The sequence below is a fragment of the Lepus europaeus genome, chromosome 10, assembly GCF_033115175.1.
Source record: "Lepus europaeus isolate LE1 chromosome 10, mLepTim1.pri, whole genome shotgun sequence".
Lineage (NCBI taxonomy): Eukaryota > Metazoa > Chordata > Mammalia > Lagomorpha > Leporidae > Lepus > Lepus europaeus.
In genome coordinates, this window is record NC_084836.1 from 49078683 (window position 1) to 49139481 (window position 60799).

Here is a 60799-nt window from a genome sequence, read left to right on the forward strand (position 1 = left end):
ATCACACTTCATCCTTGGTATCCCCTTAACTTTTTCTCATTGCTCTACCCACTATTCAAATATAAGGAAATCATTCTAGTTTTCCTTAAGTACTTCAAAATAAGATACAGTTGCTAGGAAGTATCAAAATCAACAGTGAGAGCTGGTATTGTGGCAATAAAGGCCATTTAAGTATGCAGGCTCACTTCTTGGCTTGTGGCTTTAATGTAATGCACTTTGAAATATGTGCAGGTTTCCAAAGCAAGCAAGATGCTTCAGGAATAAAAGTCTTAATGTGCTGTGTAACATTAACTTGCCACATTTACTCATTTACTAAAGAAAAAATGTTGAAGTAGAAAGGTTAACACTCAAAACCATACAGTTTGTCAGAAAAGATATCTAAGGGGTTGGAGCTGTGGTGCAGCAGTTAACACCCTGGCCTGAAGACCAGCATCCCATATGGACTCGGGTTTGAGACCCAGCTGCTCCACTTCTGATCCAGCTCTCTGCTACGGCTTGGGAAAGTAGTGGAAGAAGGCCCAAGTCCTTGGGTCCTTGCACCTGTGTGGGAGACCTGGAAGAAGCTCCTAGCTCCTGGCTTCAGATCAGCTCAGCTGCGGCCATTGCGGCCAACTGGGGAGTGAACCAGCAGATGGAAGACCTCTCTCTCTACCTGTCCCTCACTCTGTGTAACTCTGACTTTGAAATAAATAAATAAATCTTAAAAATAAGGGGGGGGGGGTGGCACTCTGTGGCACAGCGGGTTAAAGCCTCAGCTGCTCCTCTTCTGATCCAGCTCTCTGCTACAGCCTGGGAAAGCAGTAGAAGATGACCCAACTCCTTGGGCCCCTGCACCGACATGGGAGAGCCAGAAGAAGCTCCTGGCTCCAGATCAGCTCAGCTCTGGCCATTGCGATCATTTGGGGAGTGAACCAATGCAATGGAAGACTCTCTCTCTGTAACTCTTTCAAATAAATAAAATAATTCTTAAAAAAAAAAAAAAGATACATAAAAATAAATCCTAGATAGAACAAGCAGTGTAAAGTAATATTTGTTTAGAAGAGAAGCATTTTTGCATGAAACTGAAAGTATTTCTAAATTTTTTCTAAATACTTACAACTGGAAATATTTTGTTGAAAGTTGTAACTGTTTTAACCTTAGTATTTTTTTTTTTTTTAATTTGACAGGTAGAGTTATAGACAATGAGAGACAAAGAGAAAGGTCTTCCTTCCATTAACTCACTCCCCAAATGGCCGCTGTGGCTGGCGCTGCGCTGACCCGAAGCCAGGAGCCAGGTGCTTCTTCCTGGTCTGCCAGGCGGGTGCAGGGGCCCAAGCACTTGGGCCATCCTCCACTGCCGGCTCCATAGCTCATTTGGTTAATCCTCCACCTGTGGCGCAGGCATCCCATACGGGTGCCGGATTCTGTCCCAGTTGCTCCTCTTCCAGTCCAGCTCTCTGCTGTGGCACGAGAAGGCAGTGGAGGATGGCCCAAGTCCTTGGGCCCTGCACCCACATGGGAGACCAGGAGGAAGTACCTGGCTCCTGGCTTCAGATCAGCGCAGTACGCCGGCCATACCAGCCATTTGGGGGGTGAACCAATGGAAGGAAGACCTTTCTCTCTGTCTAACTCCGTCTGTCTAATACAAAACAAAGTTATAACTGTTTTCTTGAAGAGGGAAAGGCCATCAAAGTCAGACAGAAATGTAGAATGAATTTTGGTGTTATAGTTGACTAAACAAAAAATTGAGTGGAAACATACTAGAATCAATGCCTATTATGAAACCAAGTAAATATAGTTCAATTAATCCCAGCTTTTAATTTTTCAAATACAGGTAATGCATTTTATAATTTAGAAAAGAGTACTTAAGGATCTATTCAGTCTGTATCTTTTGACCTGGTCACTACCATCTATATCCTTTTCTAGAAGATCTCAACATCTTAAATGGTCACAACTTATGTCAATCTGTAACTACAAAAAAATCTGTGAAAATTCTACATGGCCAAGAGAGGTCAAAAGACAAATTTCCAAAGTTAAAGGAAGGTACTAATCCAGTTCCTTCTAGAGATAGCATAAGTGGCAATTACTGGAGATGTCAGATCAATTATCTCGACTCCTGATAGCACTAGTAATAGAGAAAATTAGAAATTACATATTAAACATTATCACAATGTACTTTTTCAAAATGTTCTAAATATTTGGCACAAGGTAATTAGCTTCCCTTAACTGGAAACCAGGAGGAGGCACCTGGCTCCTGGCTTCAGATCGGTGTACCTCCGGCCGTAGCGGCCATTTGGGGGTGAACCAACGGAAGGAAGACCTTTCTCTATCTGTCAAAAAAAAAAAAAAAAAACCTTGATAAAAGTCATGTGTTTTTCAAAGTGATTTTAAAAATTGTCAGATTGTAGGGTTTTAGATCTACTTGACTTTCTTCTATTCTTCATTATCCTCCATTTTCCCAATTTTATCTTTTATTACTAAAAATCTAAAAACAAAGTACTCTTCCTGATTTTAATGCTAAACAAAAACTACTAATTTAACATATAAATACTATTTTAAAAAAAGGTTTCAATGCAGTTAAAAACCACAGCTTTAGGGTATTCTCAGGAGACAACCCAAATAAAACAAATTAGAACTCTCATAGTTCATGTAATATGATGCTTTGTTTCTTTTTAGATTACTATTTACCCAAAGTCATTGCAATATATATGTTAAAGACAATAATCTTTCCCTCTAATCACAAAACAAAACCAAAACAAAAAGTGGAATCCTACCTTCATTACAGAAACAACTGTATATATATATATATATTTTTTTTTTTTTTTTTTTTTGACAGGCAGAGTGGACAGTGAGAGAGAGACAGAGAGAAAGGTCTTCCTTTTGCCGTTGGTTCACCCTCCAATGGTCGCCGCAGCCGGCGCATCGGCCGGCACATCGTGCTGATTTGAAGCCAGGAGCCACGTGCTTATCCTGGTCTCCCATGCGGGTGCAGGGCCCAAGTACTTGGGCCATAGCAGAGAGCTGGACTGGAAGAGGGGCAACCGGGACAGAACCCGGCGCCCCAACCAGGACTAGAACCCGGTATGCCGGCACCACAGGTGGAGGATTAGCCTATTGAGCCGCGGCGCCGGCACAACTGTATACTTTTAACATTATAATAAAGTATTCAGGAAATTTTAAAGACTACCTTAACCAATTTTTAATTATATTTGTTAAGTGAATATACTTAGTAGCTGAAGAAACACTGATTCTACCTACCTACTGAATTTAATACATAACACAGTAACTTGTGTCTTCCTACTAGCATAATTATTAGGATAGGAAGACAAAAGATCTTAAAAATGAAGACAGTTTCAGAAAAGTTTCCTAACCTTGCTTTATCATCTCTTTCTTCCCAATATATGCATACTGCACGGGACAGCCTTTTTCCTTACCCTCACTGTAATACTACCTGAAGACCTTTGCGAGCTATAAAGCAACAACAGTTACACTATATTTTCTATTCTTGCCATTGAATTAGCCTGAATTACAGTAAAGGAAGAAAAAAAGAAATAGCTGAGGTTAACAAAGATACACAGTAACCAAGAGATCATAAAGAACAAAAACTGGAGAATAGTCATACCCCACCAATAATTATTAAACAAGTTTGAGCAGAGGTTCCTATCTAGAATTTGTACCATTAAGACAGGACCAAAAATCAAAGGACAGATCTCCAGTCATCAGGTTTTCTAACATTTTTTGAATAAAAAATTTCATCTCTGAATAGTTGAAAAATCACACTTCGTTCCAATAAGAAGAGCTTATTTCCTACCCACATCTACAACAAAAGGAATGGCAAAACTTTTACTCCCTCTAAAAAAGCCAGGAGTACAAATACAAATTTCCCTGATACTCATGATTCCTACTTCACCCCCAACCCCTGCACAAATAATTTCACAGAATACTAAGAGACTACAGAGTACAATCATCTCATAAAAGAAGACAATTTCTGGCCGGCGCCGTGGCTTAACAGGCTAATCCTCCACCTTGCGGCACTGGCACACCGGGTTCTAGTCCCGGTCGGGGCACCGATCCTGTCCCGGTTGCCCCTCTTCCAGGCCAGCTCTCTGCTGTGGCCAGGGAGTGCAGTGGAGGATGGCCCAAGTGCTTGGGCCCTGTACCCCATGGGAGACCAGGAGAAGCACCTGGCTCCTGCCATCGGAACAGCGTGGTACACCAGCTGCAGCGCGCCTACCGCGGCGGCCATTGGAGGGTGAACCAACAGCAAAAAGGAAGACCTTTCTCTCTGTCTCCCTCTACTGTCCACTCTGCCTGTCAAAAATTAAAAATTAAAAAAAAAAAAAAAGAAGAAGAAGAAGACAATTTCAGCTGATCTCCCTGACTCTTCCCACTCTCACCCTCCTCAAAAACACCTCACATAGAGCTCAGTATGTTGAGTCTGGCAAGGTAAAGATCGATTGAGGGCTCAGAGACCACTTAATACTAAGTTAAAATTACATAACAACATCAGGGTGTCAATTATTCCAACTTGTAAATCACATGGGGAGGTTTAAGCTATCAATGTAAAAATATGGTAGTACTTCTTCAGTAACTATAACCTCTTTATGTTTTTAGTTGCTCATGTTAACAGATTTATTGCAAACTACTGCTTCTGGTAAGAAGTAAATCCAGGGAACATTCCATTTTATCTTAGACATAACATTTACTAGTTTCCAAGCATGACAGAAATGGAAAAATATATATATTAGAACAAGAACAATTTATGTTAATTTCCACAATCTGTTTCCTTCTGTGAGCAGCGCCTGATTCTTATTAAAATTAACAAATTTAAGTTCAGTCCTATGCTTAGGAAAAAAATTGTAAGAAGGACTAATTTACAAAGTATACAAGAATATAATTTTATAATACATCTTTCCAGTGTTCGCTATAACTGCATTACATGAAATGTTTTCCTCCACAGAAACTGGGAGTGACAGTTCTTACAAAATGAAGCAGAACTTTTTCATGTTCATCTCTGGCAAGCAATGATCAAATACAACTTACTCTCAAAGGATCTAAGAGTTCTACCTCAGGAGCATAAGCTACCATTAACATGCTGTATTGAGTCATCTTAGAAGTGGCTACTACTGGGAACCTCTTCCTCTCTTCTAATATCAGTGAATCCATCTCACAGAAAACCCAAGAGAAAACTAAAAATGTTGCAGAAATGAAACTCAGCATGCTCCACTCATAATTGTCTAAGATAGCCATTCCAAAAGCAAAATAAGCAGAAGTGATCTCTTTTACCAAAAAAAAAAAAGAGAGAGAGAGAGAGAAGGAGGAAGAGGAAGAGGAGAAGAAGAAAAAAAAAGAAAAGAAACTCAAAAAACAAAAAAAAAAAACCAATCCAAACCAGAAGGCAAATGCTGCTGCTCAATCATCAGGTGGACTTCAGAGGCAAAAAAGTGTGACAACAGCAATAATTCAAGTAAAGTATGTGTGAAAATTTAACACGTCACTTTCAAGTTAAGACAAAGTGAAGGGGACCTATGATCTTTATATCAGAGTCAAAAAGCTTAGGCATTATCACCAAATGTTAATTCACTTTACAGTCATCAACAAGAATATTGTATATATTTTTGCACCTTGCGCTTGAAAAAGCAGATAAAATATTTAATATGTACTTTACAATGTATATTATGAGCTGAGCATACAGGATGTATATAGATTATATCAAAGTAGTAGACAGTTAGGGGTCTGTGCAAACCCTGCAAAAATAGTACTTCAGGTATCTGCTAATTAAAAAAAAAACAAAAACAAAAACAATTTGCTGTTTAGAAGTGATACAATTCAAACTACCACAAAATACAAAGGGCTGAAAAAATGTATACCATTCCAACAACATATATAAGTTATTAAATAAAGATCTGATTTAAAAGAATATAAATGAAGCCTTTAAGTAGGTCTTTTCTACATGCATATTATTCCTCATTAAAGAAAAAGTATGTAAAAAGGCCATTGGTAATTGCTTTGTTAACTTCTGTAGAAAATGCCAATTCTCTGGTCACAAACTCCACTAAGTTTAGCACTTAAGGTCTCTGCAGTGTTATAAACGTAATTTAAAATACTGTTAATTCTATAACTCCATTGGTAGAATAATGTGACTTGGAATATGGCAGTCTTCATGTTGAGGGCAATGATCCACAGTTTTGTTTTGTTTTTCAGTTTCTTCAGTGTGAACAGCTATCCAGAAGAACAGCACCCTCCACCACTGCTCTGAGCTTGAGGTTCATCGTCAATTATTTGTACACCTCGTCTTGCAGCTCCTGGTTGACTGGAGCCATTGCCTTTTGCCCTCTCATCAACTTGTGCTGTTTCTATCATCCCTAAAAGAAGGAGAAAGTCAAAATTATTAATATCACAAATCTTTTAGTTTTCTCTTTCTATAATAGCTGTATACCACTATGACAGCTATTTCTAATTTTCAACTTACAAGGAAACTATAACACCACATAGCTCTCTAAAATAGCTTTAACCTCAAGTTTAAAAGCTATTATCAACATAACTATAGCTTATGAGACAAATGAATATCCTCCACTTAATACACTAAAGCGAAGTCAATCTTTGAGAACAAGTTTTACTATTAACTCTCATAATGCAACTCTTTGAGGACAGAGGGTCTGCATGGGAAGTTAGTGCACAGTGACTCCTCTTGGTAATTTAACAATTAACACTCTTATGTATGACATCAGTGATCACCCAAGGCTCTTGACATGATCTGCCTAGGCTATGGAAGCCTTTTGAATCCACAAATTCCAACAGTATTTAGACAAGGCCATAAGCAAAGTGGAAGTTCTCTCCTCCCCTCAGAGAAAAGTGCCTCCTTCTTTGAGGGCCACTTTTTTCTACTGGGGTCTCACCCACAGAGGTCCTTCATGTAGGATACTACAATGCATGCATGTATCAAATATTACACTGTACCCCAAAAATATGTACAATTATTGTGTGTCAATAAAAACAAATGATCTTTAAAAAAAAAAACTATCACCAAGTAGTAGGCATTTACCCAGTAGTATAAAGGCCATAGTAACATCATAAAGAATTTTTTTCTGCTCTGAATGTATAATGTATATAAACATAAACCTTAAGATTTTTCCAAACATACTTGAAAATAAGCCAAAGAAGTTTAAATTGTTCCAAGTACAAGTGAAAGACCAGAAAGAGCTAAAGATGAAAGAGCTTCAAAGAACAGCTTGGCGGATAGATGCTTGGTGGAGAGACCAAGTTACCATTTGGGATGCATCCTATACCAGAGTACCTAGGTTTGAGTCCCAGCTCCTCTTTAGACTCCAGTTTCCTACTAACACGCACCTGGGAGCCGTGGTGATAGTTCAAGCAGTTGGGTTCCTGCCACTCATGTGGGAGATGTCAACTGAGTTTTGGGTGCCTAGCCCAGCCCTGGCTGTTGTAGACATTTGGAGAACAAACCAGAGAATAGAAAAATTCTATTTCTCTTTCTACCTCTCAAAAAAAAAAAAAGAAATAAATCATTTTGAAAAAAAAAGAACAGCTGGAGGACTCATATCATCTAACTTAAAACACATTATACAGCTACATTAACAAGATGATGAGATACTGACAGAAGGAAAAACATGGAGATCACTAGAACAGAACAGAGTCCACAAATATGAGGATACTTCAAAAATTCATGGAAAAGGTAAAAAAAAAATTGAAATCCACACACAGCTTTTTCATAATATACATTTTTCATAAACTTCTTGAAATTCCCTCATAGATCCCCATGTAAATGGTCACCTGATCTTTTTTTAAACATAAGCATTACAAAGACTGATTTTTTAATTTTATTTATTTATTTTTTTTGGACAGGCAGAGTAGATAGTGAGAGAGAGACAGAGAGAAAGGTCTTCCTTTTTGCCGTTGGTTCACCCTCCAATGGCCGCTGCGGACGGCGCATCTCACTGATCCGAAGCCAGGAGCCAGGTGCTTCTCCTGGTCTCCCATGAAGGTACAAGGCCCAAGGACTTGGGCCATCCTCCACTGCCTTCCCGGGCCATAGCAGAGAGCTGGCCTGGAAGAGGGGCAACCGGGATAGAACCCAGCGCCCCAACCGGGACTAGAACCCAGTGTGCCGGCGCCGCAAGGTGGAGGATTAGCTTGTTAAGCCACGGCACCGGCCGGTCACCTGATTTTTGACATATGTGCCAAGATTATTTCAATGAAGAAAGAGTAAATTCGATAGTACTAGAACTGGACATCTTTCCACATATAAAAAGTAAACCTTAACATACTCCAATATCATTTGTAAAAAATAAACAAAAAGTAAAACTACAGATTTTAATATAAAACAAAATAAAATTTCTAGAAGAAAATATAGGAGAAAAACTTTTGTTGGAGAAAAATTTTCTGTCTTTGGTTTAGACAAAGGTTTCTCATTTAAGACAACACAGCTAGACTGGTGTTGTGGTGTAGCAGGTAAAGTTGCTGTCTGCAATACTGGCATCCCATATGGGAGCTGATTCAAGTCCTGACTGCTCCACTTCTGATCCAGCTCCCTGCTAAAGTGCCTGGGAAAGCAGTAGAAGATGGCCCAAGTACTAGGGCCCCTCCACCAACATGGAGATTCAGAAGAAACTTTGGCTGGCCCAGCCCTGGTCATTGTACCCATTTGGGAAGTGAACCAGTGGATGGAAGACCTCTGTCTTTGTCTCTAACTGTGCCTTTCAAGTACATAAAAATGTATCTTAAGAAAAAAAGACAACACAGCCTGGGAGAAAATATTTGCAAAATACATATCTTACAAGATGAGAGAAGAAAAGACTAAACTTGGGGAATATACTGAAAAAGTTTTTGAAGACATGAGATTTTTAACATTTCTAAGTCACTAGTTTGTAGCTTTGCAACTCAAAGTAATTGGATGCTTGTAGAAATAAGATTAAATCCTTTAATGGATCTACTAAATCAAGATATGCATTTTAACAAGATCCACAAGTTCAGCAGTGGTTCTCACATTTTCCTATGTGTTAGAATGTAGATTTGTTAAAATACTGACAGACTCTAGGTACCATTCTCCAGAGATTTTGATTCAGTAGGTTTAGGGTAGGGTTATCAAATTTGCATTTCTAACACGTTCTCAAGTGATGTGCTAGAAGAATTATAAATGACTTAAGGGTATCAAAAAACTAAGATTCACTCCAAAGTTTATAACATATATTTTTCTAAGGAGAAAAACTGGTCTCATCAAATGCTCAATGGTTCATAAATGAAAGGATTAGAATTTGACAGTTTCCCAAAAATGGCAACATTTTATTGGTGATAAGAAATTACTTTCAGGTAGTATATAAACAATCTTATTTTCCTCTTATCAAAAAAATTTTTAATATGGAAATTTACAAGCATACAAGTAGAAAGAATAAAAAAATCTGTCAACTAAAGACTGGATAAAGAAATTATGGTATTTGTACACCATGGAATACTACATAACGGTAAAAAAAAAAATGAAATCCTGATCTGTGGTAACTAAGAGAGTACCTAAAAGGTAATCTATAGAAATGAAATTGACACTTTGAGATACAATGATTTTGAACAGCCCTGTCTCAACTGTTGAGAAACTATATACACACACACACACACACATATAGTTGTATGTGTATATATATATATACATATATATATACACACACACATATATATATAGTTATTGAACTCTACTTAGCACAGGGTTAATCTTATGTGTATAAAGCTAATTGAAAATAGATATTTATAAAAAATAAGAATGGGAATAGGAGAAGAAGAGGAAGAAGGGTGGGGAGAATCACTATCACTGTGTCCCTAAAGTTGTATTTATGAAATGTATGAAGTTTGTATACCTTCAATAAATGGTTTTTAGGTAAAATAACAACAACAAAAATAAAGGTTATTCTCATAAATGGGAAGGGGAGAGCAGAGATCACACAATTTCATCCATACCTCTTAAGTATCTCTACCATTATTCTGAATTAAATCCCAGACACATAATTCATAAATTATCTTAATATGCATCTCTAAAAGAGATGAAAATTCTTGCTTAAAGCCCAACTGTAATACCATAATCACACTTCAAATATTTTAGCAATTAGAACTTAACATCAAATAATGTCAAATATCCAATGAGTTTTCATGTATTACTGCTTCACAAAAGTTCTTTTCACTAGTTTTTCAAATTAAGATCTAAACTGAAACAGATATAGCTCTTGTATCTAGTTGCCTTAAAAAAAAAAAAAAAAGATTGATTGATTGATTTGAAAGGCAGAGTTACAGGGAGATAGGGAGAGACAGACAGACAGACACCACCCATCTGGTTCTCTCCCCAAATGGCTGCAATAGCTGGGGCTGGACCGGACTGAAGCCAAGAGCTTCTTCCAGCTGTCACACATGGGTGCAGGGTCCAAGCACTTCGGTCGTCTTCGGCTGCTTTCCCAGGCATATTAGCAGGGGGCTGGATCGGAAGTGGAGCAGCTGGGACTTGAACCAGTGCCCATATGGGAAGCCAGATTGCAGACAGTGGCATAACCCACCTCGTCACAAAGTCAGCTCCTTATATCTCTTCTGAATTATAAATTTCTCTTCCAGTTTCACTTTCAGTAGTCACATATATATTGTAGTATGCATTTAGGATATATTACATATATTTTTTCAGAGCCATTAATTACTTCTTAAAACAGAACTAAGGCAGGTATTTAAAATTTTAAGATTAATTTATTTACTTGAAAGGCAGAGTTACAGAGGAAGGGCAAGACAGAGAAAAAGAAAGATCTCCCATCTGCTGGGTCATGACACAAATGCCTGCAATAGCTAGGGCTGGGTCAGGCCAAAGTCATGAGCTATGAACGCATCCAGGTCTTTCAAGTGGATGGCAGGGACCCAACTACTGGCAACTTCACTTGCTTCCTCCCAGGGCATTAACAAGAAGCTTGAATTGGGAGCCAAACCAGTACTTGAAGCCAGGCACTGCAATATGGGAGGCAGGAATCTCAAGCAAAGTGTTACCTGCTACACCAAACATCCACCCATAGATGTTAGTTTTTATGATGAATGTCCTCTAAATGCCCACGTGTTAATGGCTTAGTCCTCAAATTCTTATGTTAATCGTACTAAGAGTGTATGAGGTATAAAGGTGGAATCATTGAAAATTATCTGATTAGATTAGGTTGTTGGGGTAGCTTTATAAGGAGAGACATAGATACATGCACATTCCCTTTTTGGCATGTGATATTCTTTGCCACCTCAGGTCTCTGCCAGCAAGAACACACCTACCAGATGCCCAAACAATGGGGACACCCAATCTTGCACTATGAACCTCCTAAACCTAAGTAAAAATAAGCCTTTCTCTTTATATAAAAAGTTAAATACTCTCAGGTATTTTGTTGTAGTAACAAAAAGTAATACACATACTAAATCTGAATATACTTACGTTTACAAAGGTCAAGAAAGAGTTCCTCAATTCCTTTGTTCTGTTTGGCTGAAGTATGATAATGTTTTGCTCCCACAGATTCTGCATACCTTAAGAAAAAAGTAACTTTGGTGATTAAAACATTTTTCATGCTTTTGTTATGCCTGCTATTTGACATTTATCACAGTGGCTATTTTAGTATCTATTAATTTACTTAAGTTTAGTAAAATAAAAATTATATAGCTTTTTAACCTCTCTATACATAGATTCAAATTTTAAATAACAAATATAACAAAACTTGCAATGTTTTATAGATCTAGAACCCTAGTAATTTTAAAACTTTGTGACTCACTGCCTATCTGATCATGATAGTTTTCTTTTACATCATTTTTACATTTTTACTGAAATCAAAAAGGGAAACGAGTGCAATATATTATTGCCCAAAGTCCAGAAATAATCAAAATAAACATGCTCCACTGAATCCAATAGCACAATCTACATTAAGAGGTTTGAGTAATACTTAAATAGTAAAGCACACTGTACTTCTAGAGTAGAGACATGAGGGATGGAGGTGGAGCAAAGAGGACACAACACTTACGATTCTGCTTCTTGAATGGAAACATGTCTCTCCTTTTCCAAGTCTATCTTATTACCTAATTTGAAAAAAGTAAATACTAATCTTTAACATCAATTCATTTTATAAAATTAAGCCAATTCTAAATATATAATTGCCATTTTAATTACCTGACAAAATAATATAAATCCCCATCAGACTTGCAAATATTTTGAAAGGATAAAGATAACCCCACTGATTAAGAATTGATCAAGACTGTCGGGGTAAATGCCTCTTCCTTCCTCAGATGGATCACTGTATACCCCTCCCCCAAATCTGTAGCTTCCCTCAGAAAAAACAACTTCTCCAAAAAATGGGCACTATTCTTTGCTTTTGGTATACCAGAGACCAAGATTATAATTTACAACCAAGTATAAATGGTCAAAAATAACAGCCTAATAATTTCTACAGCCCCCAATCAAATTAGAGCAGTCAATAATTAAGTATGGGGGCCGGCACTGTGGCATAACACGTAAAGCTGCTGCAGTGTCGGCATCCCATATGGGCACCAGATGGAGTCCCAGCTGCTCCACTTCCTATCCAGTTCTCTGCTATGGCCTGCAAAAGCAGTAGAAGGTGGCCCAAGTGGGAGACCTGGAAGAATGTCCTGCCTCTTGCCTTCAGGATGGCGTAGCTCCAGCCAATGCAGCCAAATGGGGAGTGAAACAGCAGATGGAAGACCCCTCCCTCCCTCCCTCTCTCTCTCTCTGTAACTCTGACTTTCAAATAAATAAATAAATATTTAAAAAAATAACTAAGTATGGTTATCTTACTGTTTACCAAAACGTATTAGGCTAGCCTCTTAGATACCAAGTATAGTTTTGTTTCATGGATAACACAAACTGGTTAAGAATTAAAACATACAAATGGTTAAATACCCCACCACAACAGGAAGGAAGGCTGTACTGTTTATTTAAAAACCAATTTTAGAGGCTGGCATTGTGGTGTAGTAGGTTAAGACACTACCTGCAATGCCAGCATCCTATATGACTGCCAGTTCAAGTCCCAGCTGCTCCGCTTCTAATTCGGCTCCCTGCTAATGAGCCTGGGAAGCATAGGAAGATGACCCAAGTACTTGGGTCCCTGCCACCCATATCAGACCTGAATGAAGCTCTTGGCTATTGCAGCCATTCCGAGTATGAACAATGGTTAGAAGATCTCTTTTTCGGTCTCTCCCTCTCTGTCACTCTGCTCTTCAAATAAATAAAACAAATATTAAAAAAAAAATTGTAGTGATTCACTGCAAGAACTTTAAAGATTTATTTATTTATTTGAAAGGCAGAGAGAGAGAGAGAGAGAGAGATAAGCTAGGAGCCAGGAGATTCTTCTGGGTCTCCCACAGGGGCCCAAGCACTTGTGCCATCTTCTACTGCCTTCCCAGCCCATAGCAGAGAGCTGGGCCAGAAGTGGAGCAGTTAGGACTAGATTCGGTGCCCTTATGGGATGCCAGCACTGCAGAAAGCAGCTTTACCCACTACATTAAGGTGCTGGGCCCACTACAAGAACTTAATACATGCATATCATTCAGATTTAAAATTACTGAATTAAAAAAACACAAAAATTACTGAATTAAGTTTAGCTCTCTTTAAACATTAAAAAAAAAAGCAGAGATTATGATAAAAAGCCACCAGAATAAAAGTAAAGAAACTGCAAAATGTGGATTCCCTATTGAGTACAAGAGAGATGTTAAAGTCAGTTGCCCAGGTATGTAGTGCTAAAGGTAATGGAAACATCAGATAGGAACAGGGAAGCCCAAAGAAGGACACTTGAAACAAATATTTTCATCTTTTCTATTACAAAAAAAAAAAGGAAACCTTAAAAATTAAGATCACTTCTTCTTGGAACCTGATGGAATTTAGAAAACAATTTCAGATAAAGCACTGAAGTAAGCACACAATGAAAGATTCAAGGGGCAGCACTGTGGTATAGTGGGCTAAGCCTCCGCTGCAGCACTGGTATCCCATACCAGATGGGCACCAATTCAAGTCCCAATTGCTCCTCTTCCAATCCAGCTCTCTGCTATGGCCTAGAAAAGCAATAGAAGATGGCCCAAGTCCTTCTACCCTTGCATCTACATGGGACACTTGTAAGAAGCCCCTGGCTCCTAGCTTTGGATTGGCCCAACTCCGGCCCTTGCGGCCACTTGGGGAGTAGATGGAAAACCTCTATCTGTTTGTAACTCTGCTTCTCAAATAAATAAAAATCTAAAAAAAAGAAAGAATCAATGTTTGGCCCTGAGAAGCGTAAGTCTAGAAATGCTACAGACTGAGACCTCAAATAATCTGAGCATCTAATTGTTGAAAACTGCAAGAAGCTATTTACCACTATGACCTAATAAGGAGAGGGAGGAAAGCAGACAATACCAAAGTTCAGCGGGCACTAACAAATTTAGTAACGAGCTCGTCCTTCTTTGAACAGTTATCTTTCTACCTCAGCAAGAAGTTTTCTATTAATTTTTATTTCCAACACTGTATGTTATCAATAAAAAAATTCTTAAATATTATTTCCAATATATCTAACAATAACCAGAGGGAAAACAAGTTGTTTCATTCTACAAAGAATGCAAAAAGCACCACCCGGTGGCCAGCAGTACCAAAAATAGGTACAAGATTCTGCCTATAAAAAGGCAAAAACAGGGTGTTCCTCTATAGATATTTGGGAGATTTTTATTCCAATTAATTCCCTATGAGTTTTTTCCTAGATATTTAGTGCTTTATTTTCCAAATTCCACCATAATCATCAACATCTATGGAATAAAAGGTGAGCACAGAAATACTGTTTACTGTTTCAAATGAAAATATAAGGACAATTATTCAGACCTGTTTTGTTTTTGTAAGATTTCAAATCTGACTAATTTTAACATATCAGATTATCATTAAAGTAACTTTTTAACAACCTAATTATTTTAAGTTTAGAAAATGTTAAATTCCTTCATCACTAAATAACTACTACTTTGAACAATCAGTATTCACAATGCACTGATAGATTATGTCACAAAAAACTGATGTGCTTACCAAAGCTAAATCCTATTCTTTCAAAAGCAAGATGGCTAAGGGAGTAAGGCTCACAGGCTCAGATCTGTTTCAGTATAACTGTGCAGTTACACATGAGTCTTTCTGATAGGCTTAAAACACCTGAAAATAAGGACAACCATCACAGTAAGCTATTTTAAAGAATAGTGCTATGAAGGTTCAAGAAACAAATAGGTTGACACTATTAAAAGTGGAAGAAAGCTCCCTGCTAAGAATAGTAAAAACATTAGCTCCTTTAAAAATACATATCTGAATTAAGAACTTGGAAGAGATATGCCTATGCTAAGGGTGGATGTCCTAAGAGTGACAGATATTTTAGTTAGACTGCATGGTTTAATTAGACTGCATGATAGAAATTTTAGTTAGACTGCATTTTCTTTCTGTATAGCAGAAAGAAAGATTCAAAAAGTTTCCAAATGTAATAAAACTTAAAATCTTGGTTCACTTCACAGATGTTAAGATTTGAAGAAAACTACTTAACCTCTGTTAGTCTCACTTTGTACAACTTCTCAGGGTTGATGTAAAAGACCTAGTACACAGAACATGCTCAATAAAAAAAATAGTTGCTAATATCAGCCCTCTTAATCACAGTGAATGATCAAATGAAAAATCATTACTGTTATGAGAGAATTAAAATTCACAGAAGGTAACAAACTACTATCAACATCATGCTGGCTTCATCTAACTCATATAGTTTACCCAAAACTTATCTTAGAAAATCTTTCCTAAACTTAGTTAAGGTTTTCTTCATGGTATCCCTTCTACACTTCTCCTTTAATAGTATTTATCATACCAAAAAACAGAAGCTTGCTTTTCTGTATCTCCCTACACAATAAATTCTGAGAGGGCAAGAGCCATATCTTACGTATTCATTCACTAAACTATTCCCAAAGTCTGATACACAATAAGCAACATAACAGGCATGTTGATTAAGGATGTGGGCATGATGCAGTAGGCAGACCCAAGTTAAAATCCAAGTTCTATCTCTAACAAGCAATTGACTTTGAGAAATATCAAGCCCTCCATGCCCATTTCCTCACCTGTACAACAGAAACAGTCTTCTTACAATGTTGTCAGGATGCTTGGATGACATAATTAATATGCCATTCTCAGACAAGTGACTGGCACTCACTAGATGGCAACTACAATTACTAACAAATGCACATATTAATGGAAGACTAGATGCAGAAAATTACCAAGTAGAACAACCATGTCTAACAGTGCCAATATAATGGATTAATGACAACCTACAAGGAAAAGGCTCTGCTAGTGAAGCATGAGGCTCACTTGTTACTGCTTAAGACATGTTAATCAGGGGCTTAGCTAAGGATTCTGTAATCTATATAAAAGAGACATTGAGTTGACATGGCTGCTATAAAGTTTATGCCATGTTGGGCACTCTTAATAAAATAGTGTGAGAATGTTTTAAAAAAACAAAGGGCTTGGGTCAGTGACATTTGGATTCTAGTATTTTATTTCATGTTTAGGAAACACAATGAACAAACCTAGGAGAAAACAATCAGTGTGATCAGCCTGTCTGGAAGGTATGCCAAATGAAAAACTGCTGAAGATCTAGAGATACAGCACATGAGGTAAATCGTTCTAGGAGGCTTCAAATGTTTGAAGGACTGTCTATGTAAAGAGAAAGGAATATCTGTGAGAAATCAATCTCTATGCCACGTTTTCCAAACCATTATACATTCTTTACTACAATCCTGTGTATCCTTCTTCAAAGTCAGTAATGAAACAAAAGAGAACAAACACTGAACTATTACAGACAACAGAAATAAAAATCATGTGGTAGAAAAAATAACACAAATGGCCACTGACAGCAAAACAGATAAAGTGTAGAATATTCATAGGATAAAATACTAGATGGCAAAAAGAGCAGAATGAACTAAAACCACAAGCAACAGCAGAGGGGAATCTTGTAAACACAAGGTAAAACCACAGACACCAAACACAAGAGTTTGCATTACATGATTCCATTTACATAAAATTCAAAACAAAACTAATCCATACACTAAAAAGTCAGGATAATGTTTTGGGGTATGGAATGGTGATAATGTTGGGATAACAAAGAAGTACAGGTGGGATTCAAGGGTGCTGTTTACACTCTGTATAATTTTCATGTTGAGAAAATCAGGTTACTGACAATTTGTATGCTTTTCCTTACGTGTCATATTTCAATAAAAAGTTCACTTCAAAAAAATCAAGGTTATAAGGAATGTGATTTCAGCTAAATGTGAAGGAAAAATTTCAAATTAGTTAAAAAAAAAAAAAAAAAGTAGCAGCCTTTCTGGTAAGAACAGTCACCACAAGTCTTCCCATGACACAATGATCTATCCTTGTATTGTGCCAGATTAGGTAAGCCATTTTCAAACACCAGTGTATACACAGGATAACTCAGAACTCACAACAGTGCCCAGCTCAAAGGAGACACTCAAAAGTACTTGTGGAAGTCCTTGGGCCCTGCACCCGCACGGGAGACCAGGAGAAGCACCTGGCTCCTGGCTTCGGATCAGTGAGATGCACCGGTCGCAGCGGCCATTGGAGGGTGAACCAACGGCAAAAAGGAAGACCTTTCTTTTAAACTTTTTTTTTAATTTTATTTATTTATTTAGACAGGCAGAGTGGATAGTGAGAGAGAGAGAGACAGAGAGAAAGGTAAAAGGAAGACCTTTCTCTCTGTCTCTCTCTCACTATCCACTCTGCCTGTCAAAAAAAAAAAAAAAAAAAAAAGTACTTGTGGAAGGAAGAAAGATGGGTTGAAAAGAAAGAATTAATTCCAAGTCCCATTCATAGAGATTCTGACTTACTGCATCTAAAATGAGGCCTGGAAAACCTAAAATATGTTTTTAAGTTTTCCAGGTCATCCTAATGACAGCCATGTTCGGAAATAACAGTAAATGGGTTTTCAAAATTCTTGTACTTGAATTCTAACTAAAATCCCATGTTATACTTTCTAATAGAAGAGAGTGAGAGCTTTCAATATTCCTCACTAATCGTCAATAAACATTACTTAATGTTAAATGAGGTATAACTGACACTATTTGAGGCACTAAGCTAACAGACCCCAATATTCCTAAACCTTCTCATAAATATGAAAATGAGGAAAATCCAATTTAAATTAACTATTCATATGCTTATTTAACCCAACTATTATTTTAAAATGTTACTGTGACCTTGGACATGTAACAACTTTCTTGAGGCTTCTTTGATTTTTTTTTTAAACATTTATTAATTTGAAAGGCAGAGTTACAGAGAGGCAGAAGCAGAGAGAGTGGTCTCATCTGCTGGCTCACTCCCCAAATGGCCGCAATGACAGGACTGGGCTGATTTGAAGCCAGGAGACAGCCGATTCCTCTGGGTCTCCCACACAGTGCAGGGGCCCAAGGGCTTAGGCCATTTTCCACTGCCTTCCCAGGCAATAGCAGGGAGTCGGATCAGAAGTGGAGCAGCCAGGACTCAAACTGGTGCCCATATGGGATGCCAGCACTGCAGGTGGTAGCTTTACCTGCTACGCCACAGCACCGGCCATTTCTTTGACTTTCTTACCTAAATGTTAGTAATTTCTTTCCTCTCTTCAGAGAGATGACCAAAATCCCAAAAATTTAATTTTCAGTTGTTTACCCACTATCAAATCAAGCTACACAAAACTCACTAATGACTAGCTGCAGCTTTGGCCACAAACTCCTAGGTGGTGTGCTAGGTGTTCCAGTCTGAAACTTTCCTGCCATCTAGCTTAACATCTAGCATCTAGATCAGAAAGCAGAGAAAATTATCTCCTAAACTTCCTCCTCCAGACTTGCACCCTGATCTGGGACTGTAAAGTTACCCGCCTAATGGTAATCAGATGAAAGAAATATTAACTCAAGTTAAGGCGAAAAGCAGAATTTCCCCACTGTGACCATCTCGTTCTTTCATTTCCCCCAAACACCATCTTCATTCTCCACTAAAAGCTATCTTGGTTTCTCCTTTTTACTATTATCTGTCAGGTAGAAAATAAGAGCAAAAAAGCACAGAGGTACACATCATAAGGATTAATAAGGTAAGAACAGAGTCAGGATGACTTCAATCCCAATCCCATCTCTGTTAACTGCCTGATATTGGGCAAGTTATTAAGTACCTGCAGGCCTCAGCTTCCTTTACTACAGAAGCCCTCACAAGGTACAATGATTATACAAGATAATGTCTGCCAAGTGCACAGCAGTCTCTAGTACACTTTTATCGCTCAATTATTCTATGGAATAATCCACAGAAAAAGGTGGCAAAGAGAAATTCCAGAAGTCTGAGAGTCATTTCTATAGTTCTTCTATTTTTACCCATTAAGAACATTCCTCCACCCTAGATAATAATCTAAATGTATATAATTAAATGAACAGAAAGGGAATACCGGCTTAAGTCGATGGCTTCAATTTTAAAACAGTTTTTTATTAAAGTCTTTATTTCAAACAGAATCTTATGGAGAAAAAAGTAACAGTCAAACTGAAACAAGGCTGGGGAACTGAACCCTGTCACATTAAGTGTAGCTTCCCACTTCCTTCCCAAGGTATTCCTTAAAGACAAGAACCTGAATCTTCTGGAAAAAAAAAAATCACTTCTAAATCCTAAATTATTTTAAAATATTAAATACTAAAATGCCATTCTGCCTCCTTTCTTATATAACTTTATAACAAGAATTACTTATTTATGAATCACTTTAACAAAACATTAAAGGAAAAAAATGTTTTAAAAAAGTAATGATGCTTACCAACTATACATAAACAGATTTCATTTCCCAACATTTTCCGTAATTCTTTGACCCAATTTTTTACCTGTGTATACAAAAGAGCAAATATTAAAACAAATCCTGTTAGAAATTACTATTATAATACCCAAAACCTCAACACTGTCAAAATATCTCAGAACTTTGCCCAATAGGTCATATGTTTAGTTATTACAAGAAATGATTCACATACAGATTATTTGTTGTCAGATTAGACTGCAAACCACAAACAGACACATAATGGAAAAAAAAAAACTATATACTTGCATACAGGTATTCACAGAGGTACTGCAATTACAAATTTTCATAAACTATCCATAGATCCAAGCAAAGCTATTCATTGGAGCAAAAGTTTGTCAACTCCAGCCTCTGATAAATAGATGACTGTATAGAATCACTTTGGACTCAAGAACAGATGGACTTAAAACACTCTTCTGCACCCTAATCAGTTCTGAAACAGGGGCATAGGAACCTCTGTGGTACACGTTTTTTAAAAAAATGTACTTGGACACTGGTGGGGGTGGGGGGGAAGAGTGGCAAAACAAAGTTTCCTTATTCAGTGTATAAAAAGGTTTTTCAACCTTGGTACTAGACATTTTGGCTCAGATACTTCTTTGTTGTGGAGTACCCTGTGCAATGTTCCATGTTTAGTAGAATCCCTGGACTCCTACCCACTAGAGTCAATGGCACTCTCACTTAAGTCAATCAAAGATGTCTCCAGAGTTTGTCATCCTCTGGTGTACAACAATATCAGTAACAAACTGATTATCTACTATGGATGAAGCACAGCAATAGGCACAGCTGGCAGTAAATTCCAAGTAAGCAAATTAATCTTTGGAATTCATAATCGTAAATATTTCAAAAATAATTATAATAAAACAACAAGATAAAGTACAGTTTGGCACCTGCTTTCATGTTTTTATAATGGAATTTAATCTACATATGGTCAAATCACATAGAACTTATACACCTTCCTAAAAAATGTACATACATATATAAGTTAGAAAAATTGTATTAGATACGTGGTAAGCACTTACTGTGCATCTGGTCCTATGGTACAAATGTAACAGTTCCACACTCCTATTCTCTGCAAAAATGCAGAGGAACTGTCTTTAGTAAACCCAAAATCTTTATAAGTGCAAAGGTAATTATTATTGCTACCTTATAACAGACTGAATCACAATTTTTTCAATACAGCCACATCTTTTTGCTTCATGCATGTCTAAATTTTTCCAAGCATTGAGGAAAATTTGACAGTACTGTTAAAATGCATAGTCTCACCACCTCAAAATAAACAGGCCAGAATCTAATTACATATTACTCTATGCACACATGACAACCTACTAAAGTAGCCAATTAAAAAGAAACAAACTTGTTATACATCTCTAATTAGATTCTCCTATATAGACATCCAAAATTTTTTTTAAGATTTCTTTTATTTAGTTGAAAGAGTTGCACAGAAAAGTAAAGGGAGGGAGGGAGGGAGGGAGGGAAAGGTCGTCCATCTGCTGGCCCGCACCTAGAAATGGCGGCAACGGCCAGAGCTGAGCCAATCCAAAGCCAGGAGCTTCTTCCGGGTCTCTGCAGGAGCCCAGGGACCTAGGCCATCCTCCACTGTTTTCCCAGGCACATTAGCAGGGAGTTGGATTGGAAGTGGAGAAGCTGGGACTCAAACCAGCACCCATATGGGATGCCAGTGCTGCAGACCAGGGCTTTAACCCACTGTGCCACAGTGCTGGCCCCTCGGGCCATCTTCTATTGTTTTCCCAGCCAAAGCAGAGAGCTGGATTGGAAGTGGAACAGCCAGGACCCGAACCAGTGCCCATATGGGATGCTGGCATTGCAAGCGACGGCTTTACCTGCTACGCCACAGCACCAGCCCTGATATCCTAATTTTTGTCTCCATACATGTTGTGGTGAGTTAAAGATGGTCACAGATTTATTGTCAATCCTCCTATCAAGTGGTAGTCAAATTCCCTACCCTCCGAATTTGGGCTGGCCTTGAACCTTATTTTAACAAAGAATATATGGCAGAAGTAATGCCATGCCCATTCCAGACTTAAGCCTTAAGAAGGACTGGCAGTTACTCCCCTTTTATACTCTCGGATCTACTGTTCATAATAAAAGATTACAGAATGAGAGAGCATATGGTGACAGTACTAGGGGATAAGCCACCAGATAGAGGGAGAGGTCATCTGAAGCAGAGCCAGGGACTTCTTGGACATTCCAGGCCCAGCCAAACTCCCAGTTCAGTGAAGCTGCCTAAGTGACTCTATTACCACCACACAGAGCAGAGAACCTGCCTGGTCAACCCACAGAAGTACTAAGAAATAACAAGCTATTCTTCTTTTAAAAAAAAAAAATTTACTTGTCTATTTGAAAGTCAACAGAGAGAGAAGGAGAAACAGAGAGAGATCTTTCATCTACTTGTTCAATCCTCAAATGGTCACAATGGGGCTGGGCCAAGCAAACAGGAGTCAAGAGCTTCTTCTGTCTCCCACGTGGGTACCCAAGCACTTAGGATATCTTCTGCTGCTTTTCCCAGGCCATTAGTAGGGAACTGAATGCGAAGTGGAGCATCCAGGACAGGAAATGGGATGCTGACATCATCATCGCAAGTGGCTTTACCAGCTACTCCACAATGCCAGCCCCGAAACCATTATTCTAAGCCACCAAGTCTGTTTTTATTATCATTGTTATTATTATTATTATTTAATTTTGAGTAACTGGCCAATTTTTAAGATAAAAGCTTCAATTAAATATTTAGACCATTTCTTTCCATGCAAAAAGCCAGGAAGGATAATGAATAGCACCAAATAGCAGCCTCAAAATCACTTTTAGAAACCATTAAATCTGGGGTGGGCATTGTGGGGCAGCATGTTATACAGTCACTTGAGACACCCACATCGCATGTCAGAATGCCAGTTCAAGTCCCGGCTACTCTACATCCAATCCAACTTCCTACTAATGCAACCAGAAGGCAGGAGAGGATGGACCAAGTACTTAAGTTCCTACCACCCATGTGAGAAAGAGTTCTTGGCTCCTACTTGGCCTGGCTCAGCCCTGGCTGTTGTATCTGGGGAGTAAACCGGCAATGGAAGATTTCTTTCTGTTTCTATTTCTATCACTTTCCCTTCCAAAGAAATAACTAACTCCTAGAAAAACAAAACAAAAATTAATTCTGCGAGGTACATATTGTTTCATTTTCCTATTCCTTGGATTTTTTTTTTTCAAACACATCATTAATAATCCAAGACCTAAACTGTATAGCCGCTCCATCAGACTTAACTGGGAAAAAACTTAGAAAAAATTAAATAGGCAAGCAATTTCAGTGAGCACAAACCTGTAACTCAAGACAAGAAAAGCTTCTGCCTTGCAAACTACCCCCTTTGCATGGTTGACACATATTTTCCAAGGAACACTTCAGAAGAAAGGTCAAATAAGTAACTCATCCTGATTTGAATAGAATTCAGAAACAAGTGTAACATTAACTCATTTCTGGTTCCAAACAACTTTAAAAACCCTACATTTGTGATATACCTTTGAAGAATAGTTTTTTTTTTTTTTAAAAAAAGAGGAACTCTAAATAAACACTACCTAGATTGTACTTTATATTATACCATCTTGAATATTTAGTGAGAAAAAAGTATAGATTTAATTTTGCTATTCCTTTTTTCTCTTCACAGTAAGAGAGCAGCCACATCAAATTTTCAGGTGTCCAATATGTATGGAATCAAAGAAAGAACGTCTATAAACTTTTCTGAAGCTTAGCTTCAATTATTTCCCTTTACAAATGCTTCAGAAAAACATGCAATAAACAATCAACTGCTTTAATATGAACTAAACGCCCCAATAATATGATTTGTAACTACTAGTGAATAAACTGTATACTACACATTTAAAACCAAATATTAGTAAACCAAAGCATACTAATGGAAACTTGAAAAAAACTAGGTATTAATTTTCTGATTAAGTCATGTACCATAAAGTAAACAGAATACCTTCTGAAAAGAATCTTCATCTGTTATATCATAAACTAAAATAGCTCCATTTGAATCTCTGTAGTAAATTGGACCCAATGCATGGAATCTCTCTTGACCTGCTGTATCCTAAATAAAGCAACAAATGCTTGTTAGATCAGAAGAAAAAATACATCTGATACTACAACTACAGTGAATTTTTGATTAAGAAGTCATAGATAATCCCAAAATCATTAAAAGAAATAAAATAGGTTACAAAAGAAAAAATTTAAGTCAAATTATAACCAATATGTAATGTTTTACTGTTATACAAAGGTTACTTTCCCATTCTCAACCCTTTTCCTCCTCAGCAATCTCCACCTGCCCCATCTAAAACATCAGCTCATTAGCTGAAGGATCAAAATGGCCAACACTGTGATAAAAGCCAAGAATAAGTGTCACCCTACATTTTTAGGTTCCCCACATGGGGAGAATACATCAAGGCATAAGGCATGTACCAGCACCACCTGCCAACTGGTACCGCACTCTAATACCCAATAGTCACTCCCTGAGAAGGCTAGAACACGGAAACACAGGGAGAAGAAGAAAACAGGCCAGGCAGGCTAAAGTGGAATTCTCTTTGAATTGATCCTTCTCCAGCTTAAAAGTATGACAGCAATATTTAATTATAAAATTGTATTCAAGACACAATTATTAACCAGATTTTAAGACATTTTTTATCAAAACAGTTTTGGCTAACCTTCAATTAATTTAAAAAACATCAGAGATTCAAATTCCACTTCTGGTGTTCTACTGCACAGTACAGAAATTCAGATAATGATAATGTACTCCATATTTTTCTAACAAAAAAAAAGACCTTGAACATTTTCACCATAAAGAATTATAAATGTTTAAGTAGGTAAGTTTACCTTGATCTGAACATTACACAAAGTATGTAGGTATCAAAACATACATGGTACCCCATAAATATGAATAATTTTTATGGACCAGCTTAAAATAAAATTTACAAAATTCAAATTTCTGTTCCTTGAGCCAATTAGTTAATCGGAACATCAAGAATAGGTAGAGGTCATAATCATATAGTTGAAAAAATTAACTTACCCAGATGGCAAGGTTTACTCTTTTCCCACCAATATTCAACTTCTTCGTTAAGAAAGATGCCTAAGAAAAGAGAAATATACATTAAGCAATGTTTTGTATAAAATAATGTTCTTTATCCTAATAACTATTGATGAATGAATCATCTCATCTCAATGTGAACTTAAAAGTTATCTGGGAAAAAAGTAATCAGAATTTTCAATTAATCACCAAACATTAAAGTCAGAACATTATTCACATTCTAATGTAAGAAAAATATTTTATGAACACAACTTCTGAATAATACAAGAAAACGCAGGTATTGTGGTGCGGCAAGAGGTGACCTCTTGGGATGCCTACATCCCACATCAGAGTGCTGGTTCAAGTCCCAGCTACACTGCTTCCAAACCAGCTTCTTGTTACAGCACTTGGGCAAGCAGAAGACAATGTCCCAAGTGTTTGGGTCCCTGACACACATTTGGGAGGCCTGAATGGAGATCCTGGTTCATGTCTTCAGCCTGACTCAGCCCCAGCTATTGTAGGCATTGCGCCCACATGGGAGTCTCAGAAGAAGCTCATGGCTTTGGCCTGGCACAGCCCAGACTGTTAAAGCCATTTGGAGAGTCAATCCGCAGATGGATGATCTGTTTCTCCCTCTATTACTATGCCTTTTAAATAAAATAAAACTTAAAAATATAGTAAGATAAACCAGTAAATAAAAAATACTTCTCTATCACTTTGCCTTCCAAATAAAATAAACTTTTAAAAAGTATAGAGAAAATGCTATGTACTTTTTTCAGCTTTTCCCCTATATATGTGGAACAAAATTTTACAAACAGCCTTTAATTTGATATCATCTTACCTACTCAAAGGAAAAAAGAGTCTATGACATTTCAAAAATAAAATATAAGAAATTTTTCCTGGTGATTTACTTAAAGACCAGTATTATTCAAAATGGTTCTGTAAGCATTTTATACAGTTCAATCGCTTACCATATTATCTAATAATTAACCTAAGTACATAATGTCACAGAAAGGAAAAGCCATTGTTCCAGTCTTCAAAGAGCTTATAGTCTTTTAAAGGGAATTACAATTCCATGTGATCATGCATAAAATGGAGGGTCTGAACAGCATAATATAAAAAAGTATGCTGAAAAAGGAAGTATGATAACTGCCAGGGTTAAGTCAAAGAAGGTTTCAAAAAGAAGGTAAAGACCTTCCCTTTAGGAGTAGTAGGGGTTTTCCCTGACAGATGGGTGAAGCCACTGAAGCCTGAGATACATGACCCCACCCCATGGGGAACTCCAGTCTGGTAAGGTCAATTCACAGATGAGGCTACATAGATGGGCAAAGGATGAATCAAAAAGGTTCTAGAATTCCATTTTTAGATGCATGGGCTTTATCTTGTGGGTCTTAATAAAACCTGTCTCAAGATACTAGGTATTTTTTTTTCAATAGTAGGGTCAGGGAACAGTGTTGTGACACAGTGGATTAAGCCACCTTGCTGCCTGCGGTAGCAGAATCCCATATGGGAATGCTAGTTCAAGTTCTGGGTGCTCCACTTCTGATCCAGCTCCCTGATAATGTGCCTGGGAAAGAAGCAGATGGCCCAAATGCTTAAGCCCCTATACCCATGTGGGAGACTCTGAAGAAGCTCCAGGTCCTGGCTTCTGTCTGGCACAGCCCTGACCACTGTGGTCATTTGGGGAGTCAATCAGCAGATGGATGATCTTTCTGGCTCTCCCCCTATTACTCTGCCTTTTAAATCAAATAAATTTTAAAATACAATATAGTTTAGTCAGATATATCTGGGAAGTACCTCATGTTGCTCTGTGTACATTCACAATGCAAATCAGCACCTGCAGATTTGGCCAAAAAGCAAGCAGGATAACTACATTTATATAAGCACTTCGCAAACTCATCTGATCTCTTTTTTACCTTAGTTTCTTCTGAATAGCACTGAATATCTTTCTCCTTGGAAAAATACCTAATTCACCCTAAGGCACAACGACTAAGAAATAGTAATGCTGAAAAGGGAGACTCACTCAAGGATTTTAATCAGTGGAGAAATAGGTTTATATTTTAAGAGAATGGCTTTGGGATAGGAGGGAATGGTAGACTAGAAAGTCTCCTCCCAGGAGACACACTATTTCAAAGTTGGAGAGAGAAATCAAAAGGGTCTGAACTAAGACTATGAAGATAGAAAAGAGAACAGAATCAAGAGTTACCCACAGGAAATACACTCAGAACCAGAGTCAGCTGAGATGATTAAAAAAGCAGTTCAGAGCTATGTAGAGACAGTTCATTTAGGTATATGAGAATAAATATAAAACAGGTTAAAGCCTGAGATGGTGAATTACTACTGAAGCAGAAGAACCTTAGATTTTAAGAAGGATTTTCTGCTATGCACACACCAAGAAAAATTAGAACAAAGAAAATGCTGCTGGAGTTAGTGATTAACTAAAGAGTCTACAATATAAACAACAGCATGTGTATCAAATTCAGGAATGTTTGCCTTCAAAGTCCCAAGCTATACTACAAGATATTTTGCTAAAGGAACTAAGATTATGCAAAAAAAAAAAAAAGAGTAAAAAATAAATTAAATGGCAAAATAGTAAAATAAACACCTAGGAAAATGTGAAGACCAAATATATGTTATGATGATAAATGGGACTTCTCCCATTCATTATAGCACAGGAACTAAGAATATGAACTTTGGAGCAGAATTTTGGGTTTTAATCTCAACTTTGCCACTTACCAGCTATACAATTTATTTGAATGCAATCATTTTTACGGTTTTAGCTTTCATTCTCTATAGAATTTGAATCCTATCCAAATATTTAACAGGTAGGTCAACTTAAATGCTTCTCTTTTTTCAAACACATAAAACTGAACTGGTCTTCCCTCCAAATGGCTTCCCACTCAACTTTAGCATTTTGATCACGTTAAAGTCAAGAAGGTTTACAACCTTAAAAGTATTTTTTCCTTCACCTGTCAGTTCGTATCTGCCCCATTCCCCCAACCTACCAAGCCTGTCATCATACGTCCTCTGGGGTTCAAGGTCTACCAGTCTCACAGTAAGTCATAATGTAAATACCTGCTATACCTTGCACTGCATATCAAATTTTCTTAAGTCTCCCAAGTTTAAACAAGCATTTTATCATAACTCATAAAGGGACCAGCACTGTGGCGCAGCAGGTGAAGCTGCCGCCTGCAGCGCCAGCATCCTAGATGAATGCCGGTTCAATTCCTGGCTACTCCACTTCTGATCCAGCTCTCTGCTATGGCTTGGGAAAGCAGTGGAAGATGGCCCAAATCAGTAGGCACCTACACCCACATGGGAAGACCTGGAGGAAGCTCCTGACTCCTGGCTTCAGATAGGCACAGCTCTGGATGTTGCAGCCAATTGGGGAGTGAACCAGCAGATGGAAGACTTCTTTGTTTCTCTGCCTCTCCTCTCTGTGTAACTCTTTCAAATAAATAAATAAATCTTTTTTTAAAAAAAACCTCATAGAAGAGTTCCCTAATAAGTTATATTTTTAATAAGTATGCTTGAATAATATCCCCGCTATTTTACTAATATCATAATAACCTTCTGTCACAACTTTTTTTCTACCACTCCCTATGTAGCTTATGGCCCTCTACCCATGCTGAATTTAAAGAACAGTATTAAGTTTCTTTTTTATAAATCATGGCTATACAATTGTGTGGAAAAGATGCTCATCACAGCATTGATTATAAGAGACAAGAAAAAAACAATTAAATAACTTAAATGTTTATCAACAGGCAACTACTTAAAAATATGTAAATATAGGGGCTGGCACTGTAGCACAGCACGTTAATGCCCTGGCCTGAAGCATTGGCATCCCATACAGGCACTGGTTTGAGACCTGGCTGCTCCACTTCCCATCCAGCTCTCTGCTGTGGCCTTGGAAAGCAGCAGCAGATGGCCCAAGGCCTTGGGCCCCTGCACCCACGTGGGAGACCTGGAGGAAGCTCCTGACTTCAGATCGGCTCAGCTCCGGCCGTTGCGGCCAACTGGGGAGTGAACCATCAGATGGAAGACTCTCTCTCTCTCTCACTCTCCCTCTCCCTCTCTCTCTCTCTCTCTCTGCCTCTCTTCTCTCTGTGTAACTCTGACTTCCAAATAAATAAATAAATCTTTAAAAAATATGTAAATATAGTCTATTCATACAAAAGTACTTGAAAAAGTTTGTGGAAAAAGGAATTATAAATTTAATAGTGCAAAATATTTTGGAAGCTATGCAAAAAGTTGAAAATATATATTATGAAAAAACAGTGCATGAGTTCCGATAATTTTTCCACTAAAATAAACATCTTTTAATTCCCTTTTTGATGAAATTTTTGAAATACCCTTGTACAATGAAACACTACAAGTCATCTCTATCACTACTGCCAACACTAGCTAATATTTATTCAATGCTTACTTGCACCAAATATTGTGTTAACCACTTTAAAAATCATTTATAAACTTCTCTTTTATAAAAGTTAGAGCCTTCATCTACAAAGTTTCCATTGTCTTTATATCCAAAGATCTCTGTAACAATTTGTATAGGTCTATCTTCCTTAAGACAGAGTCTAGTATTTCTCTTACTCTCCAACTTACACGGACTTTACATTTCCTCCAATTCTGTTTGCACATAAAATTCTCCTCAAATCTGGGTCTATGGTTTACTCTCTATTTGGATTCTACCTATATAAATTTACTTTATGATCTATACTCTTCTTCCTTGAATTTTTAAGTTTTCTTATAGTATACGTACAATCCATACTGAATTTCTCTATCTTGAAAAATTTTAGGGAATCCAATCATGTAACATATAGCATATACTGTCTAGTACTATAAGTCACATTTTCAGTGATATAAGTAATTTGTTACCTAGAATACATACTTTTATTTAATTCTCTCATGTTGTTTACAAGAAAATAGGCAGTTTTTAAATTTTTTGAAGTTTTATTTATTTAAAAAGCAGAGTTACTGAGAGACAGTGAGGGAGGTGAGGGGGCGGGAGGAGGGAGAGACTGATCATCTATCCACTGGTTCACTCCCAAAATGACTGCAATGGTTAGGGCTGGGCCAAACCAAAGCCAGGAGCCAGGGCCTCCTTCCAGTTCTCCTATGTGAGCACAGGGGCTCAAACACTCAGCCATTTTCTGCTGCTTTCCAAGGCACATTAGCAGGGAGCTGGATTGGAAGCAGAGCAGCTGGGACAAGAACCAGTGCCCATATGGGATGCCAGCATCGCAGGCACCAGCTTTACCCATGATGCCACAAAGGTGGCCCATGGGCACTGTTCTAAAAGCTTTCCAAATATTAAGTAATTTAATTCATGATAACACTTAGTGAATGAGATATAATGATTATTCAAATATTATAGATGTGCAAACTGAGATTCAAGGTCACAGAGTAAGTGAAAGAAGGGAATTTAAAATCCAGGTCATCTGGCTCCAGACATGACTCATAACCATTATACTATGGGACTGGTCAGACTGAAATCTGAGCTAACACTTCTCTAGTGAAGGGGGTGGGGACAGTCAAGCTGCTCTGCTTATAACATACACTCAAATATATTATTGTAGATAATCACATCTACAATATCCCCAAGAAAGACAATGAAAGTATTACCCAACTTATTTATGATACACTCTAAGTTTCCTTATAAGCCAAATTATTTTAACCTCAACATGATACACTGGCAGAGCATATTAGCATAGGATCCCTACAAAATTTTTCTTCCTTCATAATGAAAAACTTAATCATCAATCTATGAAAAAGATTCTTTTTGTAATATAGGTCATCTAATTTTATATACATCCAAAGTTTGTAATATTCTATAGTTATTTTCTTAAGGAGAAAATACTTTTGAAAAATACAAATATATTTGGAAATCAAATTAAAAGATTTAATATAACATGAAGATATTAACAAATGAGTAAAAGGCTGACATTTGTCTTTTCCTTTTTAACCACGTCTATGAAGCACTTAATTTGACCATACTACTGAAATACCATTTAGTTAGTAATATACAATCTGGTAAAGCAATTCTTAATTCTGTGACATGGTAGTGAAAATGGGGAGAAATAATCATAGACATTTTTAAGACTCTGAAGAAAGCCATGAACCTTCCTACTCCCAAGAAAAATGCTCATAAGCACATACCAAAAACACTTTCCACATTGTTTCAAGGTATTTATAAATACCTGGCAACATCTCAGTGAAGAACCCCAAGTATAGTAAGGAAAAGAGCCAAGTGACATTAAAATAATAGCAACTCAAAATGTTGTTGGACCATAGGAAGGGAAAAAAGTACATGCAGTGTGTGCCAAGATCTGTGCCTAAGCTTTCTCATTTAATGCTTTTAACAAAGCCTGTGAAGCAGATAATTAGCCCTATTTTACAGCTGTGATCCTGAGATTTAAAGAAACACAGTGACTCACCCAAGGTCAGGCAACTCAGCTGGATGCTACAGTGGGTGGAAGTCTGTCTGACTCCATAATGCTTTTTGCCAATACACAAAGATGCTATTCTAGAACACATATACATATCCTAATCTTGCGCACTTAAATTTACACAGTAAGTGTTCCTGCACATGAATTTACCTCCCAAAATATTTCTGGGGTAATATTTATTTGAGAGGTAGATTCACAGACAGTGAGAGGGAGAGACAGAGAGAAAGATCTTCCTTCCATTGGTTCACTCCCTAGATGGCCGCAACGGCCGGAACTAAGCCGATCCGAAGCCAGGAGCCAGGAGCTCCTTCCAGAAGGTATCCCATGCGGGTGCAGGGGCCCAAGCACTTGGACCACCTTCCACTGCTTTCCCAGGCCATAGCAGAGAGCTGGATTGGAAGAGGGGCTGCCAGGACTAGAACCGGCGCCCATATGAGATAACAGCGCCGCAAGCGGAGGATTAACCAAGTGAGCCATGGCACTGGCCCCCTCAAGTAAATTTTCAAAAAGGAAGCCAAAAGGTCACTTTTAATGAACAGGTTAAAGCACAAGGGGAAAAAATGTCAGTCAGCTATAAAATACTTGTATCTCAGGAATTTGTAGCCACAATTCAGAAAAAATTTTAAAAGAAAGGGAGAGTGTGGGCATTTGAGCCAATAGTGAAACATCAGTTAAGATGCTTGTATCTCACATAGGGGTGTGCCTAGGTTAGCTCTCTGACTCCAGCTTCATATTAACCCATACCTTGGGAGACAGCATTAATGGCTCAAGTAGTTTGGTTCCTGCCTCTCATGTAGATCTGGATTGAGTTCTAGGGATCTAGACAGTGAACTAGTAAGTGGGGGAGCAGGCATGTTCACTCTCCCTCCCCAATCCCCATCTCTGTAAAATTAGAAACAAAACAAAACAAAACAGAAAAAACCCTACTAGTCTCTATGGCTCACATGTATCTATCTAGTAAAATATTGAAGTTGAGGAGACTTTAAAAGACATCAACTGTTATATAAACATACTATAATGAATTAGCTAAATCAATAGTGATATGGCTTCCACAGTTACTTAGAAGATATTTCAGCTACTCGAAATATTAATCTAAGGTTCCTAGATCAGAAACTTGACACAAAATGTAGAACTGCTAGAACCTGAATGCCAAGTCTTGCTCACGAGTTTTAAGTGCATTAAAAAATTGTAGTAGACTTGGCTTAAAACAGTATGCCATTTTTATTTGTGGAATCTCAGAAATATAATTCAAGTCTTAGTTCTCATTTGCCAAAATGTCAGGATACTGCCTGCCCAGCCAACCTTATAGTACTATTTTACTAATCAAATGCCAGGCACCTACCCTAGACTCAGAATGCAAATAGGTAGAATTCCACTGTTAGAACCCTAAAAAGGTAAAGTTACTGTTGATTCTGGTTATAAACAATGTTACTTTTAATAAAGAAAAGGCTATAATTTGAATATTATTTAATGCCTTAACTCATGCAGATGTTTAAAGACCATATGAGGGTGGAAACTTAATCTAATCACTGTGTTGGAGCGGTGGATCAACTGGGAGGTCCTTGGGTCCATGGAGAACATGCCCTAGGAAGATAGTTCCTGTGAGACAGTTGGTTTTAACAGCCTCAGTTGGGCCCAGCCATTCTTTCTGCTTCCTGGCTTGCCAAGTGATACTTTCTTCCTTTGTTCCACCACTGCCATCTGCTACCCTCATCAGCTACCAGACCAATGGAGTCACCTGATCTTGGACTTGAACCCCCCCAAAACTGTGAGCTAAATCAACCTTTTTTCTTTTTAAAGTTAACTGCCAGGGCCAGTGCCGTGGCACAGTAGGTTAATCCTCCGCCTGCGGTGCCAGCATCCCATATGGGTGCCAATTCTAGTCCCAGCTGCTCCTCTTCCAATCCAGCTCTCTGCTATGGCCTGGGAAAGCAATAGAAAATGGACCAAGCCCTTAGGCCCCTGCACCCGTGTGGGAGACCGGGAAGAAGCTCCTGGCTTTGGATCGGAGCAGCTCTAGCCACTGCGGCCATCTGGGGAGTGAACCAACAGAAGGAAGACCTTTCTCTCTGTCTCCTCTGTCTGTAACTCTACCTCTTAAATAAAAAGATAAAATTAAAAAAAAATAAAGTTAACTGCCTCAGAAGACTAAAGTGAAATCGCATGTAGCATGAACAAAGCAGCACAGTAAGAGAAATGGAAATGATCACTCACTAGCACAGATACAAAAAGGACACACCTAAAGACCAAAGATGATTACAGCAAAAATAGCACAATCTGTTAACAGTACTAACTGATGGAATAGGCCATGGCCTACAATGCCGGCATCCCACATAGGGGTGCTAGTGTGAGTCCCGGCTGCTTCCCTGCCAATCCAACTTCCTGCTAATGCACCTGGGAGAGCAACAGGTGATGCCTCAAATACTTGGATCCCTGCCACCCATGTGAGAGACCTGGATAGAATTCTGGGCTCCTAGTTTCAGTCTGGACCAGCCCTGGCTTATGGCCATTTGGGGAATGAACCAGAAGATGGAAGATCTCTCTCTCTCTTCACTGTGTCTTTCAAATAAAATTTAAAAAAAAAAAGTTCCTTAATCATCTTTACATTTCCCAGTTAGTACAATGTTTGATACATAATAGATATAAAATAAACATTTCTTGAATTTAGTTGCTGAGAGTCAACAAGACCACCTTAATAAATTTCAGAGAAGCAGCAATTACTCTCTCCTTCTAATTGTCTTTGTTTTCTCTGTCAGGCTTATCAATACCTTAAATCAGTGGGGAAATCAAAGGAACTTGGAGACCCTACAAAACATTCAAGTTTTCTAGGCCAAAAAGCATACCTATAAGGTTACTTTGTAACTATCAGTAGCTTAGAAGCAGCTCTGTGGAAAAAAGCCAATATGAAAATATCAAAGCATGGTAAACTTCACAATTTTCAAAAGAATAAAATGTCTCAGTCAAAACTTCAGGATGGATAATGCTGTTAATTTAAATATATATATATATATATATATAAAATTTTAAAATGTGATCCCTCAGAGATAGCATGGGTTCTCAAAACCATTCATATGAAATTACTCTTATTACCTTTATTGACTATAATGAAAAAAGAAACATAATCATGTCTTCAATCCACAGCAAATGTTTATTCAACAAACATGTGCCAGACACTGTGCTAGTAGCTTTACATGTGATGACTATTTAGTCACTTAAAAGATCTGAATCAGGTACTTGCATTTTTATAGAAAAGGAGACAGCTTACAGACATTAGAATAACCTACCAAGATCTGAGTAGGACTCAGAATTCAAACCCAAGTTTAACTTCAAAGTCCTTTCTATTTCTACCACATCATATAGCCCTCTCACAGATCTGGGTACTACAAAAACACTGTGTGTCCTGTCTTCTGCACACATTTGACAAAGCACCTCATGATAATCCTGTGGGCAAGACTGATGTGGCCAGGGCAAAAAGTCAGAACTGTAGTTTTTGGATAACTCCAAATTTCATAAAAGGATTTGGGTCCACTCTAGGCAATAACCCACAGTAGTTAGTCCTAAGTTATTTTCCATTTCATTTATCATTAATATGCCTACCACTCCTTAATACCTGTGTTTCTCACTCAAGAAGAAAGAGAAGAAGGCCTGTGGCCCATGCACAGTCTGAAAAAGCCCCATCCTAAGAGTTTGCACTGCTGAAGAAAAACTTACCTCTGGCCATGCACTACATGAATTATGTAAAGACCCACTACATAGCTTTGTACTTGGCATTCTCTCTTCTTTCAAAGTCTCTATTAATGTCCTGATGAGAACATGGAAGCATTCTTATCAAATCTTCAGGTGACAAAGTTAAAAAGTAGGTAACCCAAACCATAGCTTCTACTCCCTTACTCTTCTTTGCACACCCAGGACCCAATCTAGTTCCTGGTGCTTCTTGCCCAATATTCCATGAATTACACAATCAGTATTTACAAGGACAGTAACAGGCTTTAACCACCTGAACAAATTAAACCCAACTTTAATGGATCAAATATATTAGGGACAAAAAGGAAAAATAAACTTTTACTACAAAACCAAATAAAAGAATTTGAAGGATGAAACAACTTTTTTGAAGCAATTAAGAGTCAGGGTGTTTTTCACTTGACAACAAATCCAGTATTAATCAATACAACAACTGCCCACAGCTTACAGAATATTTTCTTGGGGCTGGCACAGTGGCAACCGCCTGTGGCGCTGGCATCCTTTGTGGGTGCCGATTTGTGTTCTGGCTGTTCCTCTCCCAATCAAGCTCTCTGCTATGGCCTGAGAGGGCAGTGGAGGATGGCCCGGATGCTTGGGCCCCTGTACCCACGTGGGAGACCTGGAAGAAGCTCCTGGCTTCTGCCTGGCCCAGCCTTGCCTACTGCCGTCATCTGGGAGTGAATCAGCACATGGAAGATCAATGTCTCTAACTCTGCCTTTCAAATAAATAAATAAATCTTTAAGAAGAAAAAAAAAATCAAGATCTCATGTTAAATGAAAAAAGCCAGATACAGAAAAACAAATACTACATGTTTTCTGTTAAATGTAGGAACTGAAATTTAAAACAAAAAAAGAAATGCCTGTGTGCATCAGTTTTGCTGCAAATGCAATGTTTTGGAAAACTTTGTTTTAAATCTTTTTCAAACAAACTGATAGGGACTGCATACCACTACAGTTTAAAAAAAAATAATTTGAGGAGTCAGCACTGCAGGTAAAGCAGCCGCCTGCAGTGCTGGTATCCCATATGGGCGCCAGTTCAAGTCCTGGCTACTCCACTTCCAATCCAGCTCTCTGCTATGGCCTGGGAAAGCAGCAGCAGATGGCCCAGGTCTTTGGGGCCCTGCACCCACGTGGGATACCTGGAAGGAGATCCTGGCTTCGGATCAGCCCAGCTCTGGCTGTTGCAACCATTTGGCTAAAGAACCAGCAGATGGAAGACCTCTCTCTCTCTCCCTCTCTCTAATTCTGCTTCTCTGTAACTCTGCCCTTCAAACAAATAAGTTTAAAAAAAAAAGTTTGAAGATAAAAAAAATTAAGATCTCAACTACAACAGTTTTCTTTTAGACCTTAGTACAAAACAAAGTGCTGACTGGGGTGGTTTGTGCCTTCTCAAAATCTCAAGTCAGACCTAGGTTCAAATTTAAGCTTGGGTTCTACTTGACCATACTTGTGACAACAATATGACTGCCAGCAAATTACTCAACAAAGCCTGTTTCCTCACCTGTAAAACCAGGCTAATAACATGATGCACATCAGGGTGGGAGTTTAGCCTTAGCAGTCAAGATGCCCACATCCCACGTCAGAGCATTTGGGTTCTCCGCCCACCTCTGACTCCTGATTCCAATTTCCTACTGATGAGGACTCGGGAGGTGCCAGTGATGCCGCAAGTAATCTGGTTCCTGTCTCATGTGGGAGACCTGGACTGAGTTCCTGGCTTCAGCCCTAAGCAGCATTTGGGCAGTGAACCAGTCTATGGGAGCTCTCTCTCCCGCCTCTTAAAAAACAAAACAAATGCAACCCTATCCATGTCATAATCTGTTAAAAGAAAAAAAAACAGAAAATACATAAGCACACTAAAAACTCACTAGATGTTACTGTTACCACTTTACCTAAGTGAATTTCTAAACTTTCAAATGATCATTCATATTTACCCCATGAAATTTCCTTCCTCTAAAGCACAAAGCTCTCACTAGCAATACTCAACAATTTACTATTAAAAATTTGTTAAGTGCTCTTGAAGAAGAATTTAAGGTAAAAAAAAATGCAATCTCCTAGTATTCATTTCTTTGGATATTATGGCTTACATAGGAGTAAAAGCAGAGAAGTAAAAATAGAACATGGAATCAGAAGCAGTGCATCTTTATAGATTCTAGACTCAGTAGTTTAATAATAGCATCAAACATCAAATGACAACCACGGGGAGCCTGTGCGTTCCATTAAATAGCATCCATGTTATTGCACACTACTACAATTACTAAGTTACATCTATTGTGCAAGTTGGGGCAGTAATAAGACAGACCGTGCAGTGGCTCAGGTCCTAATAGCCAGACACCATAATAGTCACTTTAACAGAAAAAACCTAAGCTCAGGCAGATTAAGTAATTTACCCAAGAGCACACAGTTAAACGGAGGTGGGCTATGAAAGGAGACAGTGAGGCTCCAGAGTCCACTAGACCTCACTGCCTCTGACCAAACTGATCAAGTCAGATCACTAGGATTTCTTTTGACACATGCAAATTGATTTCTTCAGGAGACAGGTCCCTCAAAGGCTGGCTTCACTCTCAATCAATGATTACATTTTTACGCTTCCCCAAAGTAACTGTCCCGGATTACAGGTGGAGGAAATGCATGGTACCAGCTGCTAAACTGGTATTTTGGGGACCAATTGCGGGCCAGTATTCACGTGACGTCTCAACGTGGGCCGACCGACCTCGCAGAAAATGAGTGACCCACAAGCCAAGACTCAAGCAGGCTGCAATGAAACTGCGTAACCCACACCGGCAAGCGGTTATTTCAAAAACCCTCCACACAGGGCTGCTTTGCCATTTCTGTGACTCGAAGATAGGACAAAATGGAACTTGCATAAACACTTAGTCATCAGTAAGGGCTGAAGTTACAAATCATCGCCTAGTCCGCAAAATGAAACCGGCAGTTAAATTCCCAATTCCGAAAGAAAAGGGCCCGGGCTCCGAGGCAGCAGGGTGAGAACACCTAGGGCCCAGGCGGAAGCACATTAGAGAGGGGAAACTGGCCCAGGACGGGAACTCCGCGACGCGCGCAGCCACCACCGGGGACGCTGGGGACTTTTCAGGGCCCTTCCACTCCCTCCTCTCTCCAGCAGTCCGGGGCGAATTCCGAAGGCGGGTTTGACACCCCTGATTTCCACCGACCCCGACCCAGGGAGCCTGGCGGCCAATTCCTCAGCCGCAGAGGGTGGGGGCCCCGGGCGCCACCCCCCGTCCCCGGGGCCGCACCTGCAGAGTGGTGATGTGCTTGTCGTTGAACTTGTTCTCGCAGTAGCGCAGCACCAGCGACGTCTTCCCCACGCAGCCTTCCCCAAGCAGCACCACCTTGAACGAGTAGGCTCGGCCCGCCGCCGCCCCGCCGCCGGCCGCAGCCATCCCGCCGCCTGCCCGCCGCCCAAGCCCGAGAGCCGCGCAGAGCTCCCCCAAGTCGCGACAGCGCCTTCCCAGCCGCAGCCCGCGCAGTCGCCTCCGCCCAGGGCCGCCAACCCCGGCACAGCCTCCGCTCTCTCCTCACAGCAAGGCCTGGGAGAACCCAGGCAAAGTCCGAGAATGAAGGGCCCAAGCCACCACGTCAGGAACCGGAGGAAAGGCGAAGAGCACTCGGCCTCCTCCTCCTCCCTCTAATGGCGTCTCCTTCCTCCTACGTCACACTTCGCGTCACGTGACCGCCGAGGCCGGGGGCGGCCCTAGGGACTGGGCCCCGCGGAACCGGCGTGGACGTGGGCGGGGCTTCTGGGGCCGCCGCCCCGGGCGCGGTCGGATGCGAGTGGAGCTCCGTGAGCCGTCCGGGGCCGAGTCCGGCGTGGTGCGGGCCGGCGCCGTTCTGCAGGTGGTACCAGTAACGTGAAGCAAGAGCTGCTCAGGTGTAATGAAGTGCAGAATGTTCTCGGCCCAGCCCGGGCGACGTTGCAATGGCTGATGACTCTCACAGGCTTCATTGTGGGCCAGGTCTACCAAGGTGCCCTTCCATCTCTTTCTCTGTGGGATTCCCACATCACAGCTGTTGAACTTGTCTCTGTTCCCCCAGACTGTCAGGTTTCTCACACCTCTTTAGAGTCTCGTGTAAACTGGATAGGTTTTCTTGCCCACCCAATGCTTCACCCCGTCCTTCGATCCCTCCCACCCAACCCCACTAAGTTTTTATCAGAGCTTACCGCCTCCATGAACGTGATTTTCCTAAATATTCATCTCTCATTAGGTTGTAGGTTTGTTAACAGCAAGGACAACGTTAAGACTTGCCCACTTTTGAATTCCTAGGCTCAGTTGACAGGCAAATTAATAGGCACTCTGTTAAAATTAAGGAATGAATGACACATCTTAAGCAGTTAAGCCCAGGCTTCCTAGTTTTTCCTGTCTATAAAGCGTCTCACAATCCATATTGACTCCACCTTGGTGAACTCGACGGGCTTGGTGATTGCTTATTTCTCCTCATTTAACGTCCCTTTCTTTCAGGAAAGAAACCATCTTTCCCCGCAAGAAACCATCTGCTGTTTCTGAAATTTTGCAATTAGAAATCTGGTCTCAGGCAAACATTCTTTTTCATCAGACGTTCACAGTTCAAGACAGGTTAAAAATAAAGAGACTGTCTCCATGTTTGTGTCACTACCTCTAAAATATACGCATGTGTTAAATACATACATATACATATAGATGCAGACAGACGTTGGATATATTATAGATATAGCCTAGCAGTTAAGACACTGGTTAAGATGCTCATGCAATTGGAGTGCGCCAGTTCAATACGCAGGTTCAGCTCCCAACTCCAGCCTCCTGTTAGTGCAGATCCTGAGAAGCAGCTGATGGCTCAAGTAATTGGCTTCCTGTCACCCTTTTGGTGCAACGAATATCGGAGTGCCTCACCATATGCGGTGCACTGTGCTGAACAAGACACAAAGCCTTTCCTTAACATTTCTTCATGTTTCAAAACTCAGAGCTCCTCTCCTCTAATTCTTCATAAAATAAAAATGTATTTTTGTGAATTATACTCACCCCCAGTGTGCTGTGAAACACTGGAACTTATTTCTTCTACTATGTTTTGGTACCTATTATACAATATCTCTATATCTACCTCCCATCTGCTCTTAGCCCCTAGTAATAACTATTCTACCTTGTGATAGACTTCATTTACCTTCCACATATGAGGATGTGGTATGGGTCTTTCTGTGTCTGGCTTATTTCATTTAATGTAATTTCTACTAGTTCCATCCATCTTGCTGCAAATGACAGGACTCCATGCTTTTTAAAAATATTTTAGTGTGTGTATATGTATTTCTTTATCCATTCATCTGTTGATGGACATCTTGGTTGATTTCATATCTTGACTATTGAAATAGTGCTGCAATAAATATGGGAGTACTGGTATCTCAGGTATAATAATTTCATATCCTTTGGATGTATATGCAGTAGTGGGATGCTGGATCGTATGTCAGGTCTATTTTCTTTTTAAATGAATCTGTACTGTTTTCTATACAATCCTACCAACAGAGTATAGGTTCCCTTTTCTCTGCATCCTCACTAGCATTTGATACTTTTTGTCTTCTTTTATTGTTATTATTTTTGTTTCATCTCATTTGAAAGAGACATACACAGAGAGATACATTCTATCTGCTCATTCACTCCCAAGATGCCCACAACAGCCAGGGCTGGGCCAGGAGTCAGGAACTCCATCCAGGTTTCCCACAAGGGTGGCAGAGATCCAGGTACTTGAGCCATCACCTGATTCTATTTGTATGTCTTCTTCTGAGAAATGCCTGTACAGATCATTTGCTCATTCTTAAATTTAGATTGTGTTTTTTTGCTATTGATTTTTTAGGCCCTTATATATTCTGAATATTAATCCCTTGTTGGGTGAATGATGGGTATTCTCTCTCATTCTACTTACTGCCTCCTCACTCTGTTGGCTGTTTCTTTTGTTTCCGAGAATCTTCTTAATCCCATGTGTCTGTTTTTACTTTTGTTGTGTTAGCCAAAAAGCCTTGCCTACAATAATGTACTGAAGTATTTCCTTTGTTTTCTTCTATTCATAGCTTTAGGTTATACATTTAGGTCTTGGATACATTTTGAGTTGATTTTTGTGTATAGTGAGAGGTAATGATCAAACTTCACAATCCAGTTTTGCCAGTACCATTTACTGAAGAGATTATCCTTTCTATAATGTAGTCTCATCACCTTTGTCAAAAATCAGTTGAAGGTATGTCCATGAATGAATTTCTGTATTCTCTATTCTGTTACGTTGGTCTCTGTGTTGTTTTTATACCAACATCATACTTTTTGGTTACTGTAGCTTTTAAAACACATAAATATACATATATATTTAAAGATTCACTTTTTTTTTTTTTTTTTGGACAGGCAGAGTAGACAGTGAGAGAGAGAGACAGAGAGAAAGGTCTTCCTTTTGCCATTGGTTCACCCTCCAATGGCCGCCGCAGCCGGCGCCCTGCGGCCGGCACACCACGCTGATCCGATGGCAGGAGCCAGGTGCTTATCCTGGTCTCCCATGGGGTGCAGTGCCCAAGCACTTGGGCCATCCTCCACTGCACTCCCGGGCCACAGCAGAGAGCTGGCCTGGAAGAGGGGCAACCAGGACAGAATCCGGTGCCCTGACCGGGACTAGAACCCAGTGTGCCAGCACCAAAAGGCGGAGGATTAGCCTGTTGAGCTGCGGCGCCAGCCTCACTTATTTATTTGAGAGGTGGAGTTACAGAGAGAAAGGTTTTCCACTTGCTAGTTCACTCCCCAAATGGCTGCAGAGCCATGAGCCAAGAGTTTCTTTCAGGTCTCCCATGCAGCTGCAGGAGCCCAGGCACTTGGGCCATTCTTCTACTGCTTTCCCAGGCCATAGCAGAGAACTGGGTCAGAAGTGGAACAGCCAAGACTGGAACCAGTATCCATATAGGATTCCGGCACCACAGGTGGAGGCTTAACCTACTACAGCATAGTGCTGGACCTTGTAATATATTTTTAAGTCAGGTATTGTGATGCCTGCAGCTTTTTTGCTTTTAAAGAATTATGTTTTATTTGAAAGACATAGTGACAGAGAGGGAAAGGAGAGAGACATAAAGAACGAGATCTTCTGTCTGCTGGTTCAGTCCCCCAGTGGCCATGACAGTCAGTCAGCAAAGCGAGAAGTCAGAAACAAGGAATTCCATCCAGGTCCCCAACATGGGTGGCAGGGGTGCATGCATTAGCAAGGAGCTGGATCAGAAGTAAAGCAGCTGAAATTCTAACCAGAGTTCAGATATGGGATGCTGGCTGGTCTTCAGTTTTTGTTTTTGTTTTTTAACTTAGGGTCACTTTGGCTATTTTGGGTCTTTTGTGGTTTCTAAGTGTTCTCTTAAATGCTAGTTCAGTGGTAAAGCAGTGGGTAAAGCTGCCACCTGCAGAGCCAGCATCCCATATAGGCACCATTTCGAGTCCCGGCTGCTCCACTTCTGACCCAGCTCTCTGCTATTGCCTGGGAAAGTTGTAGAAGATGGCTCAAGTCCTTGGGCCCCTGCACCCATGTGGGAGACCCAGAAGAAGCTCCAGGCTCCTGGCTTTGGACTAGCCCAGCTCTGGCCATTACGGCCATTTGGGGAGTGAACCAGCACATGGAAGACTTCTCTCTCTCTCTCTCTCTCTCTCTCTCTCTCTGCATCTCTAACTCTGCCTTTCAAATAAATGAATCTTAGGGAAAAAAAATAATAACCTTGGTTTCTTCACACTTTTTATCCCACTCCTGATATTTATTTAATTCCTTGTTTCTAAACTCTAGCAGATACTGTAATGTCTGGTATGCTGTTGAGTCTTCAGAGCATAACATTGTGCCAAGCATATACTGGTCATTCAATAAACAATTGTCGCGGGATAATATTTTGATATTTTAATCTATAGTTATTTCCCCTAAATCTTTCTTTGGGCCGTGATATATCATATACATTAAGGGAGATTGTGACAGCATTAAACAGTAGAACAAAGATGTCAGTTCAGTTTTTAGTTTTTTTATTTTATGAAACTCAAGACACCCATATTTAAAGCTTTTATTTAAAAAAATAAAAGCAATCAGAGTCAAGGAGAATTAAAGTAAGTCAAGGAAAATTAAAAAGACAGTGAGTGAGTTAGACATTGGTGAATATTCCTGTAGCAGGTAACTGTATGTTGCTCAAACAATGAAACTTTTCTGCCTTACCTTCCTTTACTGTGGAGATTTAAAAAAGAAATACTTGAATACATAACCTTGAAGTTATGGCAGTCCTATTGCATGCAGAGTGAGAAGCAGGCCCCCAGGTGGATGAGGTCTCTCAGCAAGAGTATGTAAAGTGAGATCAAAGGCCTTCTTGACTTTTGAAATGGGCATGGGAAGAGGAGCTGTGACTGGACAACCAAAGAAATTGAAGGAAAGCTAGGAGAAGCCATTGTTGAGAAGAGAAAAGTCTTAAGAAAAGTAAAATCAAGAAATAATTTGGAGGGGCTGACACTGTGGTGCAGTGGGTTAACACCCTTGCCTGAAGCGCTGGCATCCCATATGGGCGGCAGTTCTAGTCTCAGCTGTTCCTCTTCCAATCCAGTTCTCTGCTGTGGCCCGGGAGGGCAGTGGAAGATGGCCCAAGGCCTTGGGCCCCTAGACCTGCATGGGATACCTTCTGGAAGGAGCTCCTGGCTCTTGGCTTCAGATCGGCGCAGTTCCAGCCGTTGCGGCCATCTGGGGAGTGAACCATCAGACGGAAGACTTCTCTCTCTCTCTCTCTCTCTCTCTCTCTCTCTCTCCCTCTTCTCTCTTTGTGTAATTCTGACTTTCAAATAAATAAATAAATAAATCTTTAAAAAAATAAATAGTTTGGAGAGACCAAGTTAAAGAACTCTTAAATGTCTCCTGTTTAGCTACAAAACAGTAACTGGAGATATTGGTTAGAACAGTTTCAGTTGGGTAGTAGGAGGTGAAATAACCTTGTAATGCCTAAGAACTAAATAAAGATAGTGGGTGTAGTCCAGCGGTTCTTCATTGGGGTGATTATGCTCCCAGGGAGTATTTGGCAACGTCTGGTGATATTTTGGCAATAGGCATTTTATGGGAAGAGGCTAAGAGTGCAGCTAAACATTCTACAATGGACAGGAAAGTTCCCCATCCCCATCCCCTTACGACAAAGAATTGCCGCGGCTCACTTGGCTAATCCTCCGCCTGCGGCACCTGCACCCTGGGCTCTAGTCCCGGTTGTGGCGCCAGATTCTGTCCCAGTTGCTCCTCTTCCAGTCCAGCTCTCTGCTGTGGCCCAGGAAGGCAGCGGAGGATGGCCCAAGTGCTCGGGCCCTGCACCTGCATGGGAGACTGGGAGGAGGCACCTGGCTCCTGGCTTCGAATCGGTGCAGCGCGCCGGCCCTAGTGGCCATTTGGGGGCAAACCAACGGAAAAGGAAGACCTTTCTCTCTGTCTCTCTCTGTCTAAATCTGCCAGTCAAAAAAAAAAAAAAAGGACTTATTTAACCCCACTGTCAATGATGCCAAGGTTGAGAAACCCTGGATTAGCCTAATGAAATGTATATGTTTTGAAGATCATCATTATAATATAATCCCGTGGTATATTTTAGAGGCAGACAGAAGGGCTGAACAAGACAAAAGAGAATGAGAAGCTCAAGAGCTCAAGAAACTATTTTAGCATTCTTATCTATGTTGTCTTTTACATAGTCCCTCATGTATTTTTCTCAGCTCCATTTCTCCATGTACAATCACCATGTATCACTGAGGCATTTTTAATCCTTCATTGAACATTGATTCCTTCTAGGAACTGTGACAGGGAATACACTCTTAACTCCTGTTAGATTTTTCCTTACAGACAAACGCAGAATTCAAAAACACTTTTATAACTACTTACAGAAATTGTAGTTCTTACAAATTCACTGTTTCTGTATAGCTTTTCTACATACACGAGACGTTCAGGTCAATATACTATAATATGCAATCATTTGAAAAATAAATTGAGTATTAGGGGATATAAAATAGAGAAAACAGAAATACAATAAAAGAGATGAAGCTGGAGAAAAACAAAACATACAAAGATTTGTCTTCAAAAGTTTACGAAAATGTGGCCAGCGCTTTGGCGTAGTGGGTTAAGCTGCCGCCTGCAGTGCCAGCATCCCACATGGGCACCAGTTTGAGTCACAGCTGCCCCACTTCCAATCCAGCTCTCTGCTATTGCCTGGGAAAGCAGTAGAAGATGGCCCAAGTGTTTGGGCCCCTGCACCTGCATGGGAGATCCGGAAGAAGCCCCTGGCCCCTGGCTTTGGATCAGTGCAGCTCCAGCCATTGCAGCCAACTGGGGAGTGAGCCAGCGAGTGGAGGACCTTTCTCTCTCTCTCTCTCTGCCTCTCCTTCTCTCTCTAATTCTGGCTTTCAAATAAATAAATAAATCTTTTTAAAAAGTTTATGGAAAATGTGTATTGTGAGAAAACTATTTATGGATTGTTTATTTTTGCACCAAAATAAATGTATCTTGTAATAACATTTTCCATGAAGTTTTTGATGTACCCTCTTAGTATTCTTACAGTTACTTGAGGAGGAGAGCTCAAATCTGGGGCTTGGCAGAAATTTTCAGAAAAGCTTGATAAACTCTTTTCTATAGGCTAGTGACTGTTTTATTTTTGCAGCTCCATATCTGGAATACAGTGCTCCATTAAAATCTAGTAATTGAAACAAATAAGCCTAAACCTATAAAATACTTTGTCTTGTAAGTGAGGTTTGAGAGATGCTCTTGGGCACTGGGGCTTTACTAAATAAAATTTACTCAAAGCAGTTTCCATTTTAAGCATCTAGTGAAAGTAATTATCAATAGAAAGAACATCAGCTTCAACTAATGTGAACTTTTATGAACTAACCTCATGCATTCTTTCACTTGCTCAGTTATTCAGCAACCTTTGCCAACTTCCAGGCAAGATGCTTCTGTCTTCACGGGACTCATACTCTAGTCTGGGAGACAACAAGGAAGCTATTACACTAACGTGCACTGGTTCTGTTTGATACTCACCCGTGGCCTAGAATCCAGTATCCTATCAGTTGTATACCCTCTCCAGAACAGCACTGGTGCCCACAGCTGTTCGCCCACTCCAATCTCATCTCCCTCTGGTCCTTTGAAGAAGCCACTGTTTTTCTGAAGCAATATTTTAAACTCAAACTGGCAAAAACTGGGCTGCAATTGTAAAGTCTGACCATAAGGGGGAAGCAGCAGCTCAATCAGATGTTTCTTAATAGAAGAAAGAACCACCAGGAGTTATTCTTGGGAGTTGTAGAAAACAAAAATATTCTAAGAGACACAGGGGGTGAAAGAGGGAGGAAGGGACAGTTTGCAAGGGCCTTAAGGTGACAGATGTTAACTAGAAATCTTCCAAAGAATTTTAGATACTCTTCTCAAAGATGGAATTTAAGACTTGTTTTCAGATTCTCAGATCTTAGCAGTTTCTACTAAATATATACTCTCAAGAATTAAAAAGGGAGAGTAAGAAGCCAAAAAAATGTTTTATTATATATATGTATTTTATATTTGCATTTATAAACTATAGTTAGAAATAACCAGAACATGAAGCCTATCTAATTGTATTGGATAGAAATACATATTCCACAGAATTGGCAATAGAATTGTATACTAGGAACTTATAAATTGTTTTAAAAGGTTCATTTCAGAATGACAATAGCTACAGACTGACTCAGGTCAGTACGTAGCATGCAGTATGTTCATTTTCAAAAACTAAATGTGGGGCTGGTGCTATGGTGTAGTGGGTAAAGCAACTGCCTGCAGTGCCAGCATCCCATATGGGTGCCAGTTCGAGTCCTGGCTCCTCCTTTTCCAATCCAGCTCTCTGCTATGGCCTGGGAAAGCAGTAGAAGATGGCTCAAGTCCTTGGGTCCCTGCACCCATGTGGGAGACCTGGAAGAAGCTCCTGGCTTCGGATCGCCTAGCTCTGGCTGTTGGGGCCATTTGGGGAGTAAACTATCAATAGAAGATCTGTCTCTCCCTGCCTCTGCTTCTGCCTCTCTGTAACTCTGCCTTTCAAATAAATAAATCTTTAAACAAACAAACAAACAAAAAAACCCTAGATATAAGAAGTTATATGGAACTAGAAATTCTAAAGTGGTTTATCCACTTAAACTGAATATTCTTTTATCATCTTGAGAATTAAATAGGTTGTAGAGAATGGAAAACTGCTTAACAGAGAAATTACTTTGCCCTGGTGAAATAATTTGGTTGAGAGCTCTTATTAAGAAATCTGTGATGTTGTAATCAGAGTGCTTTGGAAAAGCTGTGGTCTAACGGGAAATTTATAAGTACAGGTATGCTGAAGATTAAAGCATTTTTAATATAATTTATTTAAGTGTTTTCTCTTATTGACTACTCATTCGTACTTGGTAAATGTCTCAACTAAACTCTTACCCAATCTTTTATACCACTTTTTAGGGACCTTCTATAGCATATATATAATTACCCACTTATTTATCAGTATTAAAGCTGTAAGCTTGACGGAGAGATCTGTCTTGCTCACCATTATAGCACATGTGCAGAATAATGACAAGGAATGGTAGATGCAAAACAAATAACCAAAATTTCCAAATATGAGCCCTCTTTTGCCTTCTTTTTCAGTAATTTTATTTTTTTGCCTTTGTACAAATTCCCAGTTCCTTCACTGTCCAGGTGTGGCCCCTCTGAGTCCATCAGACTGCCCACCTTCAGTCTGTCTCCACCCTCCTGCTTTTAGTTCTCTCAAACTTCAACACTCTTCCACCATCAGGTTTAGACTCTATATTGAACAACTTAAACTCTCCTACATGCAGCCTTGATTTTTCAAAAAAGATTTATTTATTTATTTGAAAGGAAGAGTTATAGAGAGGCAGACGCAGAGACAGAGAAGTCTTCCATCTGCTGGTTCGCGCCCCAGATGTCCGGAATGGCCAGAGCTGTGCTGATCCAAAGCCAGGAGCCTGGAGCTTCTTCCTGGTATTCCATGTGGGTGCAGAGGCAAGGAGTTGGGCCATCTTCTACTGTTTCCCCAGGCCACAGCAGAGAGATGGATCAGAAGTGGAGGAGCTGGAACTCGAACTGGCACCCATATAGGATGCTAGCACTGCAGGTGGTGGCTTTACCTGCTATGCCACAGTGCTGGCCCCCTCAGTGTTTCTTCATGATATTTTAGTGTCTGTGAGTCTGTAGTTGTCTACTTTTATTTCTGTTATTGGATATTATATTACTTTTTTTCTTGGTCAGTCTGGCTAGATTTATCAGTTTTATATATATATATATGTGTGTGTGTGTGTGTGTGTATTTGGTACTTAATCCACACATACCACTGTCCTTTATACTTACTGACAAGCTCTCATGATTCTATAATGAACCTGTGTAGTACATTCTTCAGCATTTTGATCTACCAGAAGATTAATACCTGTTTGCATTTATGTGGAAAGGACAAAAAAACAGATAAAGAGTGTTTTAATAATATACATAAGCCCCATACACTTCTCATAAATCCTGAAGATTGCTCTTGACAATCTTTCTGAAATTCCCTTAATAGAGTTTAGTATATAGGTGATTGGCTTCTTTCTTCCACATCTCTGGAGAACTCCCAACATGATACCTTTTAACTATTAAAATAGCTAGCTAATAATGGGCACAAAGTATCTAAGGAAAAATTTCAATTCTGCCGGGAAAAGGTAAACCCATGGCATATTATAATTACTCAGACTCTTAATTGACCCAGACAGGATAAGAGGAATCCTAGTGTTTACTGTTCCCAACACTAAAAATCAAGAGGATATTCAGGCTTGGCAGGATACTTCCAAAACCGGATTCTACAATTTTCCTCTTTATTTTTTTTTATTTTTTTATTTTTATTTTTGACAGGGAGAGTGGATAGTGAGAGAGAGACAGAGAGAAAGGTCTTCCTTTTTGCCGTTGGTTCACCCTCCAATGGCAGCTGCGGACGGCGCATCGTGCTGATCTGAAGCCAGGAGCCAGGCACTTCTCCTGGTCTCCCATGGGGGTGCAGGGCCCAAGCACTTGGGCCATCCTCCACTGCCTTCCCGGGCCATAGCAGAGAGCTGGCCTGGAAGAGGGGCAACCGGGATAGAATCCGGTGCCCCAACCGGGACTAGAACCCGGTGTGCCGGCGCCGCAAGCAGAGGATTAGCCTGTTAAGCCACGGCGCCGGCCTACAATTTTCCTCTTTAGCGCAGTCATTATATGAGCTATTATAATAAAATCATCCAGAACACTTAAACTAGAAATCTGAACATACTGAGACTATGGATCATTTTAAAAAGTTTTAACTAGAGCTCTTCCTTTAGGCCATCCAAATTATAACTTGACTTTTCCCTTGTTCATACATGCAAACAAAGGAACAGATTCAGTAGCACAGGGATGATCATAGGCTTATTGGCTACAATAGCAAACACTAAATGTAGTAGGTTGCCCTCCTGTTTAAAAGTGGTAACAGTGGCCCCGATGTCGTGGCTCACTTGGTTAACCCTCCTCCTGGGGGGCTGGCATTCCATATGGGCGCCAGGTTCTAGTCCCTGTTGCTCCCCTCCCAGTCCAGCTCTCTGCTGTGGCCCAGGAGGGCAGTGGAGGATGGCCCAAGTGCTTGGGCCCCTGTACCCGCATAGGAGACCAGGAGAAGCACCTGGCTTTGGACTGGCGCAGTGACAGTCGTGGCAGCCATTTGGGGAGTGAACCAACAGAAGGAAGACCTTTCTCTCTGTCTCTCAAAGTGGTAACAGCTACTGCTCTCTTTCGCAAATCCACAAGGATTTTGTAATGAAAAAAACCTGTTTGTGTATACTTCACACTCGGTAGAAGGAAGCCCTGCTTAATTCATAGCATACACAGCATTATTCAACTAACCAGCTGACTTCATAGAAAGTCACCATGTTGGCACCCACCATTACCTCACTCAGATACAATAGGTTGAACTCTGCTACCTTGTTTCCAGAGAAATTGAGGAAGTGGATTATAATCTAATAACATTTACTGGCCACATCTGATTTTTCGGAATGATCAACAGATTGCACTTGATAATGCTGATCTTGCTTACATATGGATCCTACCTACAGGAACCAGAAGGGAAATACTGTGCTGTGTTTTCTCTGGTAGAAGTCCTAGAAAGCTCTCCTTCAACCAAAACTAAAGTCAGTTCAACAGGCTGAGCATTGCTCTGAGTCAAAAAGTAAAGATGGCCAACATGTATACCAATATTTAGTATGCTTTTGAAGTAGCCCATGATTTGAGGATGCTCCGGAAATACTGAGATGTCCTGAACTCCACCTGGCAACTCACTGAGGATGGAAAAACAATGATCCCCTTAGTGGAGGCAATATCGCTTCCAAAACAATTGACCATAAGTAAAGTTCACTCTAGAACTGATATCATAGAAGCCAAAAGAAATCAGTTGGTTGATCAGGCTACTACAAAAGCAGCCCTGCAACCAAGCTAAATACCACTAACCACTCACCTTCTTTACCCTGTTCACTTAACAGAAATTTTTGTTTCAGAAATAAGCAAAAACAAATAAAATGTAGACTTAAAAAGGAGGAGGATTGACTTGTAGAAGAACTTATGGTTAGGATCAGATCAGTGGCCCATACTCCCACAGCTCCCCTTCTTACAATATAAAACATGGTCTAGCCCAGTGGGGACCAGTGAAAATGGGAAATGGACCAGTAAACATGGAGAAAGCAGAATTTCCAGGAGCCATCCTTTTGAATAGCTCAAAAGGTTTATAGTAAATGTCCAACTTGTCTCCAGTATAATCCAGGGTTTTCTTTGCACAATTCAAAGGGAGTTCTTCCTTTGTCAAACAGGGCTTTTGAGGTATGGCAGTTTGATTTTATACAGATGCTACCCTCACATATATCTCAATATATCTTAGTTATGGTTTGCACATAAACCATAACTATAACAATATGGTTTCTTACTGGGTTGAAGCTTTTTCATGTAAAAGGGTCATGTCCCAAACAGTGAGCTAATTATCTTAGAATGAAATACTCCAGTATGGGGAGTTCCCACAGAGCTACATAGTGACCAGGGAACTCACTTCACTGTACAGATCATTAAGGAAATTCACAAGATTTGGCCTATTTTACAACACTTCTACTGTGCCCATCATCCAAAATAGCCTACTGGGAAGAACAAATAGCAAAATTAAGATCCAATTGGAGGGGCGGCCAGCGCCGTGGCTCAACAGGCTAATATTCTGCCTTGCGGCGCCGGCACACCGGGTTCTAGTCCCGGTCGGGGCACCGATCCTGTCCCGGTTGCCCCTCTTCCAGGCCAGCTCTCTGCTATGGCCCGGGAAGGCAGTGGAGGATGGCCCAAGTGCTTGGGCCCTGCACCCGCATGGGAGACCAGGAAAAAGCACCTGGTTCCTGGCTTCGGATCAGCGAGATGCGCCGGCCGCAGCAGCCATTGGAGGGTGAACCAACGGCAAAAAGGAAGACCTTTCTCTCTGTCTCTGTCTCTCACTATCCACTCTGCCGGTCCAAAAAAAAAAAAAAAAAGATCCAATTGGAGGGGTTGGCTCTGTGGCATAGCAGGTAAAGCCCCAGCTCTGTGGCATAGCAGATTAAGCTGCCACTTGCAGCACAGGCATCCCTATGGGTGCCAGTTCAAGTCCCAGGTGCTCCACTTTCTATCCAGCTCCCTGCTAATGTGCCTGGGAAAGCTAAAGAATATGGCCCAAGTGCTTCAGCTCCTAGAAACACTGTGGGAAACCCAGAAGCTCCTGGCTGCTGGCTCCTGATGGGCTGAGCTCCAACCATTGTGGCCATTTGGGGAGTGAACCAACGGATGGAAGATCTCTGTCTCTCCTTCTGTAACTCTGCCTTTAAATTAAATAAACACATCTTAAAAAAAAAAAAAAAAAGACCGAATTGGGGCTGGCGCTGTGCATCACTTGGTTAATCCTCTGCCTGTGGCGCCAGCATCCCATATGGGCTCCGGGTTCTAGTCCTGGTTGCTCCTTTCCCAGTCCAGCTCTCTGCTGTGGCTTGGGAGGGCAGTGGAGGATGGCTCAAGTGCTTGGGCCCCTGCACCCACATGGGAGACCAGGAAGAGGTACCTGGCTCCTGGCTTCAGATCAGTGTAGCTCCAGTCGTAGCAGCCATTTGGGGGGTGAACCAATGGAAGGAAGACCTCTCTCTCTCTCTCTCTCTCTCTCTCTCACTGTCTAACTCTATCTGTCAAAAAAAAAAAAAGACCAAATTGGCAAACTTTTCAGATGCTTTTTCTCTACTGTGGCCAAATGCCCTTTCACTGGTATTATGAAAGCTAAGATCTACCCCACTTGGTGCTAAACATCAACTACCTCCATTTGAGAGCATTACTGAATGACCTATCAACATGTATGAGAGAATATATAAAGCTTTTTGCTCAAAGGGGATGTACTACATTATTACAGACAATTGGCCAAAATATTGAAAGAGCAAGTATTAGTTAGAAACCTATCAGACCAATCTACCAGTAGATTGATGTACAGATTTATTCCCTCCAACTAGGGCTATGTTTGTTAGAAAAGCATCAAGTTAAATACTCCTGGGGCCGGCGCTGTGGCATAGCAGGTTAAGCCACCAATTGCAACACTGGCATCCCATATGGGCATCATTTCGATTCTTGGCTACTCACTTCCAATCCAGCTCTCTGTTAATGTGCCTGAAAGCATCAGAGGACAGTTCAAGTGTGTGGGCCACTGCACCCACATGGGAGACCCAGAAGAAGCCCATGGCTCCTGGCTTAGCCTGGCTAGCCCTGGCCATTGCAGCCATTTGGGGAGTGAACCAGCAGATGAAAGATGTCTCTTTGTCTCTCTTCCTCTCTCTCTGTTATATTGCCTTTCAAAAAAATAAGTTAATAAATCGTTAAAAACAATTACAACAAAAAGCCTCCCTATGGCCTAAATGGAAAGGATCATACCAGGTGCTTATAACCACTGTGTGCAGTTAAACTCAAAGGAATTGACTCTGGGAGTCAGCTTTCTCACTTACAAAGGGTTCAAAACACAAGTAGCCTTCAGAGTAGGAAACTGTTCCTTTGTAGTGTTACAAGGGAATACTACGGGGAGAAAAGATGTCCATAATAGACTGATCAGTACCAGTGATGTTGTGTGTCTACTAAAATCAGTGATGGTTCTCTAATGAAAAACCCTAGGGATAAGAATAATCCTCTATGACCCAAGTCCTTGGGCCCTGCACCCGCATGGGAGACCAGGAGAAGCACCTGGCTCCTGGCTTCAGATCAGCATGGTGCATCGGCCGCAGCAGCCATTGTAGGGTGAACCAACGGAAAAGGAAGAGCTTTCTCTCTCTCTCTCTCTCTCTCTCTCTCTCTCTCACTGTCCACTCTGGCTGTCAAAAAGAAGAAGAGGGAGAAGAAGAAGAAGAAGAGGAATAAGAAGAGGAAGAGGAAGAGGAAGAGGAAGAGGAAGAGGAAGGGAGAAGAAGAAGAAGAAGAAGAAGAAGAAGAAGAAGAAGAAGAAGAAGAAGAAGAAGAAGAAGAAGAAGGTTAAGGAGAAGGAGAAGGAGAAGGAGAAGGAGAAGGAGAAGGAGAAGAAGAAGAATCCTCTAATTAAACCATAGGTTTCTTGTCACAGGCTGCCATCTACCTCTAATAGACCACGTCTATCTAAAAATTCAGTTGGAGTGAAATACTGGTCTTCTATAAAGAATAATTCCCCCTAAATTTGTGAGCCTAATCCCCTAAATCCCCCCTAAATTTGGGAAGCCCTCTGATTAAAACAACTATTTTATATTTGGAGGTTACCAAAACACACTTAAATTTAACCTGCAGCACCCAACATTTTTGGGTGAACACCTTGTGTCCAAATAGAAGTCAAATAATTGTACCTCAATGGAACTAATATAGCTGGTGGGTAACCCAAATGTGGGTAAATAGAGGGAAACAGCATTTTGGGAGGAATTGGGGCTTGGTTAGGAACACCAAGACAAGCATAAGCAAATTTCAATGATCTCCCAGAATTAAGAAAATTAGATGGCTTTTTGTTCGAAGAAGAAGAGAAAGGTTCGAGGCTGCCTAGAAGAAGCTCCTGGCTCTGGCTTCAGTCTGCCCCAGCTCTGGCTGTTGCATCCATTTAGGGAGTGAACCAGTGGATGGACCTCCTCTCTCTCTGTCTCTCTTGCTCTCTCTGTAACTCCATCTTTCAAAAAAATAAATCTTTAAAAAATTTTTTGAGTACTGATTTGCACATGAGTAAGACTAATCCTGGAACTAGAGGATATAAAGGAGTAAACAGAAAAATTACTAGCATTCGTAAAGAGAATAGTTTATGATCTCACCATTCAAAATGCACATAGTTCATAATACACAGGGCACTGAGTACAATCCTTAGAAGGCTTTGGTAGTGAGGACAAATAACCTAGAGCAAAGTCTTCTCTGGACTTTCCATAGAAAGTGTAATAGTAAACTTCAAACAGACCAGGCTGATACTCAACTATATTTCACTTAGCATCAGGACAAAATTCAATACTCTGCAAAAGTATATAAGAAAATTCAATATTCCATAAAGTTCACAATGCTCAAAATCTAATTAGAAATTAAAAGGCATATAAAGAAGCCATGATCCAGGAGAAAAATTAGTCCATAAAAATAGGACCAGAAGCAACGTAGATGATGGAATTGGAAGGCAAAGACATTAAAATACATATTGTAAATCTTAAAAATATGTTCATGGAATTAAAAGAAAATAAGAACAAAAGGAGAAAATAAAAATACATTAATGGATGGTTACAAATAAAAATATAATGTATTAGGGGCCAGCATGGTGACGTAGTGTTAACGTTAAGCCACTGCCTGTGATGCTGGTATCCCATATGTGAGCCAGTTCAATTCCTGGTTGCTTCACTTCCAATCCAGCTCCCTGTTAATGTGCCTGAGAAAGCAGAGGAAGACAGTCCAAGTGCTTGGGCACCTGCACCCACGTGGGAGACTAGGAAGAAGCTCTTGGCTCCTGGCTCTGGACTGGCCTTGCTCTGGAGACAATCTGGGGAGTGAACCAGCAATGGAAGATCTATCTGTCTTTCCCTCTCTCTGTAACTCTGCTCTTTGAAATAAATAAAAATAAATCTTTACATTTAAAGCAAAATAGATAAAATTAACAAAGCTAAAAGTTAACTCTTCAGAAAATATCAAAATACTGATAAACTCAGCAAGAAACCTAAATTATCAATGTGAGAAATTAAAGAGGAGATATATAATTTATATATAATGTAGATATGGTATATATTTACATATAAAATTAATGTTTATGTATTTATGACTTAAAGCAGAGAAAAGTTGAGGCCCAGACTGCTTCACTGGTGAATTTTATAATATCAATCCTACTCAAAGTCTTTCAAAAAAAGAAACATTTTTCAAGTTATTTTATGATGCCAGTATTACCTTGACACTAGAATTTTTTAGGTGGATGGGACAAGGCAAAAACCTTACAGGTCAATATCCCTTTAAAACTTGTACATTAAATTCAACAATATATAAAAAGGATGATACAACATGGTTAAATGGGTTAGCATGTTAGTTCAAGGAGGATTTAACATTAAAAAAATCAAAGAAAACAATTCACTATCCTATAAAGGAAGAAAATAAGATCATCTCTTCAGATTAAGAAAAAGCAAAATTCAACATGCACTCATTATTAAAACTCTCAGAAATCTATGAATATACATTATTTATTTTTATCAGTTGAAGAGTATCTATGAGAAGCTACATCTAACATGATAATGGTGAACAAGTAAACATTTCCCTGTTAAGATCAGAAACAAATCAAGAATGTCTCTTCTTGCCACTTCTACTCAATATTTCCCAGACATCCTAGACATTGCACTGGATCCATAAAAAGAGAGTTTCGTGAGAGTTTTTTTTTTTTATCTATTATTTATCATCGGTCTTTTCCCTATTATAATATCATCATGATTTGATAGAAAATTTGTATTAAATGTATGACACTATTACGTGTCATTATATTTGAGTACTGATTTGCACATGAGTAAGACTAATCTTGGAACTAGAGGATATAAAGGAGTAAACAGAAAAATTACTAGCATTCATAAAGGGAATAGTTTGTGATCCCACCATTCAAAATGCACATAACTCATATTATACAGGGCATTGAGTACAATCCTTAGAGGAGTCAGACTTTGGTAGTGAGGACAAATAACCTAGAGCAAAGTCTTCTCTAGACTTTCCATAGCAAGTGTAAATAGTAAGCTTCAAATGGACCAGGCTGAAACTCACATCACAGTTCTTATTTCTCAAAATTTTTATGACTCTTCTGTTGAATTTAAGGTTCTACACAAATTTTATGGTGATTTTCATACAATTCCACAATAAACATAATTAGGATGACAGCTAATTAAAATATTATTTTTGGGGAAATTCCCATTTTTGCCATTAAGTTTTCCCAACCAATGTGTGCCTTCACATTTCTTAGATCTAATACCCTGGGGCCGGCACTGTGGTGTAGCAAGTAAAGCCACCGCCTGCAGTGCTGGCATCCCATATGGGCACTGGTTCAAATCCCGGCTGCTCCACTTCTCACCCAGCTCTCTGATATGGCCTGGGAAAGAAGTAGAAGATGGTCCAGGTCCTTGGGCCCCTGCACCTGCATAGGAGACCTGGAAGAAGCTCCTGGCTCCAGGTTGGCACAGCTTTGGCTGTTGCGGTCACCTGGGGAGTGAACCAGTGGATGAAGACCTCTCTCTCTCTCTCTTTCAAATAAATAAATCTTTTAAAAAATCTAATTTACTTATATTATAATTTCCAATAACACTTTAAAAGTTTATTTTCATAGTTTTGACAAACTTATTTGTAAAATGTAATGACTTTTCCATTATTATGAATGGATTTTTAATTTTTTTTATTTCTAGGTTCTTGTTCCCAGAAAACTCTAAAACCTATGGAACGTAGAATACTGATTTGATAAATTGCTCTAAAAAAAAATTACCTGTTCCCTAAAAGTTGTGAATTCACCTGGTACCAGAGCTTTCTCAAAATGGTAGGCTTTTTTTTTTTAAGATTTATTTTATTTATTTGAAAGACAGAGTTATGGAGAGAGAGACAGAGAGAAATCTTCCATCCGCTGGTTCACTCCCCAGATGGCTGCAACGGCAAGAGCTGCGCTGATCCGAAGCTAGGAGCCAGGAGCTTGTTTTTAAGCTCAGCTTACTAATTGTCTACAAAGGTTGCCACAACAAAGTCTTTCAAACTGAGTGACAACAATTTCTCACAGTTCAGGAGGCTAAGAAGTCTAGGATCAAGACCCTGGGCATTTTGGTTCTTGGTGAGAAACTTTTTCCTGGCTTGTAGATGGTGGCTTCCTCACTGTATCCTCATATAGGGCAGACAGTGAGCTCTGGTGGCTCTTCTCTTATATATCTGCCCTATTGTGAGAAGGTGGGTAGCAAAAGGAAAAGCTGAGGTCTGACAGCTCCTTGCTGACTTTCATGACAGCATGGGTTGATGACTGACATACCTCTAGACAGATGACACCGGGACAACCCTATGCATACCTGTGAGATTGCACCTGTTGGTGACTGACAGCTCTAGCCAAACTCCTGTGACAGTTCCTTGCAGACCTGCATGGGTCAATGACTGACAGATCCAAGTGATTCACATTTTGACAGCCATGACATCGGACAGATACAGCCAGTCCACAGGATAGTCTAGCCCTGCCGGCGTGACAAGTCCATCTGTGTACCATCCAAACTCCGTTTCTGTGAACAACCCAAACCTCCCTTTCTGTACCTTGTGCAGGCCCACTCCCATGCACCAGCAAGATGTACTTCTTTCCAAGTAGCAGAAACCTCAAGTTCCACAATATTGAGAACTTGCAATAAGGACTAGCTAGAAATATCCAACATTAAGGTTATTACAATGCCATTTTAATAAAATTACTGGAGGATGGGGCATGCCCACTCCCATCATTGCACCTGAAGCCTTCTGACTTTCTAAAAAGTTCATGGAAATAGGTGGAGTTTGAGCCCCACCCCAAACTCCTCCCCATTTTCAATATTCAGTTGGGCTCCACTCCATACCTCTAGAGTACATAAAAGTTAGGTCTAACTGGCGCAGTGGCTCAATAGCCTAATCCTCTGCCTTGTGGCACTGGCACACCGGGTTCTAGTCCTGGTCAGGGCGCCGGATTCTGTCCCGGTTGCCCCTCTTCCAGGCCAGCTCTCTGCTGTGGCCCGGGAGTGCAGTGGAGGATGGCCCAAGTGCTTGGGCCCTGCACCCCATGGGAGACCAGGAGAAGCACCTGGCTCCTGCCATCGGAACAGCGCGGTGCGCCGGCCGCAGCGCGCTACCACGGCGGCCATTGGAGGGTGAACCAACGGCAAAAAGGAAGACCTTTCTCTCTGTCTCTCTCTCTCTCACTGTCCACTCTGCCTGTCAAAAACAAAAACAAAACAAAACAATAAAAGGAAGGTCTACCTTTTTTGAAGGAGCTTTTGCAGTATTGGATTTTTTCCATGGAGACAGTTCGTTTTCTGTGTTTGGAGCCTTTCTGCATTCTATGCTGTTTTTTCATGCACTATCTGGGGCTTGAGTTGGCACTTTTGTTTTGCTCTGAGTAAACCCTGCTTTCCTTTGGGTCTTTATTCTTTCATGCAGTAAGCCTAGCAAGGAGCTATGCAGCCCACAGCACTGAGACTAGAGTGCAGCCTTTACAACTTCATTTAACCTTAATTACTGCCCTTATAGGCCCTATCTCCAAATACAGTCACACTGGGAGTTAGGTTTTCCATGTAAGAATTTCAGGGAGGGGCCGGTGCGTGGCACTGTGGGTAAAGCTGCTGGTGCCTGCAGTGCTGGAATCCCATGCGGGACCTGGTTCGAATCCCGGCTGCTCCTCTTCTAATCCACCTTTCTGCTATTGCCTGGGAAAGCAGTGGAAGATGCCCCCAGTCCTTGGGCCCCTGCACTCACGTGGGAGACCCAGAAGAAGCTCCTGGTTCATGGCTTTGGATCAGCCCAGCTCCACCTGTTGTGGCCATTTGGGGAGCAAACCAGCAGATGGAAGACCTCTCTCTCTCTCTCTCTCTCTCTCTCTCTCTTCCTCTGCCTCTCTATAACTCTGCCTTTCAAATAAATAAATAAATCTTTTAAAAGAATAATTTTGGTGAGATACAATTCAGTCCATAGCATTATTCTCCTAACCCTCAATCATTTCTTTTTTCCATGCAGAACACATTCATCCCCCTAGCCCCAAAGGTCTTAACTCACTCCAGCGTGAATTCTAAAGTGCAAAAACTTATCCAAATACCATCTCAGTCAGATATGAGTGAGACTTAAGGTATGATTCATCCTGAGACCAAATTCCTCTCCAGCTGTGAACCAACCTGAGAAACCAGATAAGTTATGCACTTGCAAAAATGCAGTAGTGGGACAGGCATAGTACAGATGCCCATTCCAGAAGACAGAAACTAGAAAACAAGGATGACTGGTCTCAGGGACATCCATAACTTAGAAAATCCCATTGGACTTTGTCTTGAGAAAAATCTTTAGTTTGAGGCCCTACCTTCCAGATTCATTGGAGCAGCAGTCTCATCTTTCTGACTCAGTAGGGTGGTGGTATCATCTCATCCTCTGTGGAGATAAACCAATCCTCACCTCTTCCAAGGCCCTGTCCTCACAGTTTCTACCAGGGTTTCTCTCACATGTCTTTCTGTGAGGTCCCCACACTCTGAAATGCAAGAAGAAACACTCTTGCCTCCTGATGTGGCAGGATGCCCTGAATACTGCTGGATCACTTTTGGGTTCTTCTGCCCCTTCCTTGAAGAATAGCACATGCTCACAGCAGAACAGGTCCGTGTGCTTGTCCTATAGAATTCAAGAAGTTTGGGCCGGTGCTGTGGCTCACTAGGCTAATTCTCTGCCTGTGGCTCCAGCACCCCGGGTTCTAGTCCTGGTTGGAGCACCGGATTCTGTCCCAGTTGCTCCTCTTCCAGTCCAGCTCTCTACTGTGGCCCAGGAAGGCAGTGGAGGATGGCTCAAGTGCTTGGACCCTGCACCCGCATGGGAGACCAGGAAGAGGTACCTGGCTCCGGGCTTCAGATCAGTGCAGCGCCAGCCGTAGCGGCCATTTGGGGGGTGAACCAATGGAAGGAAGACCTTTCTGTCTCTCTCTCTCTCTCACTGTCTAAAGCATGTCTAGTATTTTTTTTTTGTAATACTGACAGGCTTAGAATTTTTCAGATCTTTGTTTTCATTCCTTTTTGCTTAAAAATTCCTTCATCAATTCATCTTTCTTCTCCTGCATGTACTTTGAGCATTTAGGAGGAACCAAACCACTCCTTCAACCTGTTGTTTGGAAAGTTCATCAACTAAACATTCTAATCTCATTGCTGGCAAGTTTTACCTTCCACCAAATACTAAAACAGATCAACCAAGTCCTCTGCCACTTTGAAACAAGGATTGACCATCCTCCAGTTTCCAATACACGTGCCTTATTTCCATCTGAGACCTCTCCAGAATGGTCTTTAATGTCCACATTTCTATCAACATTCTGTTCTCTAAGAAGATGAAATTTTCTCTTCCTCTCTCCTCTTTTCTTACAGAGCCTTCACCAGAATCATCTTTAATATCCATATTTTTATGGCAAAGGAGGTTCACTAGTAAGAAATCACAAAGGAGAACTCCCACTGTGTATAGGATAGAAGAGGTCATC

At 40.2% G+C, this 60799-nt stretch overlaps 1 protein-coding gene across 1 annotated transcript; it reads right to left on the reverse strand.

Annotated features, from left to right (window-relative positions):
* Positions 1 to 5784: 5784 nt before the first annotated feature.
* RAB21 (RAB21, member RAS oncogene family) lies at positions 5785 to 38764 on the reverse strand. Its single transcript, XM_062203218.1, has 7 exons — positions 38343 to 38764; positions 24902 to 24961; positions 23822 to 23929; positions 19806 to 19869; positions 12006 to 12060; positions 11429 to 11517; positions 5785 to 6344 (listed from the first exon to the last, which is right to left on the reverse strand). The coding sequence occupies exons 1-7, from the start codon at positions 38487 to 38489 to the stop codon at positions 6202 to 6204; spliced, it is 666 nt and encodes a 221-aa protein (XP_062059202.1). The 5' UTR covers positions 38490 to 38764; the 3' UTR covers positions 5785 to 6201.
* Positions 38765 to 60799: the final 22035 nt, after the last annotated feature.

Excerpts from the sequence above, each read along its gene's own strand:
- RAB21 (XM_062203218.1), bottom strand. The coding sequence starts at position 38,489 with ATGGCTGCGGCCGGCGGCGGGGCGGCGGCGGGCCGAGCCTACTCGTTC. Across the intron at positions 12,061-19,805 it reads AATCTGTTTATGTATAGTTG|GTAATAAGATAGACTTGGAA; the intron begins GTAAGCATCATT and ends TTTTCAAATTAG. Across the intron at positions 6,345-11,428 it reads CTTTCTTGACCTTTGTAAAC|GGATGATAGAAACAGCACAA; the intron begins GTAAGTATATTC and ends TCCTTCTTTTAG.